This window comes from Hevea brasiliensis, chromosome 2 (genome assembly GCF_030052815.1).
Source record: "Hevea brasiliensis isolate MT/VB/25A 57/8 chromosome 2, ASM3005281v1, whole genome shotgun sequence".
Lineage (NCBI taxonomy): Eukaryota > Viridiplantae > Streptophyta > Magnoliopsida > Malpighiales > Euphorbiaceae > Hevea > Hevea brasiliensis.
Genome location: NC_079494.1, coordinates 60,609,193 through 60,681,281, shown reverse-complemented (window position 1 = coordinate 60,681,281; position 72,089 = coordinate 60,609,193).

Below are 72,089 nucleotides of genomic sequence, written 5' to 3'. Positions count from 1 at the left end.
GTCCAGAGTCATCTGCACTGTATTGCATACATGGTAGGACTGAGGATATCTTGTATTTTGTACTTTTGTTGTATTTTTGAAATTCGGCCCTATATTTTATAATGTTATGAAAGCTCTAAAGTTTGTAATATTTTGTACAGATTAAATAACATGAAGATTTTTCTGGATATATTTAAATTATTACGGACTGTATTATGGAACTGTTTAATGATTGTAGAAGTCTATTGACTTTATTGAGAAATAGAGACTGTGAAATATTTGAGATTTTGATATTATCATATTAAACTGTTTTCAATAGGTTTGGAAGGACAGTTTGTCCGAAATACAGACGACACCTTGCCAAATTTTTATTACCAATCTTGAAACACTGATTTTATCAAAGTATGAAAGTAGTATCAGCATAATATGAATATTACATAAAAGACTTCTTAAAATCAAATTGAGCTCAGGAAATGAGATAATCACAGACTAGGTGCTCCGGCACGCCGTGTAGCACACCTTGCTCGGCTACACTGTAGACGGGTAAGGGGTATTACATTTGGTGTATTGTGAAGTTGTTATATTCTGTCCAAGTTGACATATAATGTAAAGTAATGAATGGTTATGGTTAGTACCAAGCAGAATGGTTTGAGGAAGTGAAGATATAGTTGGTGAATGTGTGTTTGATTTAGTGTTTGAGAGGCATGTAGAGGGCAGTGTGCAAATGAGCCTATAACCCTAAGTGTGTGACTCCAATTGGTATGAGGCCAATTGGAAGTGAAACTAGGCACAAAATGTGCCAACTTTCATGAAGAAAGCCTACCTAAATTCTGTCCAAAAAGTGACATGAGAATTGACCAAATCTGGATTAGTGACTTTACAAACCTGAAAATTGACCATTTGGACAGTAGTAAGTTTTTTAGCAATAACTCACTCAAAATAGGTCCAATTGACCTAAAATTTATACCATGGATAGCTTAGACATAGAGATACAACTCTTATGAAGACACCAAAACCCAGAAATGACCATAAGCAAGTCAAAATGCTTGCAAAATCCGGGTATAAAAACTGCCAGAATCGAAAATGAACTAAAAATGACCTAAGTTTGCCATTTTAGTGCAATCTGACCAGCAATAGTAAAATGACCATAACTTGGTCTAGTAAACTCCAAATGTAATGATCCGGCCCACTAGTGATATTGTTCGCTCTGGGCCAAAGCCCTCACGGTTTTAAAATGAGTCACTAGGGGTTACGAACCACCAACTTATAAACCCAGCATCTCTCCCGTGTTTTGTCGATGTGGGATTTGCCTAGGGTGTTACAATCCACCCCCCTTATGGGAATCAATGTCCTTGCTGAAGTTTGCCCCACCATCGCTCAAGGTTGCATGCAGAGTAGCTCTGATACCACAAATGTAACGGCCCGGCTCACTAGTGATATTGTCTGCTCTAAGCCGAAGCCCTCACGGTTTTAAAACGCGTCACTAGGGGTTACGAACCACCAACTTATAAACCCAGCATCTCTCCCGTGTTTTGTTGATGTGGGATTTGCCTAGGGTGTTACACCAAATGACCTAAAATTTATGGCAAAAGTTCACTAAAACGTAGACCTACAAGTCTGTAAGTCAGACCAGAAATCGAAAACCGAGGGAACTAGGTCATCCGGCTAGGTCAAAATAGCATACTGAAATCCGATAAATTGCAATAAAATGCAATACACTTGAAAATAAATTTGGTAACATGTATCAGTACTAAAGGACTATAAAATGTGATATATTGGTAACATTAAAATTTATTCCCTTAGAGTGCATCAAAGGTCAACATTATAGGTTGACTAAGGAAAGCAATAGTATTAAATAAATTAATTATTGAACCTTATTATTAGAGATAGTTTAAATGAGTACTGAAACACTTTAAATTGTGTGTTTCAGTTAGCAAAGACTCAGGGAAGGGGAAGGAAACATTGAGTCAGGGCCAAGAGGTTACTCTTCAGAGGTTTGTGCACAACAGTTATTTCTTTTAAATTTTCAATTGAAATAAATTATGACAATTTGTATGTTATTGCTTAAATTGTGGAAAAATTGTTTGAATGGAATTTGATGGATACTTATTGTTTGAAAAGTATTGTAAATGGTTTGAAAAATATTGTAAATGGTTTGAAACCACAGCTATCATGTATATTTGATTGCATTCCTCACTAACTTGTCTAGTGGGACAAATTGGCTTTGAATTCCCTCTCTAGCTGAAGTGTTGAGGTGTGTGCCAGTTGAGGACGAATAGGATGAGTACTCATATAATTGCTAGCTAGCTATGTTATTCCTCACTAGCCATCGGCTTTTGGGATGAATTGGACTGCAAAATCATGATTAAGCTGTGTGTGTGATTTATTGATATTTATTGTGATATTGTGAAATAGAGTTTAATTCTTTATGACATTCACTGTCTTTTGCATTCAACTATGATTTTAAGTATCCACAGTTTATATGATTTATGGTTTATGGTTTTAAATTGCATTTTCTTAATGTTGTGCATCACTGAGACATTGGCTCAGTGATAGCTTTTTCATTGCTGTCGTAGGTAGACAGACAGACAGAGCAGCAGAGTAGGCTGTTTGTGCCACATTTTAGGATTCCGCCGAGTATATTGAGTATACCCTATTTTGTAATTTTTGTTGTAATGTATGTGCACTGTATGTATATATTGTACTTGGTCTTGAGCAGTTGTAAACTAAAATTGTAAATTATTTTGGCTTGTAAAAATATTGTGATATATTTCTCTCATCTCAGTTTTTGGAAACACTGGAAAATTGATGTTGAATTGAGTTGAGAAGTTTATTGTGTTGAACTATTATTAGAGTTTGAGATTGAAGAAATATATTGGAAGTGCTTTTTACAGGTTTTTGAAGAACTGTTTTATTCAAAATATAGATGGCACTCTGCCAAAATTTTTACAGAAATTATTAATACTTCAGATTTATTAATTGGTTTCACTTTAGTTAAAAAAAAATTTAACACCTGTCAAAAGTGCTCACCACTATAAAAAGAAAAAAGAAAAGATTTAAAATCCCTTATAGTGTATTTAATGGGCTATCAATAGACGTAGTTTGGAAATTCATTATGTATACTACGGGATCATCTTATGCCTTACAGAGGGGTAAGGTGTGACAAAATAGGTTTGGTTTGCATTTAGATTGCAAAGTCCCTAACATGGCTTGAAACTAAATCTAGGTTATTGGATGTATAATATAAGTTAAATTTATATTTGAAGTGTTTAAATATGAATTTAATTAATGAGAAATTAATTAATAGAGATTAATTAATTAATTTATATTTTATATAAATTGATTAGAAGAAGAGAAATAATTGTTTTGAGTTGAGAACTAAAAATTAAGACACAGGGGTATTTTAGTCATTTCACAGGGTGACATGTGGCACCATGAGATGGTGACACATGGCACTACCCCATAAGCTTGCCATGTGTCTTTCAATCATGTAAGATGATCAAAGTTAAGATTAAATATAGGTTTGACACTTGGCACAATGTGATCGGGTCAATTAAACCTAGAGCTAATCAAAAGGTGACATGTGGCAAGAGTTTTAAGTGATTACCTAGCTCTACAAGGAATAGGATGAAAAGAAAAAATACAAGCTGCCATTTATCTATTTGTGCTACCACCCTTGGCTACCTCTCCCTTCTCTTTTTCTTCATCTCTCATCAATTCAAAGCGATTAACAAACAATCTCTTGAATTAAAAATACTAGAAATTGTTTCTAGTGTCCTATTTACATCTGTAATCTCTCAAAAGGCAAAACTTGATTTTCTACTTCATAGAAAAAGCTTTAAAAGCTGTTCAAGGGCTGCCATTGGTGATCTTGGTGTGGACGAGCTAGAGGGACAACATCTGGTGTCCTAGACGCATCCCAAAGGTGCCAAACACACTGCAGTGCATCAAAAGGTTAGTGCACTTGTTCTTGATCTAATCTAGAGTTCTAATGAATTAATCTGTTAATTCTAAAATCTTAAATGGCAAATGTAGATCCAAAAATATATTAAAAGAGTTTTAATATGCTGTTTATCATTGAAATCAAATAGATAAAAATAAATCTTGCCTGATGCATGTGACCCTAGATGAAAAATTTTGAATTTCAATGATCTAAACTTGTGTTTTTCATGCTTCCGCTCCTTCAATTGGTATCAGGGCCACTATATTTGCCATTTAGATTGTTGATTATATGATTTAATTGTGTGGTATGATCATTAGATGATAAATCCATTGCTGGTTACAAAGGAATGGTGGCGGTAAGGTGATGAACACCATTGGCGCACACACTTTGTGGTCTCTAATGGTGTACGCATGGTTTGGGTTTTTAATTTACAATTTTTGTATGATCTAAAAGCTCATCTTATGTCTAATTAAATTGTTTAATTAGAGTTTTAATCACATAATCAAATTTTGATTCAAATCTGAATTTTAAAAATTGTTTGAATGTGATTCAAATATGAATTCTTAAATTTATTTGAATCATATTCAAATCTGGATTTTTAAGTTGAATATGAGATATTCAATTGAATTTAAGTGTTTATGTTTTATTTAATTGTTAAATAGTGATATGCATGATGGATGATCATGGACTATAAAAGACCAATGTGATTGGATTTATTTCTTTTATATTTCTTTGGGTTGTGATTTAATTAATTTATTTTAATTTATTTTGGGCATGTATTATTAAGGTTTTAATAATTTTGGGTTGTAATTTCATTTATTTTGTTCTTGTAAATTCGCCTTGGTATGCCAAGGATTACTATGTAATATTGGATTGCAAGAAGATCAAGGAGGTCAAGAGCATTGGTGGGACCAGTGGGAGGAATTCAATATCAAGTGTTGATTATGTACTCCTTCAGCAACTCTTGTAATATGAATGAATGAAATGCACCTAGGAATGCCCTAATTCAATTCTTGGTGGCTCAGAATTGAATCCCTTAGAAAGTCCATGAACATACCTATATATTGTTTATCCATGAATGCATGAGATGTATGGGAATGTATGCAAGTATATGATATATACATGCTAAATGGATAATGTGCAAAGTGAGACCTTGCTAGTAATTAGGACGATCACAAGATCTTCTAGATAAATGATTAAGTTGGATATACTATAATTAAAGTAATTATAACATGGGCCTTCCATTAGGGTAATTATTTTAAGAAATTTTAAATAGTTGCATATGATGCAATTAATTTAAGAGATTTTCTTAAGAATAATTGTTAAGCATGAGATGTTGTAAATATGCAAATGGTTTGGTGTCCAATAATGGATTTGTCTGAGTACATTAAAATTATTTGCATGTTTACTGGCTCAATGGGACCAACTTAACTAATGCAAGATAAGTCAATAATGGATGTGCCTGAGATTTTGAGCATTAGAGGCTAGGTAAAGGATTGAACCTCACATGAGATGTGATGGGCAAGGAGTTACTCAGTTATAGTTTATTGTAATTCCAATAATGGATGTGCCTGAGGATGATCAATAGGATTATAAGAATTCAATCACCCACTAGAAATCCATCCTACTAGGATTTCTGTTTTCTACTTTAGAAGTGTAGGATTCGCTAAGTTAGTGGGAGGACTAATTTGATTAAAAGACCATAATCATTTTGGTTAATTATATGATACATTTACTAATTAATCTGGTTATTTTCTACAGTTAATTTTCTGATAATAATGAGTACAGAACAACCACCACCATCCAATAGCCTTGTAAGCATACTTGATCGCAATAGGTTGATAGGACCTAATATGTCTGATTTGTTAGTAGTATGCCCTAGAGCATATCATTTAGTATGTATCTTGTACATAATTTTATTAATAAAAGGCATTTCCACTTTTCCGTTTACATAATATATTTATGTGTAATAGAAAAGGTCCATTGATATTTTGTTAGAAATATTATTCTTAAGTTGTTAAGAATATGAGTGACAATATTTCTAGCACAAAGTATCATAAATAGGTTCACAATCGAGGATACTTCATAATAAGGACATGACTTATCCAGAAAGATTGTATTCATGTTTGTTCCCAAGTTATTTATATGAGATATAAATAAGATGGAATGGTGAGTCTCATGCCATATAACAAACATGATAGGCACTTATAAATGATAAGTAGGCCGAACCAGTGACACTTATGACAAGCACATGGAGTTTACTCTTGTCAATGTTTTGTCATAAATCATATCAGTGCATATAATCTTTAGACCTGAGATAGCACGATTATCTTGTATATAGGTAGTTTGAGTTTGATCTGCTTTCATACTTGTACTATGTATGGGTATATGGGCATGTGTTGGCTCTGCTAGTTATATATGGAGGTAGGTGTTGATCAAGATGGAATCTGTTCCTCTAAGTAAATAGAGATAAAATCCTATGTTCATTTAATTGTTCTTGATGTTTCAAGTTCCTGGCAAGGACAGATAGATTTATTCAGAAAAGAGTTTCTGATGAGAAAAATCTTTTAATCAAGAATGGAATTAAAAGAGAACATAATATTCATAGCAAATGGAGTTTGACATAAACCATGACTCCGGCTTGAGTTGGGATTTTGTATGAGAGAGATTCTAGTGTATGGTAACATATGATTATAGGTTCATTTAAGGTAAATCTTATTACTAATTGGGTGGCCATGGCATGCTATGCTAGGTGTTAACCATGGTCTATGAGGTTCATAAAATGATTTAGAGAAATCATTTATGGTAAGAAAGAGTTCGATGATATTAAGAGTTGATATCATGTCTCATTGCCAATTAGTGATGAGCCTAGTAAGTCACACACATACACAAGTTATCACCTATTTAAATATGATTTAATTAATTAATTAAAGAGTTTAATTGATTAATTAAATAGGTTTGGTTTGCAATTAAATTGCAAAGTCCCTAGCATGACTTGAAACCAAATCTAGATTATTGGATGTGTAGTATAAATTAAATTTATATTTAAAGTGTTTAAATATGAATTTAATTGATGATAAATTAATTAATAGAGATTAATTAATTAATTTATATTTGATATAAATTAATTAGAAGAAGAAAATAATTATTTTGGGTTAAGAACTCAAAATTAAGACACAGGGGCATTTTGGTCATTTCACAGTGTGACACGTGGCACCATGAGATGGTGACACATGGCATAACACATAAGCTTGCCAAATGTTTTTAATCATGTAAGATGATTAAAATCAAGATTAAATATAGGTTTGACACTTGGCACAATGTGATTGGGTCACTTAAACCTAGAGCTAATCAAAAGGTGACATGTGGCTAGGGTTTAATGTGTTAACCTAGCTATTTAAGTGTGGTTATGAAAAGAAAACATAACCAGCAGCCTCTCCTCTCAATTGTCACGCCACTTTGAGCGTCTCCAGCTATTTCTCTTCATCTCTCATCAATTCAAAGAGATTAGCCATCAATCTCTTGAATTAAGAACACTAGAAATTGTTTCTAGTGTCCTGTTTACATCTCTAATCTCTTAAAAGGCAGAACTTGAATTTCTAATTAATAGAAAAGGCTTTAGAAGCTGTTCAAGGGCTGCCATAGGTGTTCTTGGTGTGGACAAGCTAGAGGGACAACATCTGGTGTCCTGAAGACGAATCTCAAAGGCGCAGACACGCTGCAGCACATCAAGAGGTTAGTGTAATCGTTCTTGATTTAATCTAGGGTTCTAAAATTAATCTGATTAATTTTAAAATCTTAAATGGCAAATACATATCCAAAAACATATTAAAAGAGTTTTAATATGTTGTTTATCATTGAAATCAAATAGATAAAAATAAATCTTGCATGGTGCATGTGACCCTAGGTGAAAATTTTTGAATTCAATGGTATAATCTTGTGTTTTTCACGCTTCCGTTCCTTCAATTGGTATCAGAGCCAGTATATTTGCCATTTAGATTGTTGATTATATAATTTAATTGTGTGTTTGATCATGAGATCAAGAGATTCATTGCTGGTTGGATCATGAGGTGTGGCGGCACACATGGTGAAGCCACCATTGGTGGTGGCAACAATGGTTCCATGGGTGGTTCAAGGTTTGGCTTTTAATTCTGCAATTGTTGTATGTTCTAAGGCCTATTCTTTGACTAATTAAAGTGTTTAATTAGTTGTTTTAATCACACAATTAAATTATGATTCAAATCAGAATTTTAAAAAATATTTGAATGTGATTCAAATCTGAATTTTAAAAGTTGTTTGAATGTGATTCAAATCTGAATTTTTAAAGTTATTTGAATCATATTTAAATCTGATTTTTTAAAATTGATTCAATAAAATTCAGATCTGATTTTTTAAAAATATTTGAATGTGATTCAAATCTGATTTTTTTTAAAAATGTTTGAATGTGATTCAAATCTGAATTTTTGAAGTTGTTTGAATGTGATTCAAATCTGAATTTTTAAATTTGTTTGAATGAGATTCAAATCTGAATTTTTAAATTTATTTGAATCATATTCAAATCTGGATTTTTAAGTTGAATATGAGATATTCAATTTAATTTAAGTATGTATGTTTTATTTAATTGTTAAATAGTGATATGCATGATGGATGATCATGGACTATAAAAGACCAATGTGATTGGATTTATTTCTTTTATGTTTCTTTGGGATTGTAAATTAATTAATTAATTTTAATTTATTTTGGGCATGTATTATTAAGTTTGTAATAATATTTTGGGTTGTAATTTCATTTATTTATGTTCTTGTAAATTCGCCTTGGTATGCCAAGGATTACTATGTAATATTGGATTGCAAGAAGTTCAAGGAGGTCAAGAGCATTGGTGGGACCAGTGGGAGGAATTCAATATCAAGTGTTGATTATGTACTCCTTCAGCAACTCTTGTAAAATGAATGAATGAAATGCACCTAGGAATGCCCTGATTCAATTCTTGGTGGCTCAGAATTGAATCCCTTAGAAAGTCCATGATCATACCATATTTACTGCTTATCCATGAATGCATGAGATGTATGGGACTGTATGCAATTATATGATATGCATGCTAAATGGATAATGTGCAAAGTGAGAACTTAATAGTAATTAGGATGGCTATAAAATCTTCCAAACAAATGATTAAGTTGGAAATGCTATAATTAAAGTAATTATAACATAAGCCCTCCATTGGGGCAATTATTTTAAGAAATTTTAAATAGTTGCATGAGATGCAATTAATTTAAGAGATTTTCTTAAGAATAATTGTTAAGCATGAGATGTTGTAAATATGTAAATGGTTTGGTGGCCAATATTGGATGTACCTGAGTACATTAAAATTATTTGCATAATTACTGGCTCAATGGGATCAACTTAACTAATGCAAGATAAGTCAATAATGGATGTAGCTGAGATTTTGAGCATTAGGGGCTAGGTAAAGGATTGAACCTCACATGAGATGTGATGGGCAAGGAGTTGCTCACTTATAGTTTGTTGTAATTCCAATAATGGATGTACCTGAGGATGATCAATAGAATTATAAGAATTCAATCACCCACTAGAAATCCATCCAACTAGGATTTCCGTTTTCTACTTTAGAAGTGTAGGATTCGCTAAGTTAGTAGGAGGACCAATTTGATTAAAAGACCATAATCATTTTGGTTAATTACATGATACATTTACTAATTAATCTGGTTATTTTCTGCAGTTAATTTTCTGATAAAAATGAGCACAAAACAACCACCACCATCCAATATCCTTGCAAGCATACTTGATCACACAACAGTTGTGGGACCTAATCATGCGATTGGCTAAGAAATTTGAAACTTGTCCTGAACCTTGAACATATAGGATATGTTCTAGATTCAAATGTTCCTGGTCCCTTACCTCCAGAGGCCACACAAGAGGAACATGAAACTTTGGACAAGTGGAAGGAGCATGATATGAGAGCTAAGTGTTACATGTTTGCTTCCATGAGTAATGAGTTACAGAAGCAGCATGAAAACTTGCAGAGTGCAAGTGAGATCCTCCTTCACCTACAAGAGTTGTATGGTGAGCACAGTAGGAATGCTAGGTATGAGATATCTAGGCAGCTGTTCCGCATGAGGATGTCTGAGGGACAGAATGTTGGGGATCATGTCCACAAGATGATTCGGCTGATTGAGCAGTTGGAATATCTTGACTTCAACATGGATTTCCAACTACAGACGAATTTGATCCTTCAGTCCCTTCCTAAGTCTTTTGGGAATTTTGTGACAAATTTCCATATGACTAAACAGGAATGCACCTTAGCTGGTTTACTCAACATGTTGGTTATTGCCCAAAAGAATATGCCAGGCAATAAAGGAAAAGAGGTAGCTTTGGTTGCATCTTCTTCTGCTGGAAAGTCCAACAAGAAGAAGGGCAATATGAAAAAGAAACTTCAGATTCCTGGTCCTTCCAAGAAAATAGCTAAACAGAAAGGGAAGACCAAAGCTGACAAAGGCAAAGGAAAGTGTTTCCACTGCCAACAGGAAAGTGTTTCCATTGCTAACAGGAAAGTGTTTCCATTGCCAGTAAGAAAGTGTTTCCATTGGCCAGAGTATAGTAATCTAAATGAATGCAATGCCATGGTGAAAACCAACTCAAGTTCAAAATATATTTGGCACTTAAGGTTATGTCATGTTGCAGAAGATAGGATTGCAAAACTGGAGAAAATGGGGATTTTATCCTCATTGGGCTCTGAGCCTACTCCAACTTTTGAATCTTGCCTTCAGGGAAAAATGACTAGATCACCCTTTGTTGGACAAGGGCTAAGAGCTGAAAATATTTTGGAGCTAATACATAGTGATGTATGTGGTCCATTTAAAGAAATGGCTAGAGGGGGCTTTCATTATTTTATTACCTTTACTGATGATAAATCAAGGTTTGGGTATTTGTATTTGATGAAATACAAACATGAATCTTTTGAAAAGTTCAAAGAATTTAAATATGAAGTAGAAAATCAAACAGGAAAGAGTATTAAAGCTCTTCGATCAGATCGTGGAGGTGAATATTTGAGTACTGAATTTGATGAATACTTGAGAGAGCATAGCATTGTTTCTCAGCTGACTCCTCCAGGAACGCCACAACTGAATGGTGTATCTGAAAGGAGAAATCGTACCCTATTGGATATGGTACATAGTATGATGAGCTATACTGATATGCCAATCTTCTTTTGGGGATTTGCATTAGAATCAGCTTTGTATATTCTGAATAGGATTCCATCAAAATCAGTTTCTTCCACACCTTATGAGATATGGCATGGAAGAAAACCAAGTCTTAAGCATGTTAAGATTTAGGGTTGTCCATCTTATATCAAAAAGCTAAACACTGATAAATTGGAGACTAGATCAGAAAAAGGTAGATTTGTTGGATATCCAAAAAATAGTTTTGGATATTATTTTTATTTGCCTACTTCACAAAAGGTTGTGATAAGTAGAGATGCCACATTTCTTGAACAATAGTTTGTTCAAGAAGGAGGCAAAGGAAGGCAAATAGAGTTAGAATTGGAGAATTCTGACCAACCAATAGATCAGATGGATATAGATCCATCTAGTCAACCTATACCCATTGATGAAACATCTACAGCTGTTCCTCGTAGAACAACCAGGGTATCTCACCCACCAGTGAGATATGGTTTTCTTCATGAAGAAGAACAAGAGTTGTCTACTCATGAAGAAGTAGATCATGGAGATGATCCACTTACCTATGAAGAAGCTATATCAGATATAGACTCTTCAAAATGGATTGATGCTATGAAATTCGAGATTGATTCCATGTATAAGAATCAAGTTTGGGATCTTGTTGACCCACCTGAAGGTATTGTACCTATAGGGAACAAATGGGTTTTCAAGAAGAAAATTGGTTATGATGGAAAGGTAGAGACCTATAAGGCAAGGCTAGTAGCGAAAGGGTTTCGCCAAAGGCAAGGAATAGACTATGAGGAGACTTTCTCGCCTGTTGCCATGCTTAAATCAATTAGGATTTTATTAGCAATAGCTGCATACTATGATTATGAGATTTGGCAGATGGATGTCAAAACAGCTTTTCTCAATGGATACATTGAAGAAAACATTTTCATGGAACAACCTAGGGGATTTGAATCTCAAGATGGTTCCTAGGTATGCAAGCTAAAGCGATCCATTTATGGGTTGAAATAGGCTTCGAGGAGTTGGAACATCCGTTTTGATGAAGCCATTAAATCTTTTGGTTTTATCAAAAATGAGGATGAGCCATGTGTATATAAGAAGGTTAGTGACAGTGCTATCACTTTCCTTGTCTTATATATGGATGACATACTATTGATAGGTAATGACACAGGTATGTTGACAACTATAAAGGTATGGTTGTCAAATACATTCTCCATGAAAGACTTAGGGGAGGCAACCTATATTATTGGGATTCGCATCTATAGAGATAGAGCGAAAAGAATAATTGGTTTATCCCAAAGTCTATACTTGGAAAAGGTGTTAAAGAGATTTAACATGCTTGATTCCAAGAGAGGATTGTTACCAGTGAGACATGGTATCCACCTTTCTAAAGAGATGTCTCCAAAGACACCCGAAGAAAGAGATAAGATGGCCAGGATTCCATATGCTTCGGCTATTGGAAGTTTAATGTATGCAATGTTGTGTACTAGGCCGGATATCGCATATCTTTATTAGTTTGACTAGCGGTATCAATCCAATCTAGGTTTGGAACATGGATAGTCACAAGAATATTCTTAAGTACTTAAGAAGAACTAAGGATTTATTCTTGATTTATGGAGGTGGAGACTTGTAATTGGATGGTTATACTGATTCTGATTTCCAATCAGATATCGATGATAGAAAGTCTACCTCTGGGTATGTGTTCATTTGTAATGGAGGTGCGATCGGTTGGAAGAGTTCCAAGCGAGCACGCATTGCGATTCCACTCGAGGTGAGTATGTTCTTTGCATCGGATGCTACAAAGGAAGTCGTTTGGATAAAGAAGTTCGTGTGAGAACTTACAGTAGTTCCTTCCATTGAGTCGTGAGTTCCATTACACGTGACAACAATGGAGCAATCATACTGAGCTAAGGAACTAAGGTCTCACCCAAAATCCAAACACATAGAAAGGCACTACCACATTATCGGACATATAGTTGGGCAAAGGCGATATAGCCATGCAGAAAAATAACATCGGTGAAAAATTCAGTGATCCATTCACTAAGCCTTTGTCACAAGCTCGCTTAGACCGACATCTTGAGAAGATGGGTCTAAGGTATTGTAATGAATGGCTCTAGTGCTAGTGGGAGATTGTTAGTAGTATGCCCTAGAGCATATCATTTAGTATGTATCTTGTACATAATTTTATTAATAAAAGGCATTTCCACTTTTCCGTTTACATAATATATTTATGTGTAATAGAAAAGGTCCATTGATATTTTGTTAGAAATATTATTCTTAAGTTGTTAAGAATATGAGTGACAATATTTCTAGCACAAAGTATCATAAATAGGTTCACAATCGAGGATACTTCATAATAAGGACATGACTTATCCGGAAAGATTGTATTCATGTTTGTTCCCAAGTTATTTATATGAGATATAAATAAGATGGAATGGTGAGTCTCATGCCATATAACAAACATGATAGGCACTTATAAATGATAAGTAGGCCGAACCAGTGACACTTATGACAAGCACATGGAGTTTACTCTTGTCAATGTTTTGTCATAAATCATATCAGTGCATATAATCTTTAGACACGAGATAGCACAGCTTATCTTGTATATAGGTAGTTTGAGTTTGATCGCTTTCATACTTGTACTATGTATGGGTATATGGGCATGTGTTGGCTCTGCTAGTTATATATGGAGGTAGGTGTTGATCAAGATGGAATCTGTTCCTCTAAGTAAATAGAGATAAAATCCTATGTTCATTTAATTGTTCTTGATGTTTCAAGTTCTGGCAGACAGATAGATTTATTGTAAAAGAGTTTACGATGAGAAAAATCTTTTAATCAAGAACTGGAATTAAAAGAGAACATAATATTCATAGCAAATGGAGTTTGACATAAACCATGACTCGGCTTGAGTTGGGATTTTGTATGAGAGAGATTCTAGTGTATGGTAACATATGATTATAGGTTCATTTAAGGTAAATCTTATTACTAATTGGGTGGCCATGGCATGCTATGCTAGGTGTTAACCATGGTCTATGAGGTTCATAAAATGATTTAGAGAAATCATTTATGGTAAGAAAGAGTTCTGATGATATTAAGAGTTGATATCATGTCTCATTGCCAATTAGTGATGAGCCTAGTAAGTCACACACATACACAAGTTATCACCTATTTAAATATGATTTAATTAATTAATTAAAGAGTTTAATTGATTAATTAAATAGGTTTGGTTTGTAATTAAATTGCAAAGTCCCTAGCATGACTTGAAACCAAATCTAGATTATTGGATGTGTAGTATAAATTAAATTTATATTTAAAGTGTTTAAATATGAATTTAATTGATGATAAATTAATTAATAGAGATTAATTAATTAATTTATATTTGATATAAATTAATTAGAAGAAGAAAATAATTATTTTGGGTTAAGAACTCAAAATTAAGACACAGGGGCATTTTGGTCATTTCACGATTGTGACACGTGGCACCATGAGAGGGTGACACATGGCATAACACATAAGCTTGCCAAATATTTTTAATCATGTAAGATGATTAAAATCAAGATTAAATATAGGTTTGACACTTGGCACAATGTGATTGGGTCACTTAAACCTAGAGCTAATCAAAAGGTGACATGTGGCTAGGGTTTAATGTGTTAACCTAGCTATTTAAGTGTGGTTATGAAAAGAAAACATAACCAGCAGCCTCTCCTCTCAATTGTCACGCCACTTTGAGCGTCTCCAGCTATTTCTCTTCATCTCTCATCAATTCAAAGAGATTAGCCATCAATCTCTTGAATTACGAACACTAGAAATTGTTTCTAGTGTCCTGTTTATATCTCTAATCTCTTAAAAGGCAGAACTTGAATTTCTAATTAATAGAAAAGGCTTTAGAAGCTGTTCAAGGGCTGCCATAGGTGTTCTTGGTGTGGACAAGCTAGAGGGACAACATCTGGTGTCCTGAAGACGAATCTCAAAGGCGCAGACACGCTGTAGCACATCAAGAGGTTAGTGTAATCGTTCTTGATTTAATCTAGGGTTCTAAAATTAATCTGATTAATTTTAAAATCTTAAATGGCAAATACATATCCAAAAAACATATTAAAAGAGTTTTAATATGTTGTTTATCATTGAAATCAAATAGATAAAAATAAATCTTGCATGGTGCATGTGACCCTAGGTGAAAATTTTTGAATTCAATGGTATAATCTTGTGTTTTTCACGCTTCCGTTCCTTCAATTGGTATCAGAGCCAGTATATTTGCCATTTAGATTGTTGATTATATAATTTAATTGTGTGTTTGATCATGAGATCAAGAGATTCATTGCTGGTTGGATCATGAGGTGTGGCGGCACACATGGTGAAGCCACCATTGGTGGCGGCAACAATGGTTCCATGGGTGGTTCAAGGTTTGGCTTTTAATTCTGCAATTGTTGTATGTTCTAAGGCCTATTCTTTGACTAATTAAAGTGTTTAATTAGTTGTTTTAATCACACAATTAAATTATGATTCAAATCAGAATTTTAAAAAATGTTTGAATGTGATTCAAATCTGAATTTTAAAAGTTGTTTGAATGTGATTCAAATCTGAATTTTTAAAGTTGTTTGAATCATATTTAAATCTGATTTTTTAAAATTGATTCAATAAAATTCAGATCTGATTTTTAAAAAAATATTTGAATGTGATTCAAATCTGATTTTTTAAAAAATATTTGAATGTGATTCAAATCTGAATTTTTGAAGTTGTTTGAATGTGATTCAAATCTGAATTTTTAAATTTGTTTGAATGAGATTCAAATCTGAATTTTTAAATTTATTTGAATCATATTCAAATCTGGATTTTTAAGTTGAATATGAGATATTCAATTTAATTTAAGTATGTATGTTTTATTTAATTGTTAAATAGTGATATGCAAGATGGATGATCATGGACTATAAAAGACCAATGTGATTGGATTTATTTCTTTTATGTTTCTTTGGGATTGTAAATTAATTAATTTATTTTAATTTATTTTGGGCATGTATTATTAAGTTTATAATATTATTTTGGGTTGTAATTTCATTTATTTATGTTCTTGTAAATTCGCCTTGGTATGCCAAGGATTACTATGTAATATTGGATTGCAAGAAGTTCAAGGAGGTCAAGAGCATTGGTGGGACCAGTGGGAGGAATTCAATATCAAGTGTTGATTATGTACTCCTTCAGCAACTCTTGTAAAATGAATGAATGAAATGCACCTAGGAATGCCCTGATTCAATTCTTGGTGGCTCAGAATTGAATCCCTTAGAAAGTCCATGATCATACCATATTTACTGCTTATCCATGAATGCATGAGATGTATGGGAATGTATGCAATTATATGATATGCATGCTAAATGGATAATGTGCAAAGTGAGAACTTAATAGTAATTAGGATGGCTATAAAATCTTCCAAACAAATGATTAAGTTGGAAATGCTATAATTAAAGTAATTATAACATAAGCCCTCCATTGGGGCAATTATTTTAAGAAATTTTAAATAGTTGCATGAGATGCAATTAATTTAAGAGATTTTCTTAAGAATAATTGTTAAGCATGAGATGTTGTAAATATGTAAATGGTTTGGTGGCCAATATTGGATGTACCTGAGTACATTAAAATTATTTGCATAATTACTGGCTCAATGGGATCAACTTAACTAATGCAAGATAAGTCAATAATGGATGTAGCTGAGATTTTGAGCATTAGGGGCTAGGTAAAGGATTGAACCTCACATGAGATGTGATGGGCAAGGAGTTGCTCACTTATAGTTTGTTGTAATTCCAATAATGGATGTACCTGAGGATGATCAATAGAATTATAAGAATTCAATCACCCACTAGAAATCCATCCAACTAGGATTTCCGTTTTCTACTTTAGAAGTGTAGGATTCGCTAAGTTAGTGGGAGGACCAATTTGATTAAAAGACCATAATCATTTTGGTTAATTACATGATACATTTACTAATTAATCTGGTTATTTTTCTGCGATTAATTTTACGATAAAAATGATCACAAAACAACAACCACCATCCAATATCCTTGCAAGCATACTTGATCACAACAGTTGACAGGACCTAATCATGCGATTGGCTAAGAAATTTGAAACTTGTCCTGAACCTTGAACATATAGGATATGTTCTAGATTCAAATGTTCCTGGTCCCTTACCTCCAGAGGCCACACAAGAGGAACATGAAACTTTGGACAAGTGGAAGGAGCATGATATGAGAGCTAAGTGTTACATGTTTGCTTCCATGAGTAATGAGTTACAGAAGCAGCATGAAAACTTGCAGAGTGCAAGTGAGATCCTCCTTCACCTACAAGAGTTGTATGGTGAGCACAGTAGGAATGCTAGGTATGAGATATCTAGGCAGCTGTTCCGCATGAGGATGTCTGAGGGACAGAATGTTGGGGATCATGTCCACAAGATGATTCGGCTGATTGAGCAGTTGGAATATCTTGACTTCAACATGGATTTCCAACTATAGACGAATTTGATCCTTCAGTCCCTTCCTAAGTCTTTTGGGAATTTTGTGACAAATTTCCATATGACTAAACAGGAATGCACCTTAGCTGGTTTACTCAACATGTTGGTTATTGCCCAAAAGAATATGCCAGGCAATAAAGGAAAAGAGGTAGCTTTGGTTGCATCTTCTTCTGCTGAAAAGTCCAACAAGAAGAAGGGCAATATGAAAAAGAAACTTCAGATTCCTGGTCCTTCCAAGAAAATAGCTAAACAGAAAGGGAAGACCAAAGCTGACAAAGGCAATGGAAAGTGTTTCCACTACCAACAGGAAAGTGTTTCCATTGCTAACAGGAAAGTGTTTCCATTGCCAGTAAGAAAGTGTTTCCATTGGCCAGAGTATAGTAATCTAAATGAATGCAATGCCATGGTGAAAACCAACTCAAGTTCAAAATATATTTGGCACTTAAGGTTATGTCATGTTGCAGAAGATAGGATTGCAAAACTGGAGAAAATGGGGATTTTATCCTCATTGGGCTCTGAGCCTACTCCAACTTTTGAATCTTGCCTTCAGGGAAAAATGACTAGATCACCCTTTGTTGGACAAGGGCTAAGAGCTGAAAATATTTTGGAGCTAATACATAGTGATGTATGTGGTCCATTTAAAGAAATGGCTAGAGGGGGCTTTCATTATTTTATTACCTTTACTGATGATAAATCAAGGTTTGGGTATTTGTATTTGATGAAATACAAACATGAATCTTTTGAAAAGTTCAAAGAATTTAAATATGAAGTAGAAAATCAAACAGGAAAGAGTATTAAAGCTCTTCGATCAGATCGTGGAGGTGAATATTTGAGTACTGAATTTGATGAATACTTGAGAGAGCATAGCATTGTTTCTCAGCTGACTCCTCCAGGAACGCCACAACTGAATGGTGTATCTGAAAGGAGAAATCGTACCCTATTGGATATGGTACGTAGTATGATGAGCTATACTGATATGCCAATCTTCTTTTGGGGATTTGCATTAGAATCAGCTTTGTATATTCTGAATAGGATTCCATCAAAATCAGTTTCTTCCACACCTTATGAGATATGGCATGGAAGAAAACCAAGTCTTAAGCATGTTAAGATTTAGGGTTGTCCAGCTTATATCAAAAAGCTAAACACTGATAAATTAGAGACTAGATAAGAAAAAGGCAGATTTGTTGGATATCCAAAAAATAGTTTTGGATATTATTTTTATTTGCCTACTTCACAAAAGGTTGTGATAAGTAGAGATGCCACATTTCTTGAACAATAGTTTGTTCAAGAAGGAGGCAAAGGAAGGCAAATAGAGTTAGAATTGGAGAATTCTGACCAACCAATAGATCAGATGGATATAGATCCATCTAGTCAACCTATACCCATTGATGAAACATCTACACTGTTCCTCGTAGAACAACGTGGTATCTCACCCACCAGTGAGATATGGTTTTCTTCATGAAGAAGAACAAGAGTTGTCTACTCATGAAGAAGTAGATCATGGAGATGATCCACTTACCTATGAAGAAGCTATATCAGATATAGACTCTTCAAAATGGATTGATGCTATGAAATTCGAGATTGATTCCATGTATAAGAATCAAGTTTGGGATCTTGTTGACCCACCTGAAGGTATTGTACCTATAGGGAACAAATGGGTTTTCAAGAAGAAAATTGGTTATGATGGAAAGGTAGAGACCTATAAGGCAAGGCTAGTAGCGAAAGGGTTTCGCCAAAGGCAAGGAATAGACTATGAGGAGACTTTCTCGCCTGTTGCCATGCTTAAATCAATTAGGATTTTATTAGCAATAGCTGCATACTATGATTATGAGATTTGGCAGATGGATGTCAAAACAGCTTTTCTCAATGGATACATTGAAGAAAACATTTTCATGGAACAACCTAGGGGATTTGAATCTCAAGATGGTTCCTAGGTATGCAAGCTAAAGCGATCCATTTATGGGTTGAAACAAGCTTCGAGGAGTTGGAACATCCGTTTTGATGAAGCCATTAAATCTTTTGCTTTTATCAAAAATGAGGATGAGCCACGTGTATATAAGAAGGTTAGTGACAGTGCTATCACTTTCCTTGTCTTATATATGGATGACATACTGTTGATAGGTAATGACACAGGTATGTTGACAACTATAAAGGTATGGTTGTCAAATACATTCTCCATGAAAGACTTAGGGGAGGCAACCTATATTATTGGGATTCGCATCTATAGAGATAGAGCGAAAAGAATAATTGGTTTATCCCAAAGTCTATACTTGGAAAAGGTGTTAAAGAGGTTTAACATGCTTGATTCCAAGAGAGGATTGTTACCAGTGAGACATGGTATCCACCTTTCTAAAGAGATGTCTCCAAAGACACCCGAAGAAAGAGATAAGATGGCCAGGATTCCATATGCTTCGGCTATTGGAAGTTTAATGTATGCAATGTTGTGTACTAGGCGGATATCGCATATCTTTATTAGTTTGACTAGCGGTATCAATCCAATCCAGTTTGGAACATCGGATAGTCATCAAGAATATTCTTAAGTACTTAAGAAGAACTAAGGATTTATTCTTGATTTATGGAGGTGGAGACTTGCAATTGGATGGTTATACCGATTACGATTTCCAATCGGATATCGATGATAGAAAGTCTACCTCTGGATATGTGTTCATTTGTAATGGAGGTGCGATCGGTTGGAAGAGTTCCAAGCAGAGCACGATCGCAGATTCCACTCATCGAGGTCGAGTATGTTCTTTGCATCGAATCTTTGCAAAGGAAGTCGCTTGGATAAAGAAGTTCGTGTGAGAACTTACAGTAGTTCCTTCCATTGAGTCGCGGTTCCATTACACTGTGACAACAATGGAGCGATCATCTGAGCTAAGGAACTAAGGTCTCACCCAAAATCCAAACACATAGAAAGGCACTACCACATTATCAGACATATAGTTGGGTAAAGGCGATATAGCCATGCAGAAAAATAACATCAGCTGAAAAATTCAGCTGATCCATTCACTAAGCCTTTATCACAAGCTCAGTTAGACTGACATCTTGAGAAGATGTGTCTAAGGTATTGTAATGAATGGCTCTAGTGCTAGTGGGAGATTGTTAGTAGTATGCCCTAGAGCATATCATTTAGTATGTATCTTGTACATAATTTTATTAATAAAAGGCATTTCCACTTTTCCGTTTACATAATATATTTATGTGTAATAGAAAAGGTCCATTGATATTTTGTTAGAAATATTATTCTTAAGTTGTTAAGAATATGAGTGACAATATTTCTAGCACAAAGTATCATAAATAGGTTCACAATCGAGGATACTTCATAATAAGGACATGACTTATCGTAAAGATTGTATTCATGTTTGTTCCCAAGTTATTTATATGAGATATAAATAAGATGGAATGGTGAGTCTCATGCCATTTAACAAACATGATAGGCACTTATAAATGATAAGTAGGCCGAACCAGTGACACTTATGACAAGCACATGGAGTTTACTCTTGTCAATGTTTTGTCATAAATCATACCAGTGCATATAATCTTTAGACACGAGATAGCACGCTTATCTTGTATATAGGTAGTTTGAGTTTGATCTGCTTTCATACTTGTACTATGTATGGGTATATGGGCATGTGTTGGCTCTGCTAGTTATATATGGAGGTAGGTGTTGATCAAGATGGAATCTGTTCCTCTAAGTAAATAGAGATAAAATCCTATGTTCATTTAATTGTTCTTGATGTTTCAAGTTCTGGCCAGACAGATAGATTTATTCGTAAAAGAGTTTCGATGAGAAAAATCTTTTAATCAAGAACTGGAATTAAAAGAGAACATAATATTCATAGCAAATGGAGTTTGACATAAACCATGACTCAGCTTGAGTTGGGATTTTGTATGAGAGAGATTCTAGTGTATGGTAACATATGATTATAGGTTCATTTAAGGTAAATCTTATTACTAATTGGGTGGCCATGGCATGCTATGCTAGGTGTTAACCATGGTCTATGAGGTTCATAAAATGATTTAGAGAAATCATTTATGGTAAGAAAGAGTTCGATGATATTAAGAGTTGATATCATGTCTCATTGCCAATTAGTGATGAGCCTAGTAAGTCACACACATACACAAGTTATCACCTATTTAAATATGATTTAATTAATTAATTAAAGAGTTTAATTGATTAATTAAATAGGTTTGGTTTGCAATTAAATTGCAAAGTCACTAGCATGACTTGAAACCAAATCTAGATTATTGGATGTGTAGTATAAATTAAATTTATATTTAAAGTGTTTAAATATGAATTTAATTGATGATAAATTAATTAATAGAGATTAATTAATTAATTTATATTTGATATAAATTAATTAGAAGAAGAAAATAATTATTTTGGGTTAAGAACTCAAAATTAAGACACAGGGGCATTTTGGTCATTTCACAGTGTGACACGTGGCACCATGAGATGGTGACACATGGCATAACACATAAGCTTGCCAAATGTTTTTTAATCATGTAAGATGATTAAAATCAAGATTAAATATAGGTTTGACACTTGGCACAATGTGATTGGGTCACTTAAACCTAGAGCTAATCAAAAGGTGACATGTGGCCAGGGTTTAATGTGTTAACCTAGCTATTTAAGTGTGGTTATGAAAAGAAAACATAACCAGCAGCCTCTCCTCTCAATTGTCACGCCACTTTGAGCCTCTCCAGCTATTTCTCTTCATCTCTCATCAATTCAAAGATATTAGCCATCAATCTCTTGAATTAAGAACACTAGAAATTGTTTCTAGTGTCCTGTTTACATCTCTAATCTCTTAAAAGGCAGAACTTGAATTTCTAATTAATAGAAAAGGCTTTAGAAGCTGTTCAAGGGCTGCCATAGGTGTTCTTGGTGTGGACAATCTAGAGGGACAACATCTGGTGTCCTGAAGACGAATCTCAAAGGCGCAGACACGCTACAGCACATCAAGAGGTTAGTGTAATCGTTCTTGATTTAATCTAGGGTTCTAAAATTAATCTGATTAATTTTAAAATCTTAAATGGCAAATACATATCCAAAAAACATATTAAAAGAGTTTTAATATGCTATTTATCATTGAAATCAAATAGATAAAAATAAATCTTGCATGATGCATATGACCCTAAATGAAAAATTTTGAATTTCAATGATCTAAACTTGTGTTTTTCATACTTCCGCTCCTTCAAAATGTAGATCCAAATACATATTAAAAGTGTTTTAATATGCTATTGAACATTGAAATCAATAGGTAAATAATGAATCTTGCATGATGCATGAGACCCTATAAGAAAATTTTTTTGAATTCAATGTTCTAATCTAATAATTTTTATGCTTTCGCTCCTTCAATTGGTATCAGAGTCACTATATTTGTCATTTAGATTGTTTAATATCTGATTTAATTGTGTGATTTGATCAAAAGTTGATTGATTCATTACTGGTTACAAAGAATAGATGGCGGCATGGTGATGAGCACCATTGGTGCGCATGGTTTGGTTCATTCAACCATAGGCATGGATTTTGGGCTTGAATGTGGGCTTGTTTTCAAGGCCCATAATTAGGCCCATGACTAATTAAAATGTTTAATTAGGAGTTTTAATCATACAATTAAATTTTGATTCAAATTTGAATTTTTAAATTTGTTTGAATATGATTCAAATCTGAATTTTTAAATTTCTTTGAATCATATTCAAATCTAGATTTTTAAGTTGAAGATGAGATATTCAATTTAATTTTAGTATGTATGTTTTATTTAATTGTTAAATGGTGATATGCATGATGGATGATCATGGATAATAAAAGATCAATGTTATTGGATTTATTTCTTTTATGTTTCTTTGGGTTGCAAATTAATTAATTTATTTTAGTGACATGTATTATTAAGGTTGTAATATTTTTGGGTTGTAATTTCATTTATTTGGTTCTTGTAAATTCGCCTTGATATGCCAAGGATTACAATGTAATGGATTGCAAGAAGATCAATGAGTTCAAGAGCATTAGTGGGACCAGTGAGAGGAATTCAAGATCAAAGAGTGGGTCAGCCACTCCAGCTCCTCAAGTATCACAATTTTCTGTTCATTTTACACAGTGGATGGCTGCGTTATTTCAGCAAATGGCTGGGAATTTACCAACACCAGCCCAAACTCAAGCACTAGTAGCACAACCACAGCCCTCAGCAAGACAGTATGAGAAATTGATGAAGTTTAGGGTTATAGAATTCAAGGGAACTGTGGATCCACTGGAAGCAGAACAGTGGTTAGAAAGGATGGAACGGGTGTTTAGGAAGCTATAGTGTACTGAAGAGCTAAAGTTTGAGTATTCTGTATCACTTTTGCAAGGGGATGCCTATGAATGATGGAAGACCATCCCCCATAGCTTGGTCGAGCCTCCAGTTCTTACTTGGTTGGATTTTCTGAGGGAGTTTTGATAAAAGTGGGTCCCTGATGCTTATGTGGATATGAAGTTACAAGAATTCCTTAGTTTGAAACGAGGGAATAGAACCATAGTAGAGTATGAGAGAGATTTCTCTCGATTGAGCCACTATGCCGGAAGCCTAGTTTCCACCCCTAGAGATCGGTGTAAGCAGTTTGAGGCCGGGTTAAGGCCTAATATAAGAATGCAAGTTGCAGGCTTTCGACATCAGAATTTCTCTGAGTTGATCTCATAGGCCCTGGAACTGGAAAGGATAGAATCAGAAGGGGCAGTTAAGAAGGGTACTCAAGAGAAAGAGAAGACTGAAAAGGCTACTGGCTAAGCTACTGAAAGTGGTTCAGGGAAGAGGAAATAGTTTGGGGGATCCAGCTCTCGTAAATCTGGTGGAGGCAGATTTTCTAGCCAGAGACCACCCAGATCTGGTCAGCAGACCCAGCAGACACCTAGAGGGGCATTATTGGTTCGCCAATGCGAGACCTGTGGCAGAACACATGGTGGGGTATGCTTCAAAGCCACAGGTGCATGTTTTAATTGTGGAGGGACTGGATATTTTACAAAGGATTGTACCAATCCACGTTATTCTGGACCGTCTACCACGTTAGAGGGGTCAGCCCAAGCTTCTACACTGAGGGGTTCACAGCCAGCTAATAGAGGCAGAGGCAGGGTTAGAGGTAGTACCCCAGGAAGTTAGAGCACAGTAAATCAGCCTGAGCAAGGTCCAACTAGAGTGTATACAATGAGACAACGAGAAGAGGCTGAGACTTCAGACATAGTTGCTGGTACCTTCTCTACTTTTAATAAAGATGTCTTTGTGTTATTTGATCCGGGTTCTACCCACTCCTATGTGAGTGCTAGTATCATTGATTGCATTGTTGTTCCGTGTACTAAAATGGATTTTGAAGTGCTAGTAACAAGTCCGCTAGGACAAGAGGTCAGGGTCAATAGAATTTATAAGGATTGTCCTTTGGTGATCCAAGGACATACTTTTCTATTTGATTTGATTGAAATGCCCTTCAAAGATTATGATATCATTTTGGACATGGATTGGTTGGCCAGGCTTCACGCCATGATTGACTGTAGACTGAGGATGGTCACTTTTTGTCTCCCTCAGTATAGTGATGTGATAATATATGGGGAGAGGCAGCTATTGCCATGAAATGTCATTTCGGCTGCACTAGCCAGAAAAATGATCAGGAAGGGATGTGAAGCATACTTGGCACATGTGGTAGACACCCAAGTGGGGAGTTCAGCATTGAGGGACATCCCTACAGTATGTGACTTTCCAGATATATTTCCTGATGAGTTTCCAGGATTACCTCCAGAAAGAGAAGTGCAGTTTGAGATTGATGTTATGCCTGGTGTGGATCCAATCTCCATAACACCATACAGAATGGCACCAGCAAAATTGAAAGAGTTGAAGGTACAGTTGCAAGAGTTACTTGACAAGGGCCTCATTTGCCCTAGTGTGTCACCTTGGGGAGCGCCAGTACTATTTGTTAAGAAGAAAGATGGCACTCTCTGCTTATGTATTGACTACCAACAGTTGAATAAGGTGATAATAAATAGCAGATATCCGTTGCCTCGCATTGATGACCTGTTTGATCAGTTGAAGGGTGCAGCTGTGTTCGCCAAAATTGATTTGAGATCTAGTTATTATCAATTAAATTTGCAAGAGCAGAGCATTCCAAAAACTGCTTTTAGAACTCGATATGGTCATTATGAGTTTCTGGTAATGCCATTCAGGTTAACTAATGCTCTAACTGCTTTTATGGATCTAATGAATACTATCTTCAGACCATACCTCGACCAATTTGTGGTTGTGTTTATTGATGATATTTTGATACATTCGAGGAATGCAGAGGAGCATGATTGACATCTGTGGATTGTACTACAGACCTTAAGGGAGAAATAGCTATACGCCAAATTGTCGAAATGTGAATTTTGGCTGAAGGAAATCTCTTTCTTAAGACATATTGTGTCAGTTGAAGGGATCAAGGTAGATTCCAGCAAGGTAGAAGCTATCCTTAATTGGAAGCCACCCAAGAATATCACAGAAATTCACAATTTTCTGGGTTTAGCAGGATACTACTGTTGATTTGTGAAAGGGTTCTCTATGTTGGCTTCTCCACTGACCAAGCTGCTTCAAAAAGATGAGAAATTTCAGTGGACGAATAAATGCCTGTAACACCCCAAAGTTCGGTAGTGCGTTCTGCTGCTCCGGTGACCAGTGTTGTCCGGACAGCTAGGATGCCTAGAACCGTACTTCGATATGAGTGAGGAGACATAAAATAATGAAATACAAGAAAAGAAAACACAAGAAAAACAAAGGAAAAATCATAGCAAAGAAATGTGATCAAGTTAAACGAAATGAAACCTAGCGATGGTGATCATACGGAAGTCACTACTTGGACCGTTGACTAACCACGGATCATGGAACCCTGGAAAATATTTTTTGGACATAAATAGACCCTTATTGAAGTATAAATATCATTAGAAAGATCAAAGAAAAATTAAATAATTAGTACAAAGAAAAGTGAGAAATCGAAAAACAGACAAAATACGGTGTTACCGAAAAATCGGGAAAGCCACCCGAACAGGGGCATTATGGTCATTTGACATCCCGAATTGTCTTTTGACCTAAATGTCCATTAAAAATAAATAGTATTACACTTAGAAAATGAAATGAAAAATTAATTTGATGGTACCTAAAATAAATAGTGGAAATAATGGGTTAAATGTGGATTAAGTGAAAGTAACTTATAATATGAATTAATTAGAGTAAGTGGACCACTAAGGGAATAAAATAAACACATTATGGGGCTGATGTAAGTCCACTATGTCCAGCAGCCACTTCATCTTCTTCATTTACCATCCAAGCCGTGAATGAAGGGAGAGAAAACTCCATGGACATTTTCATGCAAGCTTGATCCCTCCTTCCATTTCAACTCCATTCACTTAGTGTTCTTCACTAAAATTTGTCTACACATCACAAGGAAGATATTGATACCAATTTTGGGAAGTTTGGTGAAGGTTTAGCAATTTACAATTAAAGGTAAGTTTGCATTTTTGAGAAGTTCTTTGTTAAAGTTTATGTTTATGTTATGGGTATTGGTTTGGTGAAGGAAAATTTTGAGTTTGAAGGGTTATTGTTGTTGCCATTTTGGACAGCCATGGGTCACGTTTTTGATGAGGTATTTGTGTATATAATTGATGAGAAATAATGTTAATCATGGTGATTTAGTAACCTAGTGATTTAATGCATGTATATATGGTGAATGATGCACTTTGATGGGAATTGGCATATGGTACGGCAATGTGATGTTGATGAATGAATTGTGGCAGCTTGTGGACACTTGAATAATGGTGTATATTGAAGGGAGTGTGGGCAGCATATTGACCTAGAAGGATTGATGATATGTATGTCAATTTACATTGTAAAGTGTATGTAAAGTTTGTAATGTTTAGGTGTGTTTGTAATGGTACTTAGAAATTGTAATTGTGAATGATATTTGGTGTGTTGAGGGTGATTGGAATCTGCCCAAAATAATGCTAATGTTATGTAGAAAATGTTGTTGGTAATGTGCCAAAACAGTTTGGTAGGGTATGGAAGTAAACCTTGCAAGGTGAGTATGTGTTTGAAGTTGGGGTGTGAAATGCATATTGAGGGCAGTGAATATTTTAGCCCATAACCTTGAATGTGTAACCTCAATTGGTATGAGACCAATTTGGGGTGAAACTAGGCACAAAATGTGCCAACTTTCATTGAGAAACCATGCCAAAATTCTGCTTGCAAGGTGACCTAAAAATTTGACCAATTCGGATTAGGTGCAATTAGGACCTGAAAAATGACCAATTGGGCAGCAGTGAGTATTTAGGCCATAACTCACTCAAACCAGGTCCAATTGACCTGAAATTTTAACCATGAATAGTTAAGACCCATACCTACAAGTCTTATGAAGACACCAAAACCCAGAAATGACCATAAGCAAGTCAAACAACTTGCACAAGTTCGGGTCCAAAAACTGGCCGAACCAGAATTGACCAATTTGACCTAAAATTGACCTAAAATGGTACCACTTGACCAGCAATAGTGTAATGACCATAACTTGGTCTACTTAACTCGGATTGACCTGAAATTTTGTACCGCGTGCAATAAGACCTAGATCTACAAGTTTGTAGTTTCGACCGAGACCCGAAAACCGAGGGAACTAGATCGTCCGGTTAGGTCAAACCAGTATCCCGAAATCCAGCAAGTTGCATTAAAATGCACTAAACAAGGAAATGACTTTGGTAAAACATACCAAACCTAAAACCCTATCTAGTGTGACATATTAATGACACTAAAACCTAATTTACCTAAAACGCATCGAGGGTCGGTATATTAGGTGATTAAGTGAATAATTGAGTTCAGTGCATTATTTACCAAACACCATCGATAGAGACAGTTTAATTTAGCATCAAACACTTCAAATTGTGTTTCTCGATTAACAAGGACTCGGAAAAGGAAAGAAAGACTGAGTCAAGACCAGGAGACAAATATCAGAGGTTTGTGCACAATAACTGTTTCTTTTGAATTATTTTCAATGGAAATAAATATTGACTGTTTGTATATCGTTGTTTTAAATTGTGGAAATGTGTTTGATGGACACTTATTGATTGAAAAATATTGTGAATGGTTTGAAACTGTGAAAAACTATTTGAATGACATTGATGGATACTTATTGATTGAAAAGCACTGTAAATGGTTTGAAACCACAGCTATCATGTATATTGATTGTATTCCTCTCTAGCTTGTCTAGTGGGATGAATTGAATTCCCTCTCTGGCTGAAGTGTTGAGGTGTGTGCCTATTGAGGACGAATAGAATGAGTACTCATATTTTTGCTAGCTAGCCATGTTATTCCTCATTAGTCATCGACTTTTGGGATGAATTGAATACCTCATTAGCCATCGGCTTTTGGGATGAATTGAATTATGTATCATGATTAAAAGTGTGTGATTTCTTGATGTGTATTGTGAGATTGTGAAATGGATTTTAAACTCTCATTGACATATCTGTCTTTTGAATTCAAACTGATCGACTTATGGAAAATTATTGTGATATTGAGAAATGGAGTTTAAATTCTTATTGACCTTTATTGTCTTAAATTTGACTATGGTTTTAAGTATCCACTATTTACATGATTTATGAATTGTGATTTAAATTGTATTTGGTTAATGTTGTGCACCACTGAGACATTGTCTCAGCGATAGCTTTTTATTGCTGTCGCAGGTAGAGAGATAGACAGTACAGACTAGGCTGCATATACATCCAATGAGGGATTACAGTATATTGAGTATACCGCTTTTGCTTTTATCTTGTAATGTATGACCTTTGTATGTACATATTGTATTTGGTTTTGAGCAGTTGTAAATTAAATTAAATTGTACTTGAAGTTGTAAATTAATTATGAGTGTTTTGGATTGTAAAAGTTGTATTATATTTCCTTATCTCAGACTTTGAAAAATTTCTATGGAATTGAGTTGATGAATTGTTGTGTTGAGAAATGTATTGAAGTTGAGATTTGGAAAATTATAGAAGTGCTTTTCTGAGTTTTCAAGAACTGCTTTATCTAAAATACGATGGCACCTTGCCAAAATTTTCTGAAATTCCAAATAAATCAAATGAGTTAGTTGTTTCACCTCAGTTCACCAAAGTTTTTAACACTGTAAATAGTGCTCACCACTTTGTAAAAGAAGTAAGAAAAGTTTTTAAAATCCCTTGTAGTGTATTTAATGGGTTATCGATGAAGCGGAGTTGGTAATTCATTAGGTATACTACGGGATCATTTTATGCCTTACAGAGGGGTAAGGTGTGACATGTTTTAGTGGTATCAGAGCAAAGTTTTAAATTCTGTTTTCACCTGTTATTTGAATGTCCTTTCTTCATAGTACAACTGCTCAATATCATTGTTTGATACATACAAGACATTACAAGATAAATATGCACTAACGAGTGAATATTCTTGTGTTATTGTTCAGAAAGCTAAGATCCTCGCATTGAATATGGAAGAGGGTGATCATTGATCGTCGATCTATTGAGGTCGAGGTGCAAGGGGATGCCCAGTGTACAAAATGTCGATGGTTCAAGTGACACCAGCCCTGCATCTGCAGATTCCACTGCTCGATTCGCTCGTGAGATGGCTGCAATATTCCAACAAATGGCTGTGTAATGCGCTTACTCAAGTCCCAATTCGGACACAGTGGTACAACCACGATCTCCTACGAGACAAGATGATAAATTGATGAAGTATGGGGCTACTGAGTTCAAGGGCGATAGATCCTCTAGAAGTGAGCAGTGGTTAGAGAGGATGGATAGGGTGTTCAAGAAACTTCATTGTACAGAGGAGCTCGGACTTGAATACTCGGTATCCTTACTACAAGGGGATGCTTATGGTGGTGGAAAACCATTCCCCACGATGCAGTAGAACTGCAGATCTTGACTGGAATGACTTCCTCGAGAATTGAGGCAAATACATCCACGATGCTTATGTAGACCGAAGCTACAAGAATTCTTAAGTTTGAAACAAAGGCGGTCGGTGGGTGAGTATGAAAGAGAATTTTCCGCCTTAGCCATTATGCGGTGAGTCTACTCTCTACCAAAGAGGAGAGATGCAAGAGGTTTGAAAGCGGCTTGAAGCCCAAGATGTCAGTACAAGTGCTCGGCTTCAAACACACTAACTTCTCTGAACTTGTTTCTCAAGCCCTAGAGTTGGAAAGAGTTGAGTTTGAGGCGCTCCCGAGAAGAAGAGGTCGGAGAAGGCAGAGAAAGAGGAAAATCGGTAGATCGAGTTCGGTGGTCATCTTGGAAAGAGGAAGAACTATGGGGACATGGCAGAGGTGGCAAGAAATCTGGTAGGGGAAGACATTCGGGACAGAGACCTCCCTATCCAGTCGTGATGCAGTAGTTCCTATCCTCCCGCCAATGTGAAACTTGTGGAAAGAATCATGGTGGAATCTGTTACAAGGCTATTGGAGCTGTTATAAGCTGTGGAGGCACCTGACACTTTGCCAAGGCGCACCGATGGTCGCAGAGTTGGACCACCTCCTACTACTACGGAAGGTCGATTCGAGCCACTGTCACGAAGCTCACAACCACCTAGTAGAGGTAGAGGCAGGGGTAGAGGTAACCCAGGCAGCCGAGCACGATAAAACAATCGAGCAAGACAATTGCTCGATCGAGTCTATGCCATGAGACAAAGAGAAGAGGCAGAGACATCTGATGTTGTGGCTGGTACCTTCTCAACTTTTGACCAGAATGTATTTGTGCTATTTGATCCGGTTCTACCCATTCTTATGTGAGTGCTAGCATCATTGATTGCATTCTTTGTTCCATGTACAAAAATGGACTTTGAGGTGCTAGTAACAAGTCCGCTAGGGACAGGAGTCGAGGTTAATAGGATGTATAGAGATTGCCCTTTGGTGATCCAAGGACACACTTTCTGTCGATCTCATTGAAATGCCCTTCAGAGATTATGATATCATCTTGGGCATGGATTGGTTAGCTAGGCATCATGCCATGATTGGTATGGCGAAAGCAGTCACTTTTGGTCTCCTCGATGCTGATGTGGTGATACATGGGAGAGGCAGCTATTGCCATCCAACATCATTTAACGCACTAGCCAGAAAAATGATCAGAAAAGGGTGTGAAGCATACTTGGCACATGTGGTAGACACCCAAGTGGGGAGTCCAGCATTGAAGGACATCCCTACAGTATATGACTTTCCAGATGTGTTTCCTGATGAATTGCCAGGATTACCTCCAGAAAGAGAAGTGCAGTTTGAAATTAATGTTCTGCCTGGTGTGGATCCAATCTCCATAACGCCATACAGAATGGCACCAGCAGAGTTGAAGGAGCTGAAGATACAGTTACAAGAATTACTTGAAAAGGGCTTCATCCGCCCTAGTGTGTCACCTTGGGGAGCACCAGTGTTGATTGTTAAGAAGAAGGATGGTACTCTCCGCTTATGCATTGACTACGAGCGGTTGAATAGGGTGACAATAAAGAAGTGTTATCCATTGCCTCGCATTGATGATCTGTTCGATCAGTTGAAGGGTGCAGCAGTATTCTCCAAAATTGATTTGCGATCTGGTTATCATCAGTTGAAGGTGCAAGAGCAGAGTATTCCAAAAACTGCTTTCAGAACTCGATATGGCCACTATGAGTTTCTAGTAATGCCATTCGGGTTGACAAATGCTCCAGCTGCTTTTATGGATCTGATGAACACTATCTTCAGACCATATCTTGATCAATTTGTGGTGGTGTTTATTGATGACATTTTGATATACTCGAGGAGTGCAGAGGAGCATGATAGACATCTGCAGTTATCTGCTGCAGACTTTAAAGGGAGAAAGCAGTTATGCGCCAAATTGTCGAAATGTGAATTTTGGCTTAAGGAAATCTACTTTTTGGGACATGTTGTGTCAGCTGAAGTGATCAAGGTAGATTCCAGCAAGTTAGACTCTATCCTTAATTGGAAGCGCCAGAACATCACGAATTCGCAATTTTACAGGCTTTAATGGATATTACCGTCGGTTTGTGAAGGGATTTTCTATGTTATCTTCTCCAGACCAAAGCCGGAAAGATGTAAAATTTCAGTGGGACTGATAAATGTCGTGAGTTTTGATGAGTTGAAGAGGTGCTTAATCAAGCTCAGTTCTCACTTTACCTACTCGGGTAAAGAATACAGTTTATAGTGATGCTTCTCACAATGGGTTAGGTGTGTCTTGATGCAAGATCGAATGTCATTGCTTATGCATCACGCCCGGTGAAACCGCATGAGAGGAACTACCCAACACATGATGCAGAGTTAGCGGCTATTGTTTTTGCTCAAGATCTGGAGACACTATCTGTATGGAGAGAAATGCTACATCTTCACAGATCACAAGAGCTTGAAGTACTTAGGTACCTGAAGGAATTGAATTTGAGGCGGAGGAGATGGCTAGAACTCATTAAAGATTATGATTGCTTAATAGACTATCGGCCGGGAAAAGCAAATGTGGTGGTGGCGCCTTAAGTCGCAAGACTATGGCGAGTCTCGAGTTTCTCCTTTGTCCATGGTATATGAATTGAAAGCCTGACATGCGGTTTAGAGGCGATGATGAGAATGACGATAGTTGCATGGCATGTACAGCCGGTGTTGATTGATCGGTCGTAATGGCTGCGCAGTGATGAAAAATATCGGAAGTGCTGAAAGAAGTTCGTGAGGCAAGAAACACAATTCTCTGTGAGAGATGATGGTTTATTGCTACATCGAAGCGAGAATGCGTTCTAGTGATGTGGAACCGAGACAGATCATTATGAAGGAAGCACATGAGTCTCCATTTGCTATGCACCACTGGTGGAACTAAAATGTCAGAGGGTGAAAGAGCATTCTTGGTGGATGGGCATGAAAACAGATATAGCTTAATTCGTTTCCAAATTCCTAACTTGTCGGCAAGTAAAGCGTAACATCAAGTTCGGTGGTTTATTACATCCTTTGTCGATGCAGTGGAAATGGGAGCGAATAACTATGGATTTTGTTACAGGACTTCCAAGAACACGAGTAGTCATGATGCGGTATGGGTTATAGTTGTGATTAACCAAGTCTGCTCACTTTTTGCGATTCGGATGGACTATAGCACAGAAAGATTGGCGGATTATACATATATGAGATTGTAAAATTGCATGGAGTGCCAATTATCAATTGTGTCGACAGAGATCCTAGGTTCACTTCTAGATTAGGGTAGTCTTGAGAGCCCTAGGAACTAGATTGAACTTCAAAGACAAGATTCCACCCACAGACAGATGGCCAGTCTGAGAGGATTATTCAGATATTGGAGGATATGCTACGGGCTTGTGTGATTGAATATGAAGGTCGTTGGGATACACACTTGCCTTTGATTGAGTTTGCTTATAACAACGACTACCAATCAAGCATAGGGATGCCTCCATATGAAGCTTTGTATGGCGAAAGTGTAGAACTCCCTTATGTTGGGATGAGGTAGGTGAAAGGAAGATGATTGGACCGAGAAATTGTCCCAGAGACAGAGGAAAAGATCAGTTGATCGAGAGATAGACTCAAGGCTGCATCGGACCTTGAAGTCCTATGTTGATCTCAAGAGAAGAGATATTGAGTATGCGATGGGTGATAAGGTATTCCTCAAAGTTTCTCCTTGGAAGAGGATTATGAGATTTGGCGAGAAAGGAAACTAAGTCCTCGTTTCATCGGACCATATGAAGTTACGGAAAGAGTGGGTCCTTTAGCATACCGGTTGGCATTACCTCGAGCTAGCAAGGATACACAGTGTCTTCCATGTTTCCATGTTAAGGAGGTACAGTCGGACCCATCTCATGTACTATGATTGAAGAGATTGAAGTAAATCCGGACCTCTCATATGAGGAAGAACCCATAAAAATTACGGCATATGAGGTGAAGCGGTGAGAACAAGCAGATACACTGGTTAAAGTCTTTGTGGAACCATCATTCGGGCCGAGGAAGCAACTTGGGAACGTGAAGAGGATATGAGGAGACAGCACCTGGCTATTCAGAGACTAATGCGGTAAAATTTGAGACGAAATTTATTTAAGGGAAGAATTGTAACACCCCAAAGTTCGGTAGTGCGTTACGCTCCGGTGACGATGTTGTCGGACGGCTAGGATGCCTAGAACGTGCCGATATGAGTGAGGAGACATAAAATAATGAAATACAAGAAAAGAAAACACAAGAAAAACAAAGGAAAAATCATAGCAAAGAAATGTGATCAAGTTAAACGAGCCGGGAAACCTAGCGATGGGTGACCGCACCGGGAAGTCACGGCGTGGACCGTTGACTAACCCTGGACTGCGGGGAACCCTGGAAAATATTTTTTGGACATAAATAGACCCTTATTGAAGTATAAATATCATTAGAAAGATCAAAGAAAAATTAAATAATTAGTACAAAGAAAAGTGAGAAATCGAAAAACAGACAAAATACGGTGTTACCGAAAAATCGGAAAGCCACCGAGCAGGGCATTATGGTCATTTGACATCCCGAATTGTCTTTTGACCTAAATGTCCATTAAAAATAAATAGTATTACACTTAGAAAATGAAATGAAAAATTAATTTGATGGTACCTAAAATAAATAGTGGAAATAATGGGTTAAATGTGGATTAAGTGAAAGTAACTTATAATATGAATTAATTAGAGTAAGTGGACCACTAAGGGAATAAAATAAACACATTATGGGGCTGATGTAAGTCCACTATGTCCAGCAGCCACTTCATCTTCTTCATTTACCATCCAAGCCGTGAATGAAGGGAGAGAAAACTCCATGGACATTTTCATGCAAGCTTGATCCCTCCTTCCATTTCAACTCCATCCACTTAGTGTTCTTCACTAAAATTTGTCTACACATCACAAGGAAGATATTGATACCAATTTTGGGAAGTTTGGTGAAGGTTTAGCAATTTACAATTAAAGGTAAGTTTGCATTTTTGAGAAGTTCTTTGTTAAAGTTTATGTTTATGTTATGGGTATTGGTTTGGTGAAGGAAAATTTTGAGTTTGAAGGGTTATTGTTGTTGCCATTTTGGACAGCCATGGGTCACGTTTTTGATGAGGTATTTGTGTATATAATTGATGAGAAATAATGTTAATCATGGTGATTTAGTAACCTAGTGATTTAATGCATGTATATATGGTGAATGATGCACTTTGATGGGAATTGGCATATGGTACGGCAATGTGATGTTGATGAATGAATTGTGGCAGCTTGTGGACACTTGAATAATGGTGTATATTGAAGGGAGTGTGGGCAGCATATTGACCTAGAAGGATTGATGATATGTATGTCAATTTACATTGTAAAGTGTATGTAAAGTTTGTAATGTTTAGGTGTGTTTGTAATGGTACTTAGAAATTGTAATTGTGAATGATATTTGGTGTGTTGAGGGTGATTGGAATCTGCCCAAAATAATGCTAATGTTATGTAGAAAATGTTGTTGGTAATGTGCCAAAACAGTTTGGTAGGGTATGGAAGTAAACCTTGCAAGGTGAGTATGTGTTTGAAGTTGGGGTGTGAAATGCATATTGAGGGCAGTGAATATTTTAGCCCATAACCTTGAATGTGTAACCTCAATTGGTATGAGACCAATTTGGGGTGAAACTAGGCACAAAATGTGCCAACTTTCATTGAGAAACCATGCCAAAATTCTGCTTGCAAGGTGACCTAAAAATTTGACCAATTCGGATTAGGTGCAATTAGGACCTGAAAAATGACCAATTGGGCAGCAGTGAGTATTTAGGCCATAACTCACTCAAACCAGGTCCAATTGACCTGAAATTTTAACCATGAATAGTTAAGACCCATACCTACAAGTCTTATGAAGACACCAAAACCCAGAAATGACCATAAGCAAGTCAAACAACTTGCACAAGTTCGGGTCCAAAAACTGGCCGAACCAGAATTGACCAATTTGACCTAAAATTGACCTAAAATGGTACCACTTGACCAGCAATAGTGTAATGACCATAACTTGGTCTACTTAACTCGGATTGACCTGAAATTTTGCACCGCGTGCAATAAGACCTAGATCTACAAGTTTGTAGTTTCGACCGAGACCCGAAAACCGAGGGAACTAGATCGTCCGGTTAGGTCAAACCAGTATCCCGAAATCCAGCAAGTTGCATTAAAATGCACTAAACAAGGAAATGACTTTGGTAAAACGTACCAAACCTAAAACCCTATCTAGTGTGACATATTAATGACACTAAAACCTAATTTACCTAAAACGCATCGAGGGTCGGTATATTAGGTGATTAAGTGAATAATTGAGTTCAGTGCATTATTTACCAAACACCATCGATAGAGACAGTTTAATTTAGCACTGAAACACTTCAAATTGTGTTTCTCAGTTAACAAGGACTCAGCAAAAGGGAAAGAAATCTCGAGTCAAGACCAGAGACAAATATCGAGGTTTTTTCACAACAACTGTTTCTTTTGAATTATTTTCAATGGAAATAAATATTGACTATTTGTATATCATTGTTTTAAATTGTGGAAATGTGTTTGATGGACACTTATTGATTGAAAAATATTGTGAATGGTTTGAAACTGTGAAAAACTATTTGAATGACATTGATGGATACTTATTGATTGAAAAGCACTGTAAATGGTTTGAAACCACAGCTATCATGTATATTGATTGTATTCCTCTCTAGCTTGTCTAGTGGGATGAATTGAATTCCCTCTCTGGCTGAAGTGTTGAGGTGTGTGCTGTTGAGGGACGAATAGAATGAGTACTCATATTTTTGCTAGCTAGCCATGTTATTCCTCATTAGTCATCGACTTTTGGGATGAATTGAATACCTCATTAGCCATCGGCTTTTGGGATGAATTGAATTATGGATCATGATTAAGTGTGTGATTTCTTGATGTGTATTGTGAGATTGTGAAATGGATTTTAAACTCTCATTGACATATCTGTCTTTTGAATTCAAACTGATCGACTTATGGAAAATTATTGTGATATTGAGAAATGGAGTTTAAATTCTTATTGACCTTTATTGTCTTAAAGTTGACTATGGTTTTAATTATCCACTATTTACCTGATTTATGAATTGTGAATTAATTTGTATTTGGTTAATGTTGTGAACCACTGAGACATTGTCTCAGCGATAGCTTTATTCTTTGTCGCAGTAGAGATAGGCAGCGTGAGACTAGGCTGCATATACATCCAAATGAGGATTACAGTATATTGAGTATACCGCTTTTGCTTTTTATCTTGTAATGTATGACCTTTGTATGTACATATTGTATTTGGTTTTGAGCAGTTGTAAATTAAATTAAATTGTACTTGAAGTTGTAAATTAATTATGAGTGTTTTGGATTGTAAAAGTTGTATTATATTTCCTTATCTCAGACTTTGAAAAATTTCTATGGAATTGAGTTGATGAATTGTTGTGTTGAGAAATGTATTGAAGTTGAGATTTGGAAAATTATAGAAGTGCTTTTACAGGTTTTCTGAAGAACTGTTTTATCTAAAATACAGATGGCACCTTGCCAAAATTTTTACAGAAATTCCAAATAAATCAAATGAGTTAGTTGTTTCACCTCAGTTCACCAAAGTTTTTAACACCTGTAAATAGTGCTCACCACTGTAAAAGAAGTAAGAAAAGTTTTTAAAATCCCTTGTAGTGTATTTAATGGGTTATCAGTAGACGGAGTTGGTAATTCATTAGGTATACTACGGGATCATGTTATGCCTTACAGAGGGGTAAGGTGTGACAATGCCAGCAGAGTTTTGATGAGTTGAAGAGGTGTTTGACTGAAGCTCCAGTCCTTAATTTACCTACACCGGGTAAAGAATACACAGTTTATAGTGATGCTTCTCACAATGGGTTAGGCTGTGTACTGATGTAAGATCGAAATGTTATTGCACATGCATCACGCCAGTTGAAACTGTGTCACACCTTACCCCTTTGTAAGGCATAACATGATCCCGTAGAATACCTAATAAATTATCGAACTTCACCTACCGATAACTCATTAAGTACCTTACAAGGGATTTTAAAACAATTTTCTTCTTTTCTTAAGTGGTGAGCATTTTCTAATAGGTATTAAAAAATTTAATTAAAGTTGAAAACTAGTTAAATTTTTTTGGCCCATTTTATTTTTTCACAAATTTTATAAAAATTTCGACAGAGTGCCATCTATATTTTGAGAAAACAGTTCTTCAAAACCTGAAAATAAAGACACTTCCAATATTTTTCTCAATAACTTCTTCAATCTCAACCAATTTCTCAAGATAATATTACAATAATTTGTATTTGATTACAATCGAAATATATATATTATAAAAGAGTTGGTACAACTGCTCAAAGGAAATTTCATATATATAATTATAGAATTACATCAAATGATAATGTACAAGGGTATACCTATGATATACCCGAGGATAATCTCACCGTGTCTTTCAGTAACCTCGCTCAGCTGCTCTATATTTTCTTTCACCTGCAACAGCATACAAAGCTATCGCTGAGTGGTGAACTCAGTGGTGCACAAACTAATAATTTAAAACTTAACACAAATTATTCTTAACAATTCATAATGAATAAAAATTTAAAATTTCTAAATTCTTCAAAATCCATGACATACAAAAATCATTATTTTCATTCATGCAAATTATTCATTTGAATAATATTTTGATCAATTAATAACTATTTATTTACATTTCTTTTAAATTTTGAAACAATACAAAAATATTTTGAATCACTAACAAATTATTCATTTCAATCACAATTTATCAAATTATGCATAATTTAAAGGGCATTGCCAACAATTCACACAGTTGATCCCATGACCCAAAATTCAAATAGATGCCGTGTTGTACACCATGACATTTCAAACTCTCCCAATAACCGAGGCTAAAAGGGAGAAACAAAGACTAGCTAGTATATATGAGTACTCATTCAAATTCTTCCCCAACTGGCAAGCTAGAGAGGAAGTAACTCGCCCCATCTAGTGGAGGAGATATCTCACTAGACAAGCTAATGAGAATTCACAACAAATTTTGCCATGTCAACTGTGATTTCAAATCATATTCAAAACAATTTCTATTTACAAAGTTTTTATAAATCATCAACATATTTAATCATCACAAATTCATGTTCAAGGTTGGCAACACATCAAATTTAAAATTTACGATTCTCAAAACCATGCAATAAATCCTTAAATGCATAAGAAAATTTACGTTTAATTTATACAATTTCATTAAACAAATTATAATTCTCAACAAATCAAAATTTATAAATTATAAAATAAACTTATTCAAATCAATTTAGAAGTAAAAATATAACAAAAGAGTTAGTTGTGCACAAACATTATACGAGTCGCCTCTTGTCATTAACTCGATCCCTCGGGTTCTTTTCTGGTATTCTTTTCAACTGAAACACACAGTTTCACAGTGTTTCAATATCATAACTCATCATAAATCCAAAAATAAATTCAAATTCACTTATGCCTAGCTTTAATATGTTAAACTTGGCGTTCTTCAAAATTTATGTTTCGGGGTTACTATTCACTATACTATTTAAGTCAATTTGTTGACTTTCTTGTTAGTAGTATGCCATAGAGCATATCATTTAGTATGTATCTTGTACATATTTTAATAATAAAAGGCATTTCCACTTTTCCGTTTACATAATATATTTATGTGTAATAGAAAAGGTCCATTGATATTTTGTTAGAAATATTATTCTTAAGTTGTTAAGAATATGAGTGACAATATTTCTAGCACAAAGTATCATAAATAGGTTCACAATCGAGGATACTTCATAATAAGGACATGACTTATCCAGAAAGATTGTATTCATGTTTGTTCCCAAGTTATTTATATGAGATATAAATAATATGGAATGGTGAGTCTCATGCCATATAACAAACATGATAGGCACTTATAAATGATAAGTAGGCCGAACCAGTGACACTTATGACAAGCACATGGAGTTTACTCTTGTCAATGTTTTGTCATAAATCATATCAGTGCATATAATCTTTAGACCTGAGATAGCACAGTTATCTTGTATATAGGTAGTTTGAGTTTGATACTGCTTTCATACTTGTACTATGTATGGGTATATGGGCATGTGTTGGCTCCTGCTAGTTATATATGGAGGTAGGTGTTGATCAAGATGGAATCTGTTCCTCTAAGTAAATAGAGTTAAAATCCTAGGTTCATTTAATTGTTCTTGATGTTTCAAGTTCCGGGCCAGGACAGATAGATTTATTCAGAAAAGAGTTTCTGATGAGAAAAATCTTTTAATCAAGAACTGGAATTAAAAGAGAACATAATATTCATAGCAAATGGAGTTTGACATAAACCATGACTCCAGCTTGAGTTGGGATTTTGTAGCAGAGAGATTCTAGTGCATGGTAACATATGATTATAGGTTCATTTAAGGTAAATCTTATTACTAATTGGGTGGCCATGGCATGCTATGCTAGGTGTTAACCATGGTCTATGAGGTTCATAAAATGATTTAGAGAAATCATTTATGGTAAGAAAGAGTTCTGATGATATTAAGAGTTGATATCATGTCTCATTGCCAATTAGTGATGAGCCTAGTAAGTCACACACATACACAAGTTATCACCTATTTAAATATGATTTAATTAATTAATTAAAGAGTTTAATTGATTAATTAAATAGATTTGGTTTGCAATAAAATTGCAAAGTACCTAGCATGACTTGAAACCAAATCTAGATTATTGGATGTTTAGTATAAATTAAATTTATATTTAAAGTGTTTAAATATGAATTTAATTGATGAGAAATTAATTAATAGAGATTAATTAATTAATTTATATTTGATATAAATTAATTAGAAGAAGAAAATAATTATTTTGGGTTAAGAACTCAAAATTAAGACACATGGGCATTTTGGTCATTTTGCAGTGTGACACGTGGCACCATGAGATGGTGACACATGGCATAACACATAAGCTTGCCAAATATTTTTAATCATGTAAGATGATTAAAATCAAGATTAAATATAGGTTTGACACTTGGCACAATGTGATTGGGTCACTTAAACCTAGAGCTAATCAAAAGGTGACATGTGGCTAGGGTTTAATGTGTTAACCTAGCTATTTAAGTGGGGTTATGAAAAGAAAACATAACCAGCAGCCTCTCCTCTCATATGTCACGCCACTTTGAGCCTCTCCAGCTATTTCTCTTCATCTCTCATCAATTCAAAGAGATTAGCCATCAATCTCTTGAATTAAGAACACTAGAAATTGTTTCTAGTGTCCTGTTTATCTCTAATCTCTTAAAAGGCAGAACTTGAATTTCTAATTAATAGAAAAGGCTTTAGAAGCTGTTCAAGGGCTGCCATAGGTGTTCTTGGTGTGGACAAGCTAGAGGACAACATTTGGTGTCCTGAAGACGAATCTCAAAGTCTCAGACAAGCTGCTGAACATCAAGAGGTTATTTTAATCGTTCTTGATTTAATCTAGGGTTCTAAAATTAATCTGATTAATTTTAAATTCTTAAATGTCAAATAAAGATTCAAAACATATTAAAAGAGTTTTAATATGTTGTTTATCATTGAAATCAAATAGATAAAAATAAATCTTGCATGGTGCATGTGACCTAGGCGAAAATTTTTGAATTCAATGGTATAATCTTGTGTTTTTCACGCCTGTTCCTTCAATTGGTATCGAGCCACTATATTTGCCATTTAGATTGTTGATTATATAATTTAATTGTGTGTTTGATCATGAGATCAAGAGATTCATTGCTGGTTGGATCATGAGATGTGGCGTCACACATGGAGAAGCCACCATTGGTGGCGGCAACAATGGTTCCATGGGTGATTCAAGGTTTGGCTTTTAATTCTGCAATTGTTGTATGATCTAAGGCCTATTCTTTGACTAATTAAAGTGTTTAATTAGTTGTTTTAATCACACAATTAAATTATGATTCAAATCAGAATTTTAAAAAATGTTTGAATGTGATTCAAATCTGAATTTTAAAAGTTGTTTGAATGAGATTCAAATCTGAATTTTTAAAGTTGTTTGAATCATATTTAAATCTGATTTTTAAAATTGATTCAATAAAATTCAGATCTGATTTTTAAAAAATATTTGAATGTGATTCAAATCTGATTTTTTAAAAATGTTTGAATGTGATTCAAATCTGAATTTTTGAAGTTGTTTGAATGTGATTTAAATCTGAATTTTTAAATTTGTTTGAATGAGATTCAAATCTGAATTTTTAAATTTATTTGAATCATATTCAAATCTGATTTTTAAGTTGAATATGAGATATTCAATTTAATTTAAGTATGTATGTTTTATTTAATTGTTAAATAGTGATATGCATGATGGATGATCATGGACTATAAAAGACCAATGTGATTGGATTTATTTCTTTTATGTTTCTTTGGGATTGTAAATTAATTAATTTATTTTAATTTATTTTGGGCATGTATTATTAAGTTTGTAATATTTTTGGGTTGTAATTTCATTTATTTAAGTTCTTGTAAATTCGCCTTGGTATGCCAAGGATTACTATGTAATATTGGATTGCAAGAAGTTCAAGGAGGTCAAGAGCATTGGTGGGACCGGTGGGAGGAATTCAATATCAAGTGTTGATTATGTACTCCTTCAGCAACTCTTGTAAAATGAATGAATGAAATGCACCTAGGAATGCCTGATTCAATTCTTGGTGGCTCGAATTGAATCCCTTAGAAAGTCCATGATCATACCATATTTCTGCTTATCCATGAATGCATGAGATGTATGGGAATGTATGCAATTATATGATATATGCATGCTAAATGGATAATGTGCAAAGTGAGACCTTAATAGTAATTAGGATGGCTATAAAATCTTCCAAACAAATGATTAAGTTGGAAATGCTATAATTAAAGTAATTATAACATAAGCCCTCCATTGGGGCAATTATTTTAAGAAATTTTAAATAGTTGCATGAGATGCAATTAATTTAAGAGATTTTCTTAAGAATAATTGTTAAGCATGAGATGTTGTAAATATGTACATGGTTTGGTGGCCAATATTGGATGTACTTGAGGACCTTAAAATTATTTGCATAATTCTTGGCTCAATGGGATCAACTTAACTAATGCAAGATAAGTCAATATTGGATGTACGAGATTTTGAGCATTAGGGGCTAGTAAAAGGATTGAACCTCACATGAGATGTGATGGGCAAGGAGTTGCTCACTTATAGTTTATTGTAATTCCAATAATGGATGTACGAGGATGATCAATAGAATTATAAGAATTCAATCACCCACTAGAAATCCATCCAACTAGGATTTCCGTTTTCTACTTTGGAAGTGTAGGATTCGCTAAGTTAGTGGGAGGACCAATTTGATTAAAAGACCATAATCATTTTGGTTAATTACATGATACATTTACTAATTAATCTGGTTATTTTCTCAGTTAATTTTACGATAATAATGAGCACAAAACAACCACCACCATCCAATATCCTTGCAAGCATACTTGATCACAACAGTTGACAGACCTAATCATGCGATTGGCTAAGAAATTTGAAACTTGTCTGAACCTTGAACATATAGGATATGTTCTATATTCAAATGTTCTGGTCCCTTACATCCAGAGGCCACACAAGAGGAACATGATACTTTGGACAAGTGGAAGGAGCATGATATGAGAGCTAAGTGTTACATGCTTGCTTCCATGAGTAATGAGTTACAGAAGCAACATGAGAACATGCAGAGTGCTAGTGAGATCCTCCTTCACCTACAAGAGTTGTATGGTGAGCACAGTAGGAATGCTAGGTATGAGATATCTAGGCAGCTGTTCCACATGAAGATCTCTGAGGGACAGAATGTTGGGGATCATGTCCACAAGATGATTCGGCTGATTGAGCAGTTGGAACATCTTGACTTCAACATGGATTTCCAACTACAAACGGATTTGATCCTTCAGTCCCTTCCTGAGTCTTTTGGGAATTTTGTGACAAATTTTCATATGACTAAACAGGAATGCACCTTAGCTGAATTACTCAACATGCTGGTTATTGCCCAAAAGAATATGCCAGGCAATAAAGGAAAAGAGGTAGCTTTGGTTGCATTTTCATCTGTTGGAAAGTCCAACAAGAAGAAGGGCAATAAGAAAAAGAAACCTCAGATTCCTGGTCCTTCTAAGAAAATAGCTAAACAGAAAAGGAAGACTAAAGCTGATGAAGGCAAAGGAAAGTGTTTCCACTGCCAACAGAAAATTGTTTCAATTGACATTAGGAAAGTGTTTACATTGCCGAAGAAAGTGTTTCCACCGCGCAGTATAGCAATCTAAAAGAATGCAATGCCATGGTGAAAACCAACTCAAGTTCAAAATATATTTGGCACTTAAGGTTATGTCATGTTGCAGAAGATAGGATTGCAAAATTGGAGAAAATGGGGATTCTATCCTCATTGGGCTCTGAGCCTACTCCAACTTGTGAATCTTGCCTTCAAGGCAAAATGACTAGATCACCCTTTGTTGGACAAGGGCTAAGAGCTGAAAATATTTTGGAACTAATACATAGTGAGGTATGTGGTCGTTTAAAGAAATGGCTAGAGGGCTTTCATTATTTTATTACCTTTGATGATAAATCAAGGTTTGGGTATTTGTATTTGATGAAATACAAACATGAATCCTTTGAAAAGTTTAAGGAATTTAAATCAAGTAGAAAATCAAACAGAAAAAGTATTAAAGCTCTTGATCGGATCGTGGAGGTGAATATTTGAGTCTTGAATTTGATGAATACTTGAGAGAGCATGGCATTGTTTCTCACCGACTCCTCCAGAACGCCACAACTGAATGGTGTATCTGAAAGGAGAAATCGTACCCTATTGGATATGGTACGTAGTATGATGAGCTATACTGATATGCCAATCTCCTTTTGGGGATTTGCATTAGAATCAGCTTTGTATATTCTGAATAGGATTCCATCAAAATCAGTTTCTTCCACACCTTATGAGATATGGCATGGAAGAAAACCAAGTCTTAAGCATGTTAAGATTTGGGGTTGTCCAGCTTATATCAAAAAGTGAACAACGATAAATTGGATACCAGATCAGAAAAGGGTCGATTTGTTGGATATCCAAAAGATAGTTTTGGATATTATTTTTATTTGCCTACTTCACAAAAGGTTGTGATAAGTAGAGATGCCACATTTCTTGAACAACAGTTTGTTCAAGAAGGAGGCAAAGGAAGGCAAATAGAGTTAGAATTGGAGAATTCTGACCAACCAACAGATCAGATGGATATAGATCCATCTAGTCAACCTATACCCATTGATGAAACATCTACAGCTGTTCCTCGTAGAACAACCAGGGTATCTCACCCACCGGTGAGATATGGTTTTCTTCATAAAGAAGAACAAGAGTTGTCTACTCATGAAGAAGTAGATCATGGAGATGATCCACTTACCTATGAAGAAGCTATATCAGATATAGACTCTTCAAAATGGATTGATGCTATGAAATCCGAGATTGATTCCATGTATAAGAGTCAAGTTTGGGATCTTGTTGACCCACCTAAAGGTATTGTACCTATAGGGAACAAATGGGTTTTCAAGAAGAAAATTGGTTCTGATGGAAAGGTAGAGACCTATAAGGCAAGGCTAGTAGCGAAAGGGTTTCGCCAAAGGCAAGGAATAGACTATGAGGAGACTTTCTCGCCTGTTGCCATGCTTAAATCAATTAGGATTTTATTAGCAATAGCTGCATACTATGATTATGAGATTTGGCAGATGGATGTCAAAACAGCTTTTCTCAATGGATACATTGAAGAAAACATTTTCATGGAACAACCTAGGGGATTTGAATCCCAAGATGGTTCCAAGGTATGCAAGCTAAAGCGATCCATTTATGGGTTGAAACAAGCTTCGAGGAGTTGGAACATCCGTTTTGATGAAGCCATTAAATCTTTTGGTTTTATCAAAAATGAGGATGAGCCATGTGTATATAAGAAGGTTAGTGACAGTGCTATCACTTTCCTTGTCTTATATGTGGATGACATAGTGTTGATGGGTAATGATACGTATGTTGACGACTATAAAGGTATGGTTGTCAAATACATTCTCCATGAAAGACTTAGGGGAGGCAACCTATATTCTTGGGATTCGCATCTATAGAGATAGAGCGAAAAGAATAATTGGTTTATCCCAAAGTCTATATTTGGAAAAGGTGTTAAAGAGGTTTAACATGCTTGATTCCAAGAGAGGATTGTTACCAGTGAGACATGGTATCCACCTTTCTAAAGAGATGTTTCCAAAGACACCTGAAGAAAGAGATAAGATGGCCAGGATTCCATATGCTTGGCTATTGGAAGTTTAATGTATGCAATGTTGTGTACTAGGCCTGATATCACATATGTGTTAGTTTGACTAGCGGTATCAATCCAATCCAGTTTGGAACATGGATAGTCACAAGAATATCCTTAAGTACTTGAGAAGAACTAAGGATTTATTCTTGATTTATGGAGGTGGAGACTTGCAATTGGATGGTTATATCGATTCGATTTCCAATCGATATCGATGATAGAAAGTCTACCTCGAATATGTGTTCATTTGTAATGGAGGTGCATCAATTGGAAGAGTTCCAAACAGAGCACGATTGCAGATTCCACTCATCGAGGTGAGTATATTGTTGCATCGATCTTTGCAAAGGAAGCTGTTTGGATAAAGAAGTTCGTAACAGAACTTACAGTAGTTCCTTCCATTGAGTCAGCAGTTCCATTACACTGTGACAACAATGGAGCAGCCATTACAGGCTAAGGAACTAAGGTCTCACCAAAATCCAAACACATAGAAAGGCATTACTACATTATCAGAGATATAGTTGGGCAAGGCGATATAGCCATGCAGAAAAATAACATCAGCTGAAAAATCCAGCTGATCCATTCACTAAGCTTTTGTCACAAGTTCAGTTAGACCGGCATCTTGAGAAGATGGGTCTAAGGTATTGTAATGAATGGCTCTAGTGCTAGTGGGAGATTGTTAGTAGTATGCCATAGAGCATATCATTTAGTATGTATCTTGTACATATTTTAATAATAAAAGGCATTTCCACTTTTCCGTTTACATAATATATTTATGTGTAATAGAAAAGGTCCATTGATATTTTGTTAGAAATATTATTCTTAAGTTGTTAAGAATATGAGTGACAATATTTCTAGCACAAAGTATCATAAATAGGTTCACAATCGAGGATACTTCATAATAAGGACATGACTTATCCAGAAAGATTGTATTCATGTTTGTTCCCAAGTTATTTATATGAGATATAAATAATATGGAATGGTGAGTCTCATGCCATATAACAAACATGATATGAACTTATAAATTATAAGTAGGCCAAACCAGTTAAAATTATGACAAGAAAATGGAGTTTTCTATTGTCTATGTTTTGTCATAAATCATATCTGTACATATAATCTTTAGACATGATATAGCACAGTTATCTTGTATATAGGTAGTTTGAGTTTGATATCGCTTTCATACTTGTACTATGTATGGGTATATGGGCATGTGTTGGCTCTGCTAGTTATATATGGAGGTAGGTGTTGATCAAGAAGGAATCTGTTCCTATAAGTAAATATTGATAAATTCCTTTGTTAATTTAATTGTTCTTTATGTTTCAAGTTCCTGCCAGACAGATAGATTTATTCATAAAAGAGTTTCTGATGAGAAAAATCTTTTAATCAAGAACTGGAATTAAAAGAGAACATAATATTCATAGCAAATGGAGTTTGACATAAACCATGACTCCAGCTTGAGTTGGGATTTTGTAACAGAGAGATTCTAGTGCATGGTAACATATGATTATAGGTTCATTTAAGGTAAATCTTATTACTAATTGGGTGGCCATGGCATGCTATGCTAGGTGTTAACCATGGTCTATGAGGTTCATAAAATGATTTAGAGAAATCATTTATGGTAAGAAAGAGTTCTGATGATATTAAGAGTTGATATCATGTCTCATTGCCAATTAGTGATGAGCCTAGTAAGTTACACACATACACAAGTTATCACCTATTTAAATATGATTTAATTAATTAATTAAAGAGTTTAATTGATTAATTAAATAGATTTGGTTTGCAATAAAATTGCAAAGTCCCTAGCATGACTTGAAACCAAATCTAGATTATTGGATGTTTAGTATAAATTAAATTTATATTTAAAGTGTTTAAATATGAATTTAATTGATGAGAAATTAATTAATAGAGATTAATTAATTAATTTATATTTGATATAAATTAATTAGAAGAAGAAAATAATTATTTTGGGTTAAGAACTCAAAATTAAGACACATGGGCATTTTGGTCATTTTGCAGTGTGACACGTGGCACCATGAGATGGTGACACATGGCATAACACATAAGCTTGCCAAATATTTTTAATCATGTAAGATGATTAAAATCAAGATTAAATATAGGTTTGACACTTGGCACAATGTGATTGGGTCACTTAAACCTAGAGCTAATCAAAAGGTGACATGTGGCTAGGGTTTAATGTGTTAACCTAGCTATTTAAGTGGGGTTATGAAAAGAAAACATAACCAGCAGCCTCTCCTCTCATATGTCACGCCACTTTGAGCCTCTCCAGCTATTTCTCTTCATCTCTCATCAATTCAAAGAGATTAGCCATCAATCTCTTGAATTAAGAACACTAGAAATTGTTTCTAGTGTCCTGTTTACATCTCTAATCTCTTAAAAGGCAGAACTTGAATTTCTAATTAATAGAAAAGGCTTTAGAAGCTGTTCAAGGGCTGCCATAGGTGTTCTTGGTGTGGACAAGCTAGAGGGACAACATTTGGTGTCCTGAAGACGAATCTCAAAGGCGCAGACACGCTGCAGCACATCAAGAGGTTAGTGTAATCGTTCTTGATTTAATCTAGGGTTCTAAAATTAATCTGATTAATTTTAAAATCTTAAATGGCAAATACAGATCCAAAAACATATTAAAAGAGTTTTAATATGTTGTTTATCATTGAAATCAAATAGATAAAAATAAATCTTGCATGGTGCATGTGACCCTAGGCGAAAATTTTTGAATTCAATGGTATAATCTTGTGTTTTTCACGCTTCCGTTCCTTCATTTCTAAGGCTTAATAGGCATGGGAATTCCAACTTCACCCACATACCACATTCTGGTCACTAAATTTGTTGGTTTTGGTTATTTTCTCAAATTATAAGTCTTTTAGGCAAAATTATAAATTTTCAGTTTTTGTGTCTTAAGTTGCACTGTTCCATTGGTCATTTTACTATTAGAATTTGGCAAAACTCCTTCGTAGAAAATGTTCCCTATTGTCTTAAGTTTATTATCCTTTTTGAATCACTCCATTTGGAGTTTTGTAGCTCAAGTTATAGCCATTTGAACCATGGCTGCCAGATTGGACTCAACCCAGAATTCTGGGCAAATTTTGGTTCTAGCAGTTTTAGGTCACCAATTTTGGGTGGCCAAATAACTTGGTTAATGGCATAATTTGGGTTTGTGTTATTCATTGGGTGGCCAAATAACTTGGTTAATGGCATAATTTGGGTTTGTGTTATTCATGAAAGTTTTAGTTCTATATCTCAACTTTCCACTGGTAAAATTTCAAGTCATTTAGATCTGCCTAGCTCAAGTTATGGCCAAATGAATAAACACTGTTCATTTAGTCAGTTTGTACAGGGCAGACTGAGAATTTCCGGATTTGGTCAATTTATTCACTAGGTTTTGGTCACTTTTTGGGCATGGTTCCTAAATAAAAATTGTGTCATTTAGTGTCTATTTTCATTCCCAGTTGGTCTCGTACCAATTGGTCTTGTAAAATTTCAGTTTTAGTCCCTCAAAGGGACCTTGGTCCTGCTGCCAGCAGCATGACCACATTGAATCCGAATTTAACCTTAACTCCAATACTTCCAACACACTTCATTTGGTCACCATTGACCATTTCTCACTTCAATTTAGGTCAAAGACATCATTTACCAATTTTTCACATTTTTGTCTCTAAACTCTAAGTCTCCAAACCCTAACCACACTAAATTGTTGCATTTAGCTAATTCAAAGTCTTTAACCATAATCACTCAACTAATTGAGGTTCATATACCCATTCAAATCAATCAAACTATGCAATAATACCCCCATACACATGCTGGCCAAAATTCAGCTTGGTCCCTCAATAATTTATTTTATTTCATTTTAAGCTTATTTCTAAGTTAATCAAGCTATAAACACAACTAATAAACTAATTTTGCAACTTAAATCACTAACCTGAATCTTTGATGTCCAATTCTTCAATTCTCTTCCTTTTTCTTTTTCTTTGCTCTTTCAATCCTCTTCTTAGGTTGAGGTAACAAGCTTTGATGAAGTGTTTATGGAAAATCTTAAGGTTAAGTGAGGGAATTTGAGCTTGAGTACAAGCTTCAATGGAGGTTTAACAATGAAGAGGGAGAGAGAGAGTGAGGGCAGCACATGGATGAGGAAGAAGACCAAATGATTTTTTTTTTCTTTTCTTTTCTTTTATGTATTTTGTCTTATGGAAGACCAAAAAATCAATTTAATTAATTATAGGATTTATGGCATCATGCATGATGTCACCTCTCTTCACTTTTTTATTTTCTTTTTTTTCCTATTAGTTCTTTAATTTAATTTTCGATTCCGAAATTTTCTTTTCTCTAATTTTATTTGACAGTTAGGCCAGGAGTCAGCTCTCGGGGTCAATTGACCAAATTGCCCCTTGCTGGTTCAACCCAGTTTGCAAATAATTCAATATTTCTTCTGGCTCCCTGACCTAATTATTTGACTGACTTAACAATTCTTTTTCGTGATTTTCTCTTTTCCACTGTGTTCGTAAAGGTCCTAAGGACCGCAGCGTCACATTTTACGGTTCGAAATTTGAGTTTAAATTGACTTCGCAACACTTCCCGAGAAGGTCACCCATCGCTGTGACTCTCGGCTCGTTTAACTTCTTATGTTATGTTTTTCTTATTTATACTTAACTAATTGGCAATTACTAATTATTTGTATTTATAGCTTATCTAGTTGTCTTAAGTGTGGTTATAATCCTCTTAATCGTCCAGACTGACACCGGTTACTGAAATAGTAACACATACCAGGTTATGCAAATGAGGGTGTTACAAACCGCATGAGAGGAACTATCCGACACATGACTTAGAGCTAGCAATTATTGTTTTTGCTCTAAAGATCTGGAGACATTATTTATGGTGGGAGAAGTGTTATATCTACACAGATCATAAGAGCTTAAAGGATTTGGGCACCCAGAAAGAATTAAACTTGAGACAGAGGAGATGGTTAGAACTGATTAAAGACTATGATTGCTTAATAGACTATCAGCCAGGGAAAGCAAATGTGGTGGCTGACGCCTTAAGTCGCAAGACTATGGCAAGTTTCAGAGTTTCTCCTTTGTCCATGGTACATGAGTTGAAAGCATAGCATGCCAGTTTGGAGATTGATGATGAGGGACAGATAGTAGTTGCATGGCATATACAGCCAGTGTTGATTAATCAGATCAGAATGGCTGCTCAAAATGATGAAAAATATCAAAAGCTACTGAAAGAAGTCCAGTAGGGCAAGAAACCTGAATTCTCTATGAGAGATAATGGTTTATTGCTACATCAGGGTAGAATGTGCATTCCTAATGATGTTGACTTGAAACAGATCATTATAAAGGAAGCACATGAGTCTCCTTTTGCTATGCACCTTGGTGGCACTAAGATGTACAAAGGATTAAAAGAGCATTACTGGTGGATGGATAAGAAAAGGGGTGTAGCTAATTTTGTCTCCAAATGCCTAACTTTTCAACAAGTGAAGGCAAAACATCAAGTACCAACTAGTTTGTTACATCCATTGCCAGTACTAGAGTGGAAATGGGAACGGATAACTATGGCTTTTGTGATAGGACTTCCGAGGACATAGAATAGCCATGATGCAGTATGGGTTATAGTTGACAGACTAACCAAGTCTGCTCACTTTCTGCTAGTTCGGATGGACTACAGCCTGAAAAGATTGGTCAGATTGTACATAGATGAGATTGTCAGACTGCATGGAGTGCCAATATCGATTGTATCTGACAAAGATCCTAGATTCTGGGGTAGTCTTCAGAAAGCTTTAGGAACTAGAATGAACTTCATCACGGCATTCCACCCACAGACAGATGGCCAGTCTGAGAGGGTAATTCAGATATTGGAGGATGTGCTACGGGCTTGTGTAATCGAATTCGAAGGTAGTTGGGATACATACTTGCCTTTGATTGAGTTTACTTATAACAATAGCTACCAATCAAGCATTGGGATGCCTCCATATGAAGATTTGTATGGCAGAAAGTGCAGAACTCCCCTGTGTTGGGATGAAGTGGGCGAAAGAAAAATGATTGGGCCAAAAATTATTCAGCAGACAGAGGAAAAGATTAGACTGATTAGAGATCAACTCAAGGCCGTATCAGACCGTCAGAAGTCCTACATCGATCTAAAGAGAAGAGATATTAAGTATGTAGTGGGTGATAAGGTATTCCTTAAAGTTTCTCCTTGGAAAAAGATTATGAGATTCAGCAGAAGGGGGAAACTGAGTCCTCATTTCTGTTAGTAGTATGCCCTACAGCATATCATTTAGTATGAATCTTATACATGTTTTTATTAATAAAAGGCATTTCCACTTTTCCGTTTACATAATATATTTATGTGTAATAAAAAAAGGTCCATTGATATTTTGTTAGAAATTCTATTCTTAAGTTGTTAAGAATATGAGTGACAGTATTTATGGCACAAAGTATCATAAATAGGTTCACAATTTATACCATTGAATTGTTAACTGAAGAAGTGAAAGCATGAAAAACACAAGTTTATACCATTGAATTCAAAAATTTCACCTAGGGTCACATGCATCATGCAAGATTTATTTGTATCTATTTGATTTCAATGATAAATAACATATTAAAACTCTTTTAATATGTTTTTTTTTTATCTGTATTTGCCATTTAAGATTTTAAAATTAATCAGATTAATTTTAGAACCCTAGATTAGATTAAGAACAAATACACTAACCTCTTGATACACTGCAATATATTTGTCCCTTTCGGATGGGTCTTCAGAACATCAGATGTTGTCCCTCTAGCTTGTCCACACCAACAACACCTATGGCAGCCCTTGAACAGCTTCTAAAGCTTTTTCTATTAATTAGAAAATCAAGTTTTGCCTTTTAAGAGATTAAAGATGTAAACAAGACACTAGAAACAATTTCTAGTATTTTTAATTCAAAAGATTGTTTGCTAATCTGTTGGAATTGGTGAGAGATGAAGAAGAAGAGAAGGGGAAGTCTCTTGGGTGGCGGCACCAAGGTTATTTGCTGATGGTTGTTTTGTTTTCTTTTCATAACAACACTTATATAGCTAGGTCAATGCATTAAACCCTTGCCACATGTCACCCTCTGATTGGTTCTAGGTTTAATTGACCCAATCACATTGTGCCAAGTGCCAAACCTATATTTAATCTTAATTTTAATCATCTTACATGATTAAAAGACATTTGACAAGCTTATGTATAATGCCATGTGTCACCATCTCATGGTGCCACATGTCACCCTGTGAAATGACCAAAATGCCCCTATGTCTTAATTTTGAGTTCTCGACCCAAAATAATTATTTCTCTTCTTCTAATCAATTTATATCAAATATAAATCAATTAATTAATCTTTATTAATTAATTTCTCATTAATTAAATTCATATTTAAACACTTTAAATATAAATTTAACTTATACTATACATCCACTAATCTATATTTGGTTTCAAGTCATGCTAGGGACTTTGCAATCTAATTACAAATCAAACCTATTTAATTAATCAATTAAACTCTTCAATTAATTAATTAAATCATATTTAATTAGGTGATAACTTATGTATGTGTGTGACTTACTGGGCTCATCACTAATTGGCAATGAGCATGATATCAACTCTTAATATCATCAGAACTCTTTCTTACCATAAATGATTTCTCTAAATCATTTTATGCACCTCATAGACCATGGTTAACACCTAACATAGCATGCCATGGCAACCCAATCAGTAATAAGATTTACCTTAAATGAACCTATAATCATATGTTACTATGCACTAGAATCTCTTTGTTACAAAATCCCAACTCAAACTGGAGTCATGGTTTATGTCAAACTCCATTTGCTATGAATATTATGTTCTCTTTTAATTTCAGTTCTTGATTAAAAAGAATTTTCTCATCAAAAACTCTTTCTGAATAAATCTATCTTTCCTGGCCAGGAACTTGAAACATCAAGAACAATTAAATGAACATAGGATTTTATCTCTATTTACTTAGAGGAACAGATTCCATCTTGATCAACACCTACCTCCATATATAACTAGTAGGAGCCAACACATGCCCATATACCCATACACAGTACAAGTATGAAAGCAGTATCAAACTCAAACCACCTATACACAAGATAACTGTGCTATCTCAGGTCTAAAGATTATATGCACTGATATGATTTATGACAATGCATTGACAAGAGTAAACTCCATGTGCTTGTCATAAGTGTCACTGGCTCGGCCTACTTATCATGTATAAGTGCCTATCATGTTTGTTATATGGCATGAGACTCACCACTCCATCTTATCTATATCTCATATAAATAACTTGGGAACAAACATGAATACAATCTTTCTGGATAAGTCATGTCCTTATTATGAAGTATCCTCGATTGTGAACCTATTTATGATACTTTGTGCTAGAAATACTATCACTCATATTCTTAACAACTTAAGAATAGAATTTCTAACAAAATATCAATGGACCTTTTCTATTACACATAAATATATTATGTAAACGAAAAAGTGGAAATGCCTTTTATTAATAAAAACATGTACAAGATACATACTAAATGATATGCTCTAGGGCATAATACTAACAATCTCCCACTAGCACTAGAGCCATTCATTACAATATATTAGATCCATCTTCTCAAGATGTCGGTCTAGCTGAGTCTGTGAGATAGGCTTAGTGAATGGATCAGCTGGATTTTCAGCTGATGCTATTTTCTGCATGGCTACATCGCCTCGCCCAACTATTTCTCTGATAATGTGGTAGCGCCTTTCTATGTGTTAGGATTTTTAGTGAGACCTTGGTTCCTTAACCTGTATGACTGCTCCATTATTGTGGCAATGTAGTGGATCTGCTGACTCAATGGAAGGAACTACTGCAGTTCTATCATGAACTTCTCTATCCAAATAGCTTCTTTTGCAGCATCTGATGCAGTAATATACTGAGCCTTAGTAGTGGAATCTGCAGTCGTGCTCTGTTTGGAACTCTTCCAACTGACTGCACCTCTATTACAAATGAACACATGTCCAGAGATAGAATTTCTATGATCGATATCTGATTGGAAATCAAAATTAGTATAACCATCCAATTGCAAGTCTCCACCTCCTTAGATCAAGAATAAATCCTTAGTTCTTCTCAAGTAGTTAAGGATATTCTTGACAGCTATCCAGTGTTCTAAACCTGGATTGGATTGATACCTGCTAGTCAAACAAACAACATATGCGATATCTGGCTTAGTACACAACATTGCATACATTAAACTTCCAATAGCCGAAGCATATGGAATCCTGGCCTTTTTATCTCTTTCTTTAGGTGTCTTTGGAGACATCTTTTTAGAAAGATGGATACCATGTCTCACTGGTAACAATCCTCTCTTGGAATCAAGCATGTTAAACCTCTTTAACACCTTTTCCAAGTATAGACTTTGGGATAAACCAATTATTCTTTTCGCTCTATCTCTATAAATGCGAATCCCAAGAATATAGGTTGCCTCCCCTAAGTTTTTCATGGAGAATGTATTTGACAATCATACCTTTACAGTTGTCAACATACCTGTGTCATTACCCATCAACAGTATATCATCCACATACAAGACAAGGAAAGTGGTAGCACGGCCACTAACCTTCTTATATACACATGGCTCATCCTCATTTTTGATAAAACCAAATGATTTAATGGCTTCATCAAAATGGATGTTCCAACTCCCTGAAGCTTGGTTCAACCCATAAATGGATCACTTTAGCTTGCATACCTTGGAACCATCTTGGGATTTAAAACCCCTAGGTTGTTCCATGAAAATGTTTTCTTCAATGTATCCATTGAGAAAAGCTATTTTGACATCCATCTGCCAAATCTCATAATCATAGTATGCAGCTATTGCTAATAGAATCCTAATTGATTTAAGCATGGCAACAGGCGAGAAAGTCTCCTCATAGTCGATTCCTTGCCTTTGGCGAAAGCCTTTCGCTACTAGCCTTGCCTTATAGGTCTCTACCTTTCCATCAGAACCAATTTTTTTCTTGAAAACCCATTTGCTCCCTATAGGTACAATACCTTCAGATGGGTCAACAAGATCCCAAACTTCATTCTTATAAATGGAATCAATTTCGGATTTAATAGCATCAATCCATTTTGAAGAGTTTATATCTGATATAGCTTCTTCATAGGTAAGTGGATCATCTCCATGATCTACTTCTTCATGAGTAGACAACTCTTGTTCTTCTTCATGAAGGAAACCATATCTCACTGGTGGGTGAGATACCCTAGTTGTTCTACGAGGAACAACTGTAGATGTTTCATCAATGGGTGTAGGTTGACTAGATGGATCTATATCTATCTGATCTGTTGGTTGGTTAGAATTCTCCAATTCCAACTCTATTTGCCTTCCTTTGCCTCCTTCTTGAATAAACTGTTGTTCAAGAAATGTTGCATCTCTACTTATCACAACCTTTTGTGAAGTAGGCAAATAAAAATAATATCCAAAACTATCTTTTGGATATCCAACAAATCGACCTTTTTCTGATCTGGTTTCCAATTTATCAGTGTTCAACTTTTTGATATAAGCTGGACAACCCCAAATCTTAACATGCTTAAGACTTGGTTTTCTTCCATACCATATCTCATAAGGTGTGGAAGAAACTGATTTTGATGGAATCCTATTCAGAATATACAAAGCTGATTCTAATGCCAATCTCTGCAAATCCCCAAAAGGAGATTGGCATATCAGTATAGCTCACACACTACGTACCATAACCAATAGAGTACAATTTCTCCTTTCAAATACATCATTTAGCTGTGGTGTTCCTGGAGGAGTCAGCTGGGAAACAATGCCGTGCTATCTCAAGTATTCATCTAATTCAGTACTCAAATATTCACCTCCACGATCTGATCGAAGAGCTTTAATACTCTTTCTTGTTTGATTTTCTACTTCAGATTTAAATTCTTTGAACTTTTTAAAGGATTCATGTTTGTATTTCATCAAATACAAATACCCAAACCTTGATTTATCATCAGTAAAGGTAATAAAGTAATGAAAACCGCCTCTAGCCATTTCTTTAAATGGACCACATACATCACTATGTATTAACTCCAAAATATTTTCAGCCCTTAACCCTTGTCCAACAAAGGGTGATCTAGTCATTTTACCCTGAAGGCAAGATTCACAAGTTGGAGTAGGCTTAGAGCCCAATGAGGATATAATCCCCATTTTCTCCAATTTTGCAATCCTATCTTCTGCAACATGACATAACCTTAAGTGCCAAATATATTTTGAACTTGAGTTGGTTTTTACCATGGCATTGCATTCATTTTGTGTTTGTCATTATTATCCAAATAATAAAGACCATCATTCATATAATCCGAATCAACATATTTATTTCTGAAATAAATATTGCAAACATCATCTGTGAACTGAAATTCATAGCCATTTCTAGTCAAACTAGATATAGAAATGATGTTCTTAAAAGCATCTGGTGCATATAAAATATTATCCAAACACAAAACATGTCCAGACATGTAAAAAGATTTAGATCCTATGGCTAAAGCTTCAACAGTTGAGCCATTGCCAATCCGGACTCTGACATCTTGAGAACACAAGTTGCTACTATTTGCTAGTTCCTGCATATCATTAGAAATGTGAGAACTGGCAACAGTATCTAAATCCCAAGCTGTAGATGAACTATGAGTATCATCAGAATTTAAATAACAAGATATGGACATACCTTCCGAAGGTGTATCCTTCTTGTCCTTCAGAGAAGCAAGATACTTTGGGCAGTTCCTTTTCCAGTGCCCATCCTTCTGGCAGTGGAAACACTTTCCTTTGCCTCCATCAGCTTTAGTCTTCCCTGTCTATTTAGCTATTTTCTTAGAAGGACCAGGAATATGAGATTTCTTTTTCTTATTGCCCTTCTTCTTGTTAGACTTTCCAGCAGAAGAAGATACAATCAAAGCAAGCTCCTTTCCTTTATGGCCCGGTATATTCTTTTGGGCAATAACCAGCATGTTGAGTAAACCAGCTAAGGTGCATTCTTGTTTAGTTATGGAAATTTGTCACAAATTCCCAAAAGACTCAGGAAGGGACTGAAGGATCAAATCCGTCTGCAGTTGGAAATCCATGTTGAAGTCAAGATGTTCCAACTGCTCAATCAGCCGAATCATCTTCTGGACATGATCTCCAACATTCTGTCTCTCAGACATCCTCATGCAGAATAGCTGCCTAGATATCTCATACCTAGCATTCCTGCTGTGCTCACCATACAACTCTTGTAGGTGAAGGAGGATCTCACTCACACTCTGTATGTTCTCATGCTGCTTCTGTAACTCATTACTCATGGAAGCAAGCATATAACACTTAGCTCTCATATCATGCTCTTTCCACTTGTCCAAAGTTTCATGTTCCTCTTGAGTGGCCTCTAGAGGTAAGGGACCAGGAACATTTGAATCTAGAACATATCCTATATGCTCAAGGTTTAGGATAATTTTCAAATTTCTTAGCCAATCAGAGAGATTAGGTCCTGTCAACCTATTGCGATCAAGTATGCTTGCAAGGATATTGGATAGTGGTGGTTGTTTTGTGCTCATTATTATCAGAAAATTAACTGCAGAAAATAACCAGATTAATTAGTAAATGTATCATGTAATTAACCAAAAATGATTATGATTTTTTAATCAAATTGGTCCTCCCACTAACTTAGCAAATGCTACACTTCCAAAGTAGAAAACGGAAATCCTAGTTGGATGGATTTCTAGTGGGCGATTAAATTCTTATAATTCTATTGATCATCCTCAGGTACATCCATTATTGGAATTATAATAAATTATAAGTGAGCAACTCCTTGCCCATCACATCTTATATGAGGTTCAATCCTTTACCTAGCCCCTAATGCTCAAAATCTCAGGTACATCCATTATTGACTTATCTTGCATTAGTTAAGTTGATCGCATTGAGCCAGTAATTATGCAAATAATTTTAATGTCCTCAGGTACATCCAATATTGGCCACCAACCCATTTACATATTTACAACATCTCATGCTTAACAATTATTTTTAAGAAAATCTCTTAAATTAATTGCATCTTACACAACTATTTAAAATTTCTTAAAATAATTGCCCCAATAGAGGGCCCATGTTATAATTACTTTAATTATAGCATTTCCAACTTAATCATTTGTTTGGAAGATTTTATGGTTATCCTAATTACTATTAAGGTCTCACTTTGCACATTATCCATTTAGCATGCATATATCATATAATTGCATACATTCCCATACATCTCATGCATTCATGGATAAGCAGTAAATATGGTATGATCATGGACTTTCTAAGGGATTCAATTCTGAGCCACTAAGAATTGAATCAGGGCATTTCTTGTCACACCCTACCCTCTGTAAGGCATAACATGATCCCGTAGTATACCTAATGAGTTACCAACTTCGTCTGCTGATAACCCATTAAATACACTACAAGGGATTTTAAAACTTTTTTTACTTCTTTTTACAGTGGTGAGCACTATTTACAGGTGTTAAAAAAATTTTTTTGAACTGAAGCGAAACAACTAACACATTTGAATTATTAGTAATTTCTGTAAAAATTTTAGTGGAATGTCATCTGTATTTTGAATAAAACAGTTCTTCAAAAACCTGTAAAAAGCACTTCAAATATATTTCTCAAACTCAACTCCAACATTTAATCAACACAATATGTTTCTCAACTCAAATCCACAATAAATTTTCAATATTTCAAAAGGCTGAGATAAAAGAAATATAGTACAAATTTTACAAACCAAAATAATTCACAATTTATTTTACAACTTCAATGTACAATTTTAATTTATAACTGCTTAAAACAAAGAACAGTATATACATACAGTGAACATACATTACAATACAAAATGCAAAATATGGTATACTCAATATACCCGATGATCTCTCACTGAATGCACTAGCAGCCTAGTCTGCTGCCCTGTCAGTCTGTCTACCTACGATAGCAATGAAAAGCTATCGCTGAGTAAAATTTACTCAGTGGTGCACAATAACAATTTGAAATGCGTCATATAAATCTTTTATTGACAATTCACAAATCAAATAATTCACAATTCCATTTCACAAATTACAAAGTTCATATAACACAAATTTGATCAAATAACTGAATAATACAGTTTTGCCAATCAATAACACAATTTGATCAAATAACTGAATAATACAGTTTTGCCAATCAATAACACCATTTGATCAAATAACTGAATAGTACAGTGTTGCCAATCAATAACACAATTTAGGCCATGACATAATTTTTTCGCACATGCCGTGTTGTACACCACGACAAGACACACTCACCCCAATAATAGAAATCAATGAGGGAGGAAGCCAGCTAAATAATGAGTACTCATCCACACTCACCTCAGACTGGCAAGTCAAAGAGGGAGGAACATAATCACACTCACCCCAGATTGATAAGTCAAAGAGGGAAGAATATAATAACAGTGTCATGCCAAGTGTGAATCAAAATAATTTCAAGTCACAATATTTCATACAAACCACAAATCACATTTTATCTCAAAATTTCCATTTGCAAAGTTGGCAACACAATAATTTCCAAATAAGATTCTCAAAGTTAAAACAATAAAAAATTATTAATAACTCAATTCTCCAAATAAATTTTCTGGTAAAAGCAGTGAATATAAAAAGTATTGTGCACAGACATAATTTAAAACTATAATGTTCAAATAAATTTTTAAGTAGAAAATAAGAAATCAAAATTATTGTGCACAAACACAATTTAAAATAATAACATACAAATAATCATAATTTATTTCAATTGAAAATTTCAAAAGAAATAACTATTGTGCACAAACCTTTGATATATGCCTGTTGGCCCTGCCTCAGTGTTCCTTATGCTTCTCAATATCCTTTTCAACTGAAACACACAATTTAAAGTGTTTCAGTACTCAATGAATTTGTTTCTAATAATAAAATCCAATATCTAAATTTTCTTGGTACTATTCTCTTCAATTCATTTCATTAGTCAACCTATAATATTGACCCTTGATGCACTCTAAGTGAGTCAATTTTAATGTTACCAATATGTCACATTTAATAGCCTTTTAGTGTTGGTACATGTTACCAAATTCATTTTCAAGTATATTGCATTTTATTGCAATTTGCTGGATTTCGGTATACTAATTTGACCTAGCCGGATGACCTAGTTTCCTCAGTTTTCGAGTTTCGGTCAAAACTACAAACTTGTAGGTCTATGTCTTATTGCACGAGGGGAAAAATTTTAGGTCATTCTGAGTTGTGTAGACCAAGTTATGGTCAATCTACCAATGCTTGACAAAATGTATCAAAATGGTCACTTTAGGTCATTTTTAGGTCACTTTTGGTTCGGCTAGTTTTTTGACCTGAAATTGTGCAAGCTATTTGGCTTGGTTCTGGCCATTTCTGGGTTTTGGTGTCTTCATAAGAATTGTAGATATATGTCTAAAATATTCATGATAAAATTTTCAAGTCAATTGGACCTATTTTGAGTGAGTTATGGCCAAAACACTAATTGTTGCCCAAATGGTCAATTTTCAGGTTTTCAAAGCACTAATCTGGATTTGGTCATTTTTCAAGTCACCTTCCAAGCGAAATTTCAGTAAGCTTCCTTCATGAAAGTTGGCACATTTTGTGTCTAGTTTCACCTCCAATTGGTCTCATACCAATTGGAGCCACACACTTAAGGTTCTAAGCCAAAACCTACACTACCCTATTGCACATTGTTCATCCTTTACCAATTACACATCCTATGCTTACCAAGTCACTCTTCCATGCCCATTCTGATTTGTACCATAACATAAACACATTTAGCAACTCATTTTTAGTCATTTTGGTAGCTTATAACCACACTCAATATGCACATTATAGTCTAGAATTTTCCAAGTCAAATTACAAACAATTCAATCACATAACCTAGCTCATTTACATGTCCAAACTCAAACTCTTATACACATATACATGCTGCCATAACAAGTACCATAATTCAACAATAATATTCCACAAACCAAACCATGAAATAACATTTTTTTGGTCCACACTTCAAGTTGCTGAATTGTAATCTTCTTCAATTAGCTTTCCAAGCTTCCAAAGTCAAGTGTACATTCACATATACATTTAGTATACATCACCCAATTTATTCCTACACATATAAACACTTCATCAACACTTTAATCTACCATTTACATGCAAGGATAAACTGTTCTTTTGGAGTTTCCATGGCTGCCAAAAATGTACATCTCCCTTAAAACATCAAACTCCAAAAATCTTTCCACAATTCAACTACCCATAACATCCACACAAACTTTAATGAAGCAAGCATCAAAAATACCTACTTACCACTTTGAAAACTCTTCAAAACCTTGACTAAACTTGATCTTCTTGCTGCCTATCTACTGCCTAAGTGGTGTAGAGCAATTTTAGTGAAGGAATCTAGTGGAAAAATGGCTTACTTCATGCTTGCATGGAGCTTGGCCATGGATGGCCATTGAGGATTCTTCCAAGGGAAAGTTTCGGCTGGTTTTTTGGGAGGGTTGAGGAAGATGAAATTCTGTCCAAAATATGCTGGTCACATGTCCACTTAAGTGGAGTTAGTAGACCACCAACTTAGATTAAGTATTTAATATTCTAAAGTTTTCATATTCCTCATTTAACTCCTATATTTTGCTATCTAAACTATGTACCACCAATTTAATTTTTCATAAAATTTTACAAGTGTAATATCATTTATTTTTAATGGACATTTAGGTCAAAAGACAACTCAAGGTGTCAAATGACCACAATGCCCCTGGTCGGGTTGCATTCCCGATTTTTCGGTAACACCGAGTTTTGTCCGTTTTCTCGATTTCTCACTTTTCTTTGTACTAATTAATTAATTTTTCTTTGATATTTCTAATGGTATTTATACTTCAATAGGTCTTTAATTATGTCTTAAAAATATTTTCTAGGGTTCCCTGCGGTCCAGAGCTAGTCAACAGTTCGCGTCGCAACTTCCCGGTGCGGTCACCCATCGCTAGGGTTCTTGGCTCGTTTAACTTGGTTACATTTCATTGCTATTATTTTTTCTTTGTTTTTTTTTTATATTTTCTTTTCTTGTATTTCATTATTTTATGTCCCCTCATCCATATCTAAGTGTAGTTCTAGGTATCCTAGCTGTCCGGACAACACTAGTCACCGGAACAGTAAAACGCAATACCGAACATAGGGGTGTTACATTCCTAGGTGTATTTCATTCATTCATTTTACAAGAGTTACTGAAGGAGTACATAATCAATACTTGATATTGAATTCCTCTCATTGGTCCCACCAATGCTCTTGACCTCTTTGATCTTCTTGCAATCCAATATTACATAGTAATCCTTGGCATACCAAGGCAAATTTACAAGAACTAAATAAATAAAATTACAACCCAAAAATTATTACAACCTTAACAATACATGCCCAAAATAAATTAAAATAAATAAATTAATTTACAATCCCAAAGAAACATAAAAGAAATAATCCAATCACATTGGTCTTTTATAGTCCATGATCATCCATCATTCATATCACTATTTAATAATTAAATAAAACATACATACTTAAATTAAATTGAATATCTCATATTCAACTTAAAAGTCCAGATTTGAGTATGATTAAAATAAGTTTAAAAATTCAGATTTGAATCTCATTCAAATAAATTTAAAAATTTAGATTTGAATCACATTCAAACAACCTTAAAAATTTAGATTTGAATCACATTAAAATAATTTTTAAAAAATCAGATTTGAATCACATTCAAACAATTTTTAAAAATTCAGATCAGAATATTATTCAAACAACTTTAAAAATCAGATTTAAATATGATTCAAACAACTTTAAAAATTCAGATTTGAATCACATTCAAACAACTTTTAAAATTCAGATTTGAATTAGATTCAAACAATTTTTAAAATTATGATTTGAATCAAAATTTAATTGTGTGATTAAAATTCTAATTAAACACTTTAATTAGACATAGGATAAGCTTTTAGATCATACAACAATTTCAAATTAAAAAGCTAAACCTTGAGCCACCCATGGAAGCCTAAATTGGCGCACCAAAGATGGTATTCTTTAAGCATGCCACCACACATCCATTGCAACCAGCAATGGATAAATCATCTCATGATCAAAACACACAATTAAATCATATAAGCAACAATCTAAATGGCAAATATAGTGGCTCTGACACCAATTGAAGGAGCAGAAGCATGAAAAACACAAGTTTATACCATTGAATTCAAAAATTTCACCTAGGGGCACATGCATCATGCAAGATTTATTTTTATCTATTTGATTTCAATGATAAACAACATATTAAAACTCTGTTAATACGTTTTTTTGGATCTATATTTGCCATTTAAGATTTTAAAAATAATCAGATTAATTTTAGAACCCTAAATTAGTTCAAGAATAAATACATTAACCTCTTGATGCACTGCAGTGTATTTATGCCATTTTGATGCAACTTCAGGACACCAGATGTTGTACCTCTAGCTTGTCCACACCAAGAATACCTATGGCAGCCCTTGAACAGCTTCTAAAGCTTTTTCTATTAATTAAAAAATCAAGTTTTGCCTTTTAAGAGATTAAAGATGTAAACAGGACACTAGAAACAATTTCTAGTATTTTTAATTCAAGAGATTGTTTGCTAATCTCTTGGAATTGGTGAGAGATGAAGAAGAAGAGAAGGGGAAGTCTCTTGGGTGGCGACACCAAGTTTATTTGCTGCTGGTTGTTTTGTTTTCTTTTCATAACAACACTTATATAGCTAGGTCAACACATTAAACCCTTGCCACATGTCACCCTCTGATTGGTTCTAGGTTTAATTAACCCAATCACATTGTTCCAAGCGTCAAACCTATATTTAATCTTAATTTTAATCATCTTACATGATTAAAAGACATTTGACAAGCTTATGTATAATGCCATGAGTCACCATCTCATGGTGCCACATGTCACCCTGTGAAATGACCAAAATGCCCTTATGTCTTAATTTTGAGTTCTCAACTCAAAATAATTATTTCTCTTCTTCTAATCAATTTATATCAAATATAAATCAATTAATTAATTTTTATTAATTAATTTCTCATTAATTAAATTCATATTTAAACACTTTAAATATAAATTTAACTTATACTATACATCCAATAATCTATATTTGGTTTCAAGTCATGCTAGGGACTTTGCAATCTAATCGCAAACCAAACCTATTTAATTAATCATTTAAACTCTTCAATTAATTAATTAAATCATATTTAATTAGGTGATAACTTGTGTATATGTGTGACTTACTAGGCTCATCACTAATTAGCAATGAGACATGATATCAACTCTTAATATCATCAGAACTCTTTCTTACCATAAATGATTTCTCTAAATCATTTTATGCACCTCATAGACCATGGTTAACACCTAGCATAGCATGCCATGGCCACCCAATCAGTAATAAGGTTTACCTTAAATGAACCTATAATCATATGTTACCTGTAACACCCTCCCTGTAGCAACTCCGTACATTTTACTGTTTCAGTGACCAGTGTCGGTTCGGACAGCTAGAATGCCCGGAAAAATTTTTAAACTAAAGTGAGAAACCACTAAAGTGAGGAACCATAATTAACTCAAATATTAACATGAAAAATTTAGGAAAAATTTTAGAAATAAAATACAACCAAGTTAAATGAGCCGGTGCCCTAGCGATGGGTAACCCAGTGAGAAGTTGCGATTCTCGTAACAAAGAGCCCTAGACCGGGGGAAAAATTCATAAAATAATTTTTGGGACTCCAGAGAAGAGTCATTGAGGTTTCTATGGCATTAGAATGCCAAGAAAATGTTTAGAAAAGTTTTTCAATCAGTACAGACAATTTTAATTTGTTAAGCCAAACGGAGGGCATTTTAGTCATTTCGCCTTCAAAGGTGAATTTTAGCTGACTTTTCCAATTAAGTAAATAATTATTATGACATGAAATGTGAATAAATATTGCTAAAAATTAAATTAAAAATGAGTAGAGGAGAAAGGAATGGAAAATGAGATAAAATGTCAATTATGATATCACCATGATGTCATTAAAAGTGCTCCCACCAATCACATTTGAACAAGCTATTAAAAACCAATTAAAAAGAGGTAAAATGAGGTAAAAATTAACAAAAGCAATCTGTTTCTTTTTCCCAAATCATTTCAGTCGTTTCCCTCTCCTCCATACCCATTCCACCATTGAAAGCTTACCAAAGCTTCATAACTCACCAAATCTCACCCCAAAACCCTAAACACCCTTCATAAAAATTAACCCCCACATTAAGAGCAAGGTTTTGATTATCATAAAGTGAAGAAATTCCAAGCTTTATACAAGCTAATAGAGAGACTAAAGAGGTTAGTGCATGTTAATTACTTAATCTTGTTTATTTCTTAAAATTTAGTTTGAATATGAACAAATAATTAAGAAATTGAGATAAATCATGTGTAAAAGTGAGAATGGAATTTTGACCAGCTTTATGAGAGTGGTATTTGATGGTTTTGATGGATTTAAAATGGCTTAGAAAAGGTGTTGATGTGTAGACATAAATTTGAAATGGATTAGTATACCTAATTAACATGTGTTGTGTGAACCTTGAATTGGAGCTAGGGTTTGGACACAAAAACTTGGATCTTGTTCATGTGTTGGTGAATGAAAGTTGAAATAGTCAATAAGTGACCATTTGGATGCGTATGATGAAGAATTGAAGTGAGTTGTAGCTTGGGATTTGAGTTTGGCTGAGCTGCCTTGTGTGACCTGCAAGTCTGGATGTGAGTCCAGCCTGTTTGGGCAGCTATAACTTGGGTTTTGTAGGTTTAATTGGTGCAAGGCCAATTGAACATGAAACTAGACACATAATGGCACAACTTTGGAACAGAAACCTTGCCCAGAAAACCAAACGAAATTGACCTAAAAATTGCCCTAATCCCGGTGACCTACATTGCCTGGGCAAAATGACCAAATGAATAGTGTTTCTTCATTTGATCATAACTCAGCGTAGAAAGGTCCAATTGACCTGAAATTTTATCAACGGAAAGCTGAGACATAGACATACAACTTTCATGAAGAACACAAATCCAAATTATGACCATACCCTAGTCAAATTGCTAACCAAACTTAGGTTACAAATCTGGCATAACCAGTTTTGCCCAGAATTTTGGATTCTGTCTAATCCGGCCAGTTATGGTTTTTAGGCCATAACTTGAGCTACAAAACTCAAAATAGAGTGATTCAAAAAGGGAAATGTAACTAGACAAAATAAGGAACAACTTTCATGAAGACAATTTTGCCAAATTCCTACTGCACAAATGACCAATGGAACAGTAAATATGCAGCTTAAAATCTGAAAATTTTGAATAACTAACACTAAGTTTAGAAATGGTATTGGCAACCAATACCAACAATTTTAGAATGCAAAATGTGGTATGTTGGGAGTATTAGAACCAATGTACCTATTTTCTATGCAAAAGTCAACATTTTAGTTTACTAATGAAATAAATAGTAACACCTAAACTTAAATTTCAAGAATTGAAAAAATTAAGTGTAACATGCCCTAGTACACCTAGCAAGATTGGTTTGGATAGGTTGGCATGCCAATAGGGTTTAGTTAGCAGTACTGCAAATGGCATTATGCCATTCTATGATTTCATGGCTTTTAGCCATTTTGTCATTATGTTGATACTTAGCCTTGTGCCTAATGTTATTACAGCTTTTAGCTGTTCTGTTGCACACCGGGAGATACATATGTGACCGATGGTGTGACGGCCCAAGGTACTTGATACCAAGTGCCAGTTTACCCGTTTATCCAGTCCAGTCATCCAGTATAGGTTACTTGGGCAACCAGAAATGAAAGTGGATAAATTTAATGAAATTATGAATATAACAAATACAAAATAATTAAGATTACTAATAATGATCCAAAAATTGTCTGCATAAGATATCAAAACATGCACTGCATATTTATTTTCTGTTATTTCTTTTCATTTTATTATTGGCACCACTAAGAATTATTGCTTAGCACGTTGCTTTTTGCCATACATAGGTTTTAGAGAGACCGACCGAGCCCAGTAGACCACAGACTTGGTGAGACCTCCTGCAGCTCTGCATAGTGTCCGTGTCACCTCATTATCATCAGTGCATTAGTAGGACACTAGGTTTTATTTTGATATTTTGTAATTAACTTTTACTTTCTCATGTGCAATTAAAACTCTTGTAATGTATTTTGGTATTAATGTAAATAGTGAGAATTGTGTTTATGAATGAAAAAAATTGAATATTTATGTATGACTTGTATATAAATATCATAAGAAATGAATGATTGAGAAATGAAAACGTTTTTAAAAAATATTGAGATTTTGATGATGAAATGGAGTTTGGGATTGATTGAGAATTTTGGAAGTGTTTTTCTCAGGTTCTGAAGAACTGTTTTCTCCATTTTTAGCCAATACTCTGCCGGATTTTCTATAAAATTTGCGGAACCTCAAATAAATTTATGTTCTTCATAAATGATTTAAAAGAATTATACTTCACAAATTGTATTTCATAACTATGAAAGAAATAAATAAGGAAGGATAAAAATAATTAAAATGATTAAAAAAAATGGTGTTCCGGTACACTGTGTGGCATATCTTGCTCAGCTACACTGTAGACGGGTAAGAGGTGTCACATTACCATGCACTAGAATCTCTCTGTTACAAAATCCCAACTCAAGCTGGAGTCATGGTTTATGTCAAACTCTATTTGCTATGAATATTATGTTCTTTTTTAATTCCAGTTCTTGATTAAAAAGATTTTTCTCATCAGAAACTCTTTCTGAATAAATCTATCTGTCCTGGCCAAGAACTTGAAACATCAAGAACAATTGAATGAACATAGGATTTTATCTCTATTTACTTAGAGGAAGATATTCCATCTTGATCAACACCTACCTCCATATATAACTAGTAGGAGCCAACACATGCCCATATACCCATACACAGTACAAGTATGAAAGCAGTATCAAACTCAAACCACCTATACACAAAATAACTGTGCTATCTCAGGTCTAAAAATTATATGCACTGATATGATTTATGACAATGCATTGACAAGAGTAAACTCCATGTGCTTGTCCTAAGTGTCACTGGTTTGGCCTACTTATCATTTATAAGTTCCTATCATGTTTGTTATATGGCATGAGACTCACCATTATATCTTATCTATATCTCATATAAATAACTTGGGAACAAACATGAATACAATCTTTCTGGATAAGTCATGTCCTTATTATGAAGTATCCTCGATTGTGAACCTATTTATGATACTTTGTACTAGAAATACTATCACTCATATTCTTAACAACTTAAGAATAAAATTTCTAACAAAATATCAATGGACATTTTCTATTACACATAAATATATTATATAAATGGAAAAGTGGAAATGCCTTTTATTAATAAAAACATGTACAAGATGCATACTAAATAATATGCTCTAAGGGATACTACTAATATTAACCATGGTCTATGAGGTGCATAAAATGATTTAGAGTAATCATTTATGGTAATAAAGAGTTCTGATGATATTAAGAGTTGATATCATATCTCATTGCCAATTAGTGATGAGCCTAGTAAGTCACATACATACACAAGTTATCACCTAATTAAATATGATTTAATTAATTAATTAAAGAGTTTAATTGATTAATTAAATAGGTTTGGTTTGCAATTAGATTGCAAAGTCCCTAGCATGACTTGAAACCAAATCTAGGTTATTGGATGTACAGTATAAGTTAAATTTATATTTAAAGGGTTTAAATATGAATTTAATTAATGGGAAATTAATTAATAAAGATTAATTCATTAATTTATATTTGATATATGTCACACCCTACCCCTCTGTAAGGCATAACATGATCCCGTAGTATACCTAATGAATTACCAACTTCGTCTACTGATAACCCACTAAATATACTACAAGGGATTTTAAAAACTTTTCTTACTTCTTTTACAGTGGTGAGCACTATTTACAGGTGTTAAAAACCTTTTTGATATGAAGTGATAGAACAAACACATTTGAATTATTTGGAATTTCTGTAAAAATTTTGGCAGAGTGCCATCTGTATTTTGGACAAAACAGTTCTTCAGAAAACCTGTAAAAAGCACTTCAATAATTTTCCAAATCTCAACTCCAATACATTTCTCGACACAACCATTTATCAACTCAATTCCATAGAAATTTTTCAAAGTCTACGATAAGGAAATATAATACAATTTTCACAAGTCAAATAATCTCATAATTAATTTACAACTTTAAGGTACAATTTGAATTTACAACTGCTCAAACCAAAACAATATGTACATACAGTGGTCATATATTACAGTACAAAATGCAAAATATTGGTATACTCATTATACCAGGTAATCCCTCGCTGGATGTACTAGCAGCCTAGTCTGCTGCCCTGTCTGTCTCTCTACCTGCGACAGCAATGAAAAGCTATCGCTGAGACAATGTCTCAGTGGTGCACAACATTAACCAAATACAATTTTAAATCACAATTCATAAATCATATCAATAGTGGATACTTAAAACCATAGTTAAATTCAAGACAATGAATGTCATAAGGAATTTAAACTTCAATTCACAAATTATCAAAATTCATAATAACACAATTTAGTCAAATAGTTTAAGAATACCGTATTGCCAATTCATACACAATTTGCTCAAATTACTGAATAACACAGTTTTTTTTTTTTTCCAATCAATGACACAATTTGATCAATAACTGAATAATACCATTTTGCAAATCAATAACACAATTCGATCAAATAACTGAATAATATCGTTTTGAAAATCAATAACACAATTCGATCAAATAACTGAATAATATCATTTTGCAAATCAATAACACAATTCGATCAAATAACTGAATAATATCGTTTTGCAAATCAATAACACAATTCGATCAAATAACTGAATAATACAATTTTGCAAATCAATAACACAATTCGATCAAATAACTGAATAATAAAATGTTGCCAATCAATAACACAATTTAGGTCATGACACAAATTTTTCCATATATGCCGTGTTGTACACCACGACAAG